Raw genomic sequence first — 72,089 nt, 5'->3', positions numbered from 1 at the left:
GGAGTCTACTGTATCATCCAACTCAGATATCACTCTCAAGTCAAAAGATCTGACTCGAGCGGAGTCTACTGTATCATCAAACTCAGATATCACTCTCATATCAAAAGATCTGACTTGAGCGGAGTCTACTATATCATCCAACTCGGATATCACTCTCAAGTCAAAAGATCAGACTTGAGCGGAGTCTACTGTACCATCCAACTCAGATATCACTCTCAAGTCAAAAGATCAGACTCGAGCGGAGTCTACTGTACCATCCAACTCAGATATCACTCTCAAGTCAAAAGATCAGACTCGAGCGGAGTCTACTGTATCATCCAACTCAGATATCACTCTCAAGTCAAAAGATCCGACTTGAGCGGAGTCTACTGTACCATCCAACTCAGATATCACTCTCAAGTCAATAGATCTGACTTGAGCGGAGTCTACTGTATCATCCAACTCAGATATCACTCTCAAGTCAAAAGATCAGACTTGAGCGGAGTCTACTGTACCATCCAACTCAGATATCACTCTCAAGTCTATAGATCAGACTCGAGCGGAGTCTACTGTACCATCCAACTCAGATATCGCTCTCAAGTCAAAAGATCCGACTTGAGCGGAGTCTACTGTACCATCCAACTCAGATATCACTCTCAAGTCTATAGATCAGACTCGAGCGGAGTCTACTGTACCATCCAACTCAGATATCGCTCTCAAGTCAAAAGATCAGACTCGAGCGGAGTCTACTGTACCATCCAACTCAGATATCGCTCTCAAGTCAAAAGATCCGACTTGAGCGGAGTCTACTGTACCATCCAACTCAGATATCACTCTCAAGTCAATAGATCTGACTTGAGCGGAGTCTACTGTATCATCCAACTCAGATATCACTCTCAAGTCAAAAGATCAGACTTGAGCGGAGTCTACTGTACCATCCAACTCAGATATCACTCTCAAGTCAAAAGATCAGACTTGAGTGGAGTCTACTGTATCATCCAACTCAGATATCACTCTCAAGTCAAAAGATCAGACTTGAGCGGAGTCTACTGTATCATCCAACTCAGATATCGCTCTCAAGTCAAAAGATCAGACTTGAGCTGAGTTTACTGTACCATCTAACTCAGATATCACTTTCAAGTCAAAAGATCAGACTTGAGCGGAGTCTACTGTATCATCCAACTCAGATATCACTCTCAAGTCAAAAGATCAGACTTGAGCGGAGTCTACTGTACCATCCAACTCAGATATCACTCTCAAGTCAAAAGATCAGACTTGAGCGGAGTCTACTGTATCATCCAACTCAGATATCACTCTCAAGTCAAAAGATCAGACTTGAGCGGAGTCTACTATACCGACCAACTCAGATATCACTCTCAAGTCAAAAGATCAGACTTGAGCGGAGTCTACTGTATCATCCAACTCAGATATCACTCCTAAATGAAGTTGGTTCTACTGTAAACCTGTCCTCTCTGATGTTGTTTTCTATGATTATATTTTTCAGTTAACTCGTATGGAATATGTGCATTCCAAACATCTTATATACCGAGATGTAAAACCAGAGAACTTTTTAATAGGCCGGCAATCTAATAAAAAACAACATATAATTCATATAATCGATTTCGGTCTGGCGAAAGAATATATAGATCCAGAGACTAGTAAACATATACCGTACCGGGAACATAAGAGTTTAACTGGTACAGCACGATATATGAGTATCAATACACATTTAGGTAAAGGTACGTATCACCCTTAATTTCGATCATTGTTCAATTGTCTCGATGTTGAGAATGTTGACCTCGCCCTGTGTTTATAACGCTCAACATTACGTTGATTATCAGAGGTCGTCGAAAGTAAAAACCCTGTCTCATTGACGGTCCATCCTTCGCGCACCGCTGCATGTGAATTATCTGCAGCAGCCGCTCAGAGACTGACCGTGGTATTAACCTTCTGAGAAGTTCGATATGAATAGTTAGTGAAGTCATCGTTGCACCTGGGATGTCAGATAGATAGATAGATGGTTGAAATGTCATACGTGCCTGGTGGTTACTAGTGTGTCTCTATGATGGTGCACTGAGTCCAGTATGTGATATTTACTGTAGACAAACTGAAACTAATCAAACATCTGAACCAGATTCAATTCATCAAAGTCTAAACCTTCATTTCATCATCGCAGTCTGAGCCTTTATTCAGTGTCAGATGCACTAATCACTCAGTAGGCACTACTGCTCATTCTTATGAGATGTCTCACATATTTCTGATATAAACCACAGGTCCTGGTTATCATCTTACAGTTCGTTCTACCGGTGGAATCTAGTTCCCCTCTCACACTCTACTGATTGTATAAAGACTTGCGTCATGCATCAATCAATCTAAATCTCATATACTTAATCATGAATCAAAATAATCTTGAACTGGGTTCAGAACTGTGGAACTGGGGTAGAACTGTGGAACTGAGTCCAGAACTGTTGAACTGGGTTCAGAACTGTGGAACTGGGGTAGAACTGTGGAACTGGGTTCAGAACTGTGGAACTGAGTCCAGAACTGTTGAACTGGGTTCAGAACTGTGAAACTGGGGTAGAACTGTGGAACTGGGGTAGAACTGTGGAACTGGGGTAGAACTGTGGAACTGAGTCCAGAACTGTTGAACTGGGTTCAGAACTGTGGAACTGGGGTAGAACTGTGGAACTGGGTTCAGAACTGTGGAACTGAGTCCAGAACTGTTGAACTGGGTTCAGAACTGTGAAACTGGGGTAGAACTGTGGAACTGGGGTAGAACTGTGGAACTGGGGTAGAACTGTTGAACTGGGTTCAGAACTGTTGAACTGGGTTCAGAATTGTGGAACTGGGGTAGAACTGTGGAACTGGGGTAGAACTGTTGAACTGAGTCCAGAACTGTTGAACTGGGTTCAGAACTTTGGAACTGGGGTAGAACTGTTGAACTGAGTCCAGAACTGTTGAACTGGGTTCAGAACTTTGGAACTGGGGTAGAACTGTTGAACTGGGTTCAGAACTTTGGAACTGGGGTAGAACTGTTGAACTGGGTTCAGAACTGTTGAACTGGGTTCAGAACTGTTGAACTGGGTTCAGAACTGAGGAACTGGATCCAGAACTGTGGAACTGAGTCCAGAACTGTTGAACTGGGTTCAGAACTGAGGAACTGGATCCAGAACTGTGGAACTGAGTCTTCAGCATGAAATCGCATGAGTATATGTAATATATGTGTGTTATAATTGATTTCAGAACAAAGTCGCCGAGACGACTTGGAAGCGTTAGGTCACATGTTTATGTATTTCCTGCGGGGCAGTTTACCATGGCAAGGCTTAAAAGCTGATAACCTTAAAGAACGTTATCAAAAGATCGGTGATACCAAAAGAGCGACACCAATAGAAGTATTATGTGAAGGATTTCCAGGTAAATAATCTCTTACTAGAGTCACCTGCCAGAGATGGTTTCACACTTCACACCCATTAAACTGGGTGGTAAACTGAGGGATTTTAATATTGTAAACAATTATCATAGTAGTTGTGTATGGCAGAGAGTATTATGAATGAGACTATAGCTGGTCACTCAATCACTGTGACCCTGACCCTAACCTGTCATTGGTCTAGAGCTGGCACTTTATGCAAATGAGTCTATAGCTGGTCAATGAATCTGCATAACAATAACCCTAACCCTAGCTTCTGATTGGTCAAGAGCTGGTCACCTGATATTTACAAATAGATCCAACCTAGGGTTAGCACATGGCTCGAAACCCTAGCTTCTCATTGGTCTAAAGCTGGTCACCTGATGTAAACAAATATGTTCTGATTGGTTTTGACACACAAATCATAAAAAACCTTTTAACGTTGATAAAACCTGTACAAGCCATAGGACGTCCGACCCTCAGAAAAAACTCGTAAAGTGAGTTTAACCATGTACATACTAGTACTACAAACCCCTTGACTCACTATCCCTTGATGAATTAGAACTGCACAACTATCATTGAATTGATATTATTACAGAAGAACTCGCGAGATATCTCAAATATGTCCGAAGTTTAGATTTTTTCGAAACGCCAGATTACGACTATCTTCGGAAGTTATTCCAAGATCTGATGGAGAAGAAAGGCTGGGATTCTGATTGGGAATTTGATTGGACCGGTCGTCAAATGGTACGTATATTAGCCCCTCACTCGCCAGCCCCCTGCAGTTCTGTAAACAGGTGCTAATAGCTTCCAGCAGTATGTACTGGTGTTTCGTAGATGTTGTACTTGTTATATTTATTATTAGACGTGAATTTATCAGAGATTATTATATGACGATGAATGATATTTCTTTACCTACAGCTTAAAAACACCCTGTACACAGAAATGTAGATCGACTATTTATTTAATGTACTCAAAAACACGTCATTTCATTTTGATATCAGTGATAAATATAACCTTACAAGACAATAATATGATATCTGATTCTATTGTGTTGAAAATAATCATTAAAATGTCATGAATTTTAACGGCTGAAGATAAAGAGATAAAAACAGTGTTTTTAGACTCATCGACCGATATTAGAATTATTCGGCCCCGTTCATGGTTCAGTTATTCAGTCCCTTATCAAGATAACTGTGTAATATTTTGGTGGTCGATATTTCTGGAATTTCTTTTGTTATTCCAGGGGTTTATTTTGAACGGTGGACCCCTCACCCCACCCTCGCTCACTCCACTCATACCCCTCGCTCATTCCACTCATACCCCTCGCTCACTCCACTCATACCCCTCACTCACTCTCTTATAATGGTATATTTGAATTTTATTGCAGTCTACTCCGGGATCCGTCGCAGCCCCTGACGCATTGTCACCAAACACAGATAGAAATCGAGTTCGTCATCCCGGAAAGGTTTGCCACTTTACGCCTCTTTATGACACAATGAATAGTTTTTAAATTTCCACTTAGTGAAATAATCATGACCCAGTTGTTTGAATATCACCTGTTGTATTTATCTCTTAACTGTGGCTTTATGCAAATTTTTATCATTCGACATTTTATTTCATTGCTCTAAAGAGAAATATGAGTAATCGGCCTTGTCCAATTCTGTGATATTTAAGGGCTATTTATAAACAGGTTTCTTTAAGATCAGGGAATTATGACTCTTTACTTGAACATTCTTTAACATTAAATTATGACTTATCTTGGAAATCAGAAAATAGTCAGAGAATTTTTAACGAGGAACCACTTAAAAAAAGAACCGCCCCACTGAGGATATATCTTATATTCTAATCAGGGACGTTTTTATCAAGCGTCGGGGAAATATCTGTAAGAACGTGGGATGAAGTAATTTATAACGATCGATGAATTGTTTAATTTGTAGATGAACGCGAACAATCCAGCCGCGAGAGGTACAGCTTGGGCCGAACCTCAGAGAGGAGGTGGAGGAGGCAATCAGTTAAATCCATTAACCGACAGACACGGTGGTTCTGTACAGGTGTGTAAAAACTCATCCCTCACAGATTTCTCGATTGTATATATCACGAAACTCGTGTTTGATTTTGCTCTGCTTTCGTTCGTAGCCCGTCAATTCTCAAGATAATCTTCTCAATAATAAATATTACGGACAGGTAAAAAGAACGGTCGTTTTCTTGCACAATTCTAAATTCACCTCGCAATATTAATAAAACAACAACTACAACAAACGGCGACGATATATAACAAAGTTCATTGTCTGTTTGAGATGTGAACTATAGCTTCACCACTGTGTTACCCCGATAAACACTTGAGAAATTATTAGAATGTTTACTAAGCCTGCGCTGTGCATGAGCCGGCTTTAAACTTCTAAAAATGACAAACATTCCGCAATGATTATTTAAGTTCTTCCTCTCTTACAAAAAAACTAATTCTCTTTAACCCCGAAATTAAACTGATTTTAGAGTTGTTAGTTCTGCAGTAGGACTACAACGGTACTGTAGTAGGACTACACTGGTACTGTAGTAGGACTACTGTAGTGGAACTACGTAAGTAGGATTACTGTAGTGGAACTACTGTAGTAGGACTACTGTAGTGGAACTAAGTAAGTAGGACTATTGTAGTGGAACTACGTAAGTAGGACTACCTCTACTGTAGTGGAACTACGTAAGTAGGACTACCTCTACTATAGTGGAACTACGTAAGTAGGACTACCTCTACTGTAGTAGGACTACTGTAGTGGAACTACGTAAGTAGGACTACTGTAGTGGAACTACGTAAGTAGGACTACCTCTACTGTAGTGGAACTACGTAAGTAGGACTACCTCTACTGTAGTGGAACTACGTAAGTAGGACTACCTCTACTGTAGTAGGACTACTGTAGTGGAACTACGTAAGTAGGACTACTGTAGTGGAACTACTGTAGTAGGACTACTGTAGTGGAACTACGTAAGTAGGACTACTGTAGTGGAACTACTGTAGTGGAACTACGTAAGTAGGACTACTGTAGTGGAACTACTGTAGTAGGACTACCTCTACTGTAGTAGGACTACTGTAGTGGAACTACGTAAGTAGGACTACTGTAGTGGAACTACGTAAGTAGGACTACCTCTACTGTAGTGGAACTACGTAAGTAGGACTACCTCTACTGTAGTAGGACTACTGTAGTGGAACTACTGAGTAGGACTACCTCTACTGTAGTAGGACTACTGTAGTGGAACTACTGAGTAGGACTACCTCTACTGTAGTAGGACTACTGTAGTGGGACTACTGTAGAACTACTGTTAACATCATTCTTTGATAAACTCTATTGATAACACTACTGTTTATTAGTCAATAACTCTGTAACACTGTAATAAACTCCATTGGTTCAAACTGCAGATGCTACTAGAGTCTTATAAAGCTTCATGCTTGGGATTTTATTTAGCCGAGACCCGGTAGTTGATATTTTGAGGTTGGTTTCAGTAGGGAGTTTAACCGTATAGAAAGTTCATGTGTTTGAGTTTGTAATATTTCCGTAGGTTAAATGGGTTCTGGTAGTTTGGGGGTTTTGACGGTGGCTTCTAACTCAAGATTGTCGAACAGACTGTCAGGGTTATGTCGAGGGTAACAGGGTTGAGACGGTTAAAGGATCCTGGGTCCGGGGGTTTATTGTAAATGTACTGTAATATAGTTGTATATATTGTGTACAGGTTGTAAGCTCCGGAGATGTCGGAGTCGGAGTAGAAGAACCTACGACGCGCTCCAGCGCTCCGATCACTACTAAAACCGAAGTTGAAGTTGTCGATGACGTGAAGTATGAATCTATTTCTATTCTATGATTCTAATTGATTGTATTCTCTGTAGGTCGTCAGTTCTACGAACGGTGAACTTGCACCCGATGACCCTACCGGCCGGTCTACAGTGCCCTTCACTACTCCAGCTGATGTTGATGTAGTCGATGACACTAAGTATGTTGAAAACTCTGTTTTATATACATCAATACGTATTGGCTCTATGTTAGTGACACGCCCCTCTTTCTCCTCTCTCCCTTCCCTACTTCAAATTTTCAGGCTGAGATTTTTCCGAAATTCGCTACAAATTCATCAATCATTTGTCAATAATTTCATATTTTTTATCTCTAAATTGATACTTTGAATATTAGTTCATCGCGTAGTGAATATTGAGTGATTGACACTTCTCAGCCCCTCCCCCTGGCTTCCTCTCTTACGCTAACTCTAGTCCAGTATTAGTTTCAATTGCTTTATTTCTGAAACCTTTATCCACGGTAGTTTATCGGCCCTGGACTAGAGCGTACACTGCTGCCTCCTGGTGTTGTCACGTAAAACTATTTAGGTGTTGGTTTTATTTTGGGGGGGGGGGGGGGTAGTTGGTTATAACCCTCGCTTAAACCCCTTTCCATTCACCACCCACTTTTAAATCATGCTTTCCCATCGAATCGTTGAAAGGATTCATCTACGCTCATAATTACTGATTCATTAAAACTGATTATTTAGAGGGTGAGGGGTGAGGGGTGAGGGGTGAGGGTGAGGGGAGTTGATTGATTTATGTTGTTATTTGTTGGTAAATTTGTTGTACACATAATCGATAATATGTTGTATTTCATGAAGAATCTTTATTTTAGTAGTAGTTAGAGGCCTAATGGACGTGAGCCTCTGGGGGTCCACATTACAGGTGCCTTGTGGGAGGCTTTGGGGGCTCAGGAATACAGATGCCCAGAAGGGGGGGGGGGTGACTGTGTATCTAATCATCGAGCCATTAGTGTTGTGTATTTTGAAAGGTTTCACTGGGCTGGCCGGCCGGCTGGGTTTCTATACTGTTAAACTATGTTCAACTGAATGTTGAACATAGTTCGTAATAACAGTATTATGATATTATCAGTTTGCCTTTCATTAGTGTAAACGGTTTGAACCAGAAACTTGTTTTTCGGCTGTATTTCTATTTTACGTACATTAATTTTGTGTCTATCATAAATGTGGAATATTTCAGATGCTCAAAGTGTCTCGTGGCAACGTGAGTCGTCTGACCTTGAATTATCGTTATTTTGATTCGAAATTCATGATTTTCGTTTATGGAATTCAGATTTATTCGTTTAATGGTTCATTCCCTTCGTACTAATGTTGATTGTTTTTTTTTTTTTGCTTTAGGCGTGTTGTCTGTCTGTCTGTCTGTCTGTCTGTCTGTCTGTCTGTCTGTCTGTCTCTGTCTGTCTGTCTGTCCGTCTGAAATTAGCCTCTTTCGATTAGTCATATGATGAAATATGTTGATTGTTTTTTGCTGCTTGTCGGGTTGTTTTTACTGTTATTCTAACTCCATCATATCATTTTGAAATTTTCTTAAAAGCCTGTGATGTTGGGGCTGGTTTTATAGACTGGGTTTGATACCAGTAACTCCCTGGAGTCAGTAACCAGTTTATAAAGCGGGACTCGGTTGCTCGTTGTAAGTTAGATTTGACACTAAAAGACGAATTTTGACTGTGAATCTAACTTACAACTATGAAACTGAAGCCGAAGTCCGGTTGTATAGACCAGGACCCAGTTCCTCAGTTCTCCCGGATAACTACACGGTTAAAACATTGAAACTAGAGAGAAACTCGAACTACGGCTTTGAAACTGAATCCAGTTTTAACTTTAAACTCAATTTACTAATCATAAGACTCGTGGGGTTCTGTCAAGTTAGAATTGGTCTATAAAACTGGCTGTTTTTACTATAATCGCTTGTTAATTGCTGTACCCCTACGCTGTCCGCTGGCTACCAGCCAGCCGGCCAGTCAGCCAGCCCGTGTTTTAATGGATTTCAAAGCCTTCATTGTTTATTTTGCTGTCGCGCCACATCTTTGCATTACTTTCCTTTTTTTCACAGGTGCTGTTTCTTTCGAAGGAAAAAGAAGAAGAAGACAAGAACAAATTGAAACCCCGAAAAATATCCCCAGAAATCACTGCCAGCAGTCCACACTACCTGCCGGATAGCTGCCCGGGGTCGCCCTATCGACAGGATAGTGCGATCCACACTACCTGCTGGATAGCCGCCCGGGGTCGCCCTATCGACAGGATAGTGCGATCCACACTACCTGCCAGATAGCCGCCCGGGGTCGCCCTATTGACAGGATAGTGCGATCCACACTACCTGCCGGATAGCCGCCCGGGGTCGCCCTATCGACAGGATAGTGCGATCCACACTACCTGCCAGATAGCCGGGGCCACTATTACTAATACACTGACCCTCAACTCGCGTTCAATCTGTATATTTCATAATTGACTCTGAAAATCTATTAAACGATTTTGACGAATTTCGAAAAATATGCGATTGAAATGTGAAGTTTGATGGATTATAATCGGAGGGTCGTGTAAACATAGGGAATGCAGTCTCAGATTCTGTAAATATCACACACTCGTTCGGACACTCCTTAAACACTCCATAAGACACTCACAGTCATAATATACTAGGAGCACTGTATACATTCACCCCTTCCCTTCCCCCTACCCCCATAGTGTGTGATATATATATATATGTATATTTATGTAATATCTCTGAGATGTAAATCGATAAGTAATAGTGCCTGCTGCATCCCTGAATACTTTTTGCCTAGGTGTTGCTGTTTTACTTGCAAGAAACGAAAAAAGAAAAAACCGAAGCGTCCAAAATGATATATAACATCATCTGACCAAGCGCAAGACTCGATACCGCTTAAAACACGCCAGAATGGTTCTCAGGAGGCTATTCTTAATCAAACCAGTAGTCAAGGTAGCATTACATAATCACCTCAATTAATTTTATCATTTTATTATCTGTGTGTAAGTTTATATCACTATCTCTCTTCCTGACGACATTGAATCCAAATCTGGAGCTCGGCGCTTTTATTGCGAAACCTCGTTACAAACAATTTAAGGCACCGGATTATTTTGTTCGTTACTGATAGTTCTAAATATTCGCAATGAAATTATTAGGATGTAATTCGAGTTTCATTGGAGCCAATAAATTATCTTAATGAGGTTCCGCTGTAAAAAACCAATGATTGATTGGAATCATTTTGAATTATTCTTCCAAATATTAACATTTTATTTGTTGAGTTATGGCAGCATATGTCGCTGTTTTGAGGTTTACCATGTAAATTGTTTGATTAAAAATTGCTCTATTTGAGAAATGTATTTTAGGCAGGTTATAATTGGACGTATTCCAGTTTTGCAATAGCATTTTCAGATTACATCCTCTCTACCGGCCGCTTCTATCAGGTTTACAGATTACAAACTCTCTACCGGCCGCTTCTATCAGGTTTACAGATTACAAACTCTCTACCGGCCGCTTCTATCGGGTTTACAGATCACAAACTCTCTACCGGCCGCTTCTATCAGGTTTACAGATTACAAACTCTCTACCGGCCGCTTCTATCAGGTTTACAGATTACAAACTCTCTACCGGCCGCTTCTATCAGGTTTATAGATTACACTTTTCCAGAATAGATAGGGCGTATTCTGGTCGTAGCGAATGCGCCAAAACTGACCAATCGAAGTCTGCCTTAGTCTGACACAAGGTCCAGCTATTGGTCAAAATCTGCTCCGCATTGTATCACAGCTTCAATTCAGCAAATTATTTTCTAAACCCAGCATCCAGATTTTCGTAAAAAGATAAAATATTTTATTTAGTTATTTACGGTCGCTTCATGTTTTGTGATGTCTACTATTAAAAACTGTTTAAACCTTTGAACTTTTTTCGCAAAACGGATCTCACGGTTGGTTTTATGTACAAGTTTTTAAAACTTACTCAACTGACTCCTAGTCGAGTGAGTGGATAGCCTAGGTTTATGTTAAAACAAACTTCTAGGACTAGTTGTTCGCTGGGACAGTCGTGTTTTAGGTCGAGAAATTTTGTTAGATTGACTTCAGAACTAAAATAAGCTTAGACGGATATTAGATGATCCCCGATCCATGTTAAGAATCGGATCATGATTTTCGTATATCTACGATTCTACTACATTGTATTTCGATTCGTCGAGTTTGATAGAGATGATAATTTCAATTGAGGTTATCCCGCTATTGTATCATTGAGTCTTGAGCTTGGTCAGATGTTCAAATCACCATCATTACAAATAAATACATACGCATCACGTGGTCATCATTGAAATGTATGAATACATATATTATATATAACTGTATATTAGATTATATATTGTTAAGATATATTAATGGTCACATTGTGGGGGGGGGACTAGTACTGACTGACTGGTAGTGACCTCTATAGTAATCATAAACTAATGCTCACTGATAGGGCTCCGGTTCTAACCGGTTGAGTGAAGAATTTGGGTGATTTTTTTCTAGAAGTTTTGCTTGTATTTACGTATGTCATGTTGTACCGCTGCGCCGCCGCTGTCGTCTGCATTTGCGAATGCGGATTTATTTATTGATTTCCGAGCAACGCCCTCTTTTATCGGAAAAACAAGTCATCCTACTGTAAACCGTAGACCTCTTTCTTTCCTAACTCGGGGCGTACCGGAAATGTGGAGAAATAAGTCAGAATTCCGAGTCAACAATCGGAAAAATCAGATCAGAGGAAATCTGAAAATAATTCTGTTTTTGTCCCAATTTAGTCATAAGTCCCATTTGGCCAAGTTCTCCGAGTTAGGAGTAAGTTAGGTTTACTGTAATATGTATTTTGAGCGATGCTATAATGTATTACCGTAATGCTGTAATGTATTACTGTAATGCTATAATTTATTACTGTAATATCGGGTTGAAATTTGTTTCATGAAAAAAATGGTTGTCGAAAAAAAAAAAATTGAAAAATCTAGTCATAAGATACGAAGAATGAAAAAGCAACATCAACATCGTTGTAGTTCGGAAAATGTCAGCCTGATTTCAATATTTTATATCTTTGACTAACATTCCTATAATGAAATACAAAGTGCTATAGTGTAGTCGTACTCACTCGCCACAGCAGCTATTCCTCTTCCAGTCGCTGGCATGTGAGTGCCGAATATTCAAATCTCGTTTTAAATTTGTTTAACGTCACGCAGTGATTTCATCGGCTCCCTATAGATGGAGCTGTTACTACTATTCGAGCTTCGATATTTTAATTGTTTGAAACCATTTTTAGATCAATGAATATGAAGTATAAAGCTTTGTAAAATATAGATGAAAAAAAAAAACTGTAAAATAATTTAGTGTTAGTAATTAATAAACACCTTAAGATGGGAGAAAATTTCGACCAACGATTCTGTTCGTAATAATGAATGAAGACATATTTATGTCTTGTTTTAGTTTGATGGAGATGGATTTAAAAAACGTTTAATCCATCATCGGGCATTCATAAAAATAGTAGGCTTACCGACCGAGTTGTAGGTCTACTATTTAATTTTTTTTTTTTTGTATTTTTTAAGCGAATAATTGTATCAGGAGTTGTGCTGTAATTAGAAATATGAATCAACATTGGGCCATTTCATAGATTTCTGTCATTCTGTTAGTGTTAGAATGGTACTTAGAGCCTGTGAGGAGATGAGATGGCCCCTTCCCTCACCCCGGTAATGAATGAATATTTGCAATTTGAATTTTGAGGTGCTTGTTCTATCGTTTAGTCAACCTTTCCATGTCATTTGAGGTCATGAACGATGTCGAGCAGTTATGCGTTGAATGTAACTCAGATTTTGAGACAAAGTAATTATTGAAAATGGTCTTACTTTTTGCCTGCAGAGTTCAATCACACCTATCCAACCAGGTCTGGTTGCTATTGGTAATTGGAGAAGTTTATTTTAATCAATTAGTATTTACTTTAAAAATGGCTTCTTCTATCAATAGTCTGTAGAAGAGGTGATGTATAGAGCAGCTCATTTGTGGCTTGTCTGCAGAATCCAGTTACACAGTTATGGCTGAATAGTTGGTTAGAGTTAACCAGTGGATAGTTGACGTAGTGACAATTAAATGTTCATTGTTACTATGGTATTTATCAGCTGGTTATCCTTAACCAACTATTGAGCAACTGAATTCTCGGGAGATATGATTCGTTAATTTCAAATAGTCTTTAAAACCTAGATATATCTTAACTGAGTAGGCCTACTGTGAAACTGGGTTCTGGGCCGTAGGGTTGGGTTCAATCTCTAGGCCGTAGGGTTGGGTTCAGGATGACATGGAAAGGATATTCTATTATTATATGATGTAATTTGCGTCGTGTTTTAATTTGTTTTTACTTCCCGTAAAAAACAGATGTTTGCGGAAGATACTAAAAATACATTCTATTATAGTCTCTCTCTCTCTCCTTTCTCTCTCTCTATCTATCTTTAAAAAGCTTCAAAATATATATATGAATATATATATATATATATAAATATATATGTAAATAATAAATGAAATAAAAAGATCTTTGTTTAAAAATAATGGAATTTATTCGTTTAATTGGAATAGCTGATTACCTGCAGCCTGGAGCACCCCCTGCAGGAGAACCACCATTGTGCATATACTGTAATGGACCCCCTCAGGAATTGCCAAGAATTTGTATCCAAAAATGTTCCTAACCCAAGGTCGAACCTGGCACCTATTGCATTGGATTCAGTGCGCTAGCCGCTACACTACCCGAGTTACAGTTACCTAACTGAACTGCAGTTGATTCGGTCCTGTTTGTCACAATTCTGGGATTCGAACCCATTTTGTAAATACATGTAAGCTGCTGCCACCTTGTGAATCTATCAATAACTACATGAAACGAAAGTAAACTTCTGAGCCCAACACAGCCTAAAATGTTCACATTAGGAAGTTTGTGGCTTTATATGACTGCTAGAAATGGAGGAAAATTTAGAGGAGGTCGGTAACATTATCATTATACTGGTTTTATTGCGCTGTCACAGTCGTGGTTTAACTCCCTGAGAAAATAAACGTTCCCAATCCAATATGGCGTCCTATTGAAAGCTCATCACAATTCTGAGATAAAAACTGGGCCAAAAACTACTTTCTCATGAAATTATCATAATATAAACCACTGCATTGGATTCTGTGAGACATTCGGAAGCTATAACAGTGATTTGTAATTCAGTAATTTGCATCAATCACGAGATGTGCGGATCTGCACTTTTATCAAAAGTAAAACGATGAGGTTGAATTATTTGTAAAAGCCTATTAAACAATGAAGTTGACTATTTGTAGGATATGTAAGTTGTATTAAACAGCGAGGTTTTGACGTGTATCGTGGAGACAAGTGTAGGTTCACTGAAATGGTACAGAGTATAATACCGCCGTTAACTTATGAATCGTATAAGGGTCAATCAGGTCGAATTGGAATTGTTGGTGGTTGTAAAGAGTAAGTGTAAATTTAATTCAGTCAGGTCAGTTTAATCCACATTTTTATCTTTTGCCCAAGTCATAGGGGCTCGTATCAGAGTTGTAGGTAATGTAAAAACGATAATCTGTTAATCCAATGTATATAGTATGTTATTCTATATACTATATACATTGGATTAACAGATTATCGTTTTTACATTACCTACAACTCTGATACGAGCCTCTATGGCCCAAGTGAGTTACTATTTACCTATGTTTGTGTTAAAGAATGAATTTTCAATCGAGATATCTCATCGATCGAGTGAATTTCCTCGGTTAAAACTGATCTGGATGGAGGAAGAGGGTTTCACTTCATAGATAGACTCTTCTCGCTCCCCTCCCTCTGGATATAAACTGATAACTACTCCTATTACAGATATACTGGTGCTCCATATTTTGCTGCTATTTCTGCATTAAAAGTAGTAAGTATACACGTTGAAACATTCAAATTCCTCAGTTGTTTTCTAATATAAAGGGAACTGATTTGTTTTCTGGAATGAATAATTGCAATATGTTGGGAGCTTATAAGTTTTGTAGTCTATTTGTAGGGAGCTAACATTTTGGGAGCTGATGTAATGTATTTGTAGGGAGCTGACATGTAATGTATTTGTAGGGAGCTGATATGTAATGTATTTGTAGGGAGCTGATATGTAATGTATTTGTAGGGAGCTGATCTAGCTCATGTATTTGTAGGGAGCTGATCTAGCTCATGTATTTTGTACGAACGCTGCGGCTCCTGTGATTAAATCTTACAGTCCTGAACTAATAGTTCATCCTATACTGTAAGTATTAATTCAATAAGATATTTAATTTAAATATCTTAGTTATTTGATGTTTGATCTCTGTTTGAGTTCATAGGATCTTGTTGTTTCAGTGATGATGAGAAATTTGAGAGTGAAATGGAAACATGGGTTGGCAAGATGCACGCGTTAGTGATTGGTCCAGGTTTAGGCAGAGATAAACTTCTTTTGGATAATACTAAAGTTGGTATATTGAGCCAATAGTTTTATCAATAAAATTCAAATTCCCTCGTGCTCCACAAATTTCAATTTGAATTATTTCAGATACTGCTTGAACACGCTATGAAACTGAATAAACCTATAGTTATTGATGCTGTAAGTTATAAACTAGGAGGCAGGGAGGGAGGGAGGGAGGAGGGCGGCTAGGCTGTTATATCATGGTATATATTAACTGATTTTATATAAAATATTTTGAAGATGGTTGAAATTTCATGTATTTTTCAGGACGGTTTGTTCTTATTGTCCGAAAATCCTGACCTCATTCAAGGTTATCAAAAAGCGATATTGACTCCGAATAAAGTTGAATTCAAGAAGTTATTCCACGCTGTGGTAAGAAAATTCTGTTTGTTATAATGTACTTCGATGTTACGATTTATCTGTTATTACGAACTGAGAATTCCGTCCAAAATAGGGTAGTTTTATTAATTTGGATTCATACTGGATATAAATAATGATCTAGCGGTTGTTAAAATGAACTGATTTACTGATCCTCTAAAGTTGGTTGTAATGAGGTTTCGCTGCTTTTGACATTTTGGTACTAGCTGCGATGTCAGTAGCTGTGATTGATATAGATGTATTAATTGTTATTTTGAGAGGTAGGTGAATACCCACCCGCTGAAGACCAACCCGCTGGTGTGATTAAACTCAGCAAAATCCTCGGTAATGTAACGATAGTTTGTAAAGGTAAAATGGATTTGATATTTCGCGGTGAAAGTGGTGAGTTCTTTATCTGAGTGTAAAAATTCAGTTTGACATGAGTTCAGAAGGTTTTGAATTTAATAATTGTTATTTGAATGTTTTAGGGTTGATTTGTGGCGATGAAGGTAGTCCCAGGCGTTGTGGCGGTCAAGGTGATTTACTTGCTGGAAGTTTAGGAGTCTTTTCTTACTGGGCTCATAAATTTGGATCTCACAGGTAAATAAATACTCGGATTGACAGAATGTTAAAATGTGAAGTCACTTTGACTGTCCCAATTCCTGCTGGACCTGTAGTACTATGATTTGTCAGCAGGTGGAGTGATAGTATTTTTTACGTGATTTCAGTGAATTATTTGAAGCCGATGGCCCTACAGTAGCCGCAGCGTACACAGCATGTTTACTGACTCGTAGATGTAACGCTGCTGCGTTTAGAATACACGAACGTTCTATGACCACTAGTGACATGATCGAGCAAATTAGAACCTGTTTTACACGTTTATCCCAATAGATGGCGCATGGGTAGTTCAACGACTGTCGGACTATCTTGTAGATACATGTATTTATTTATTTTGTATATTTTGTATAAAGCTTACATTTCGATCTTGAATTTGTAACCTGTTCGAAAAATATTCAATAAACACATTGTTCATATATATTCTTCATTCATGATCTTATTTTATGTTTTTAACCCACTCGAGACTTCGGATTTTGTGTTCGCTCATCCATCATGGTAGACGGAATCTATTTATTTTAGGAAGTTTTGAAGACGCTTCAATGGATCGTCTTGGTCTACCCTAAACGTAACTTTAGTGCAAAAATGTACTTTTCTAATGGTTTGCCATTTTTCATTGAAATTTGTAAAATATGTATTACTCGCATGCCACAGTAGGACTATCAATTTATGTGTAATATCAAGCCGTCATGTGCTGCCCCATATCATTAACGGTTAATGCGTGAACTAATATATTACTCGCATACCACAGTAGGACTATTGGGAGTCTGGTTAGTTCACTTATTCACCGCTTTCGTTATATATAGAGACAGCACATGACGGTGAGGATCTGATGTCAATGAATTAGCGATTACTGAAACTACAAAAAACGCCGCAATTTATTCAACTCCAATACATAGTTTCTAGTCACGCTGGCTGCTTCCACAGTCTCCGACAACACTAACAAAGTCGTTCCGTCGTGAAACAACTCGAAAACCAAAAGCAAGATAAACCGTAACCAAAATCAAAGCAGTACCAAATAATTCAATCTTAGATCATCAGCTAAATACAATACTAGGTAATGTTAGATGCACGCCATTTACTGAGCTGATCATTCATGCTGGGGCCTGTCTCCATCGAAGCGATCGGAATCCGAAGTGATGGTAATCTGCTGGTTATTTTTTGTAACCAACTTTTCAGCGTCTGACCCCTGTTATTTTCATGTTTATGTCAGACGCACGTCACCCTTGTTTCTTCTTGGAACGCCCATCTCGCGACTAGTGTCTAGACCCCGAACAACATGTTATTCGGAAGCGAGTCAATTATGTGAAATCTGACGAGGCCTGGATTTTTTTTTATTTTGAATGAATGTATCCGTTATGACGTAAGAAGGAGAGTGTTTGGCCATCGGATCGCTGAAGATAGTTGACACAAAGTATCGATTCAGTAATATGCTACTTAATATCGCGTAGGCTACATTCAATTTGTTCTATCAATTAGGTTATGTCCCGTAATGTGATTGCATTTAATAGAGATACCCAATAGATCTTATCGGTTGTAATGGCTTTATTTTCCGGATAGTCAGAGTCAGACAAGCAAAAAATGTGTCAGTTTCATGAGAGCGCGTTATTGCAGAAGCACGTACGATCATCAGAGCCATGTCGATGACAAATCCGCTCATATTTCGGTTCCATTAGTTCGAAAGGAATTTCTATCTAGTTGGCTTCGGTTTTAGCAAAAATTTTATAAATTCACTGTCCGAGGGGCTTTCAAAGTTTTTCAGGAGCCGCACTCTCGATATTTCATGTTTCCTGAATTCTATGTAAATCAGCTTATATTATTGTGATTCAGAAATACTGATCGAATATTTCACAAATAAAAATGGCGATATACCTCTTTATACTTAGCAATAGTCCGGTGGCGCACGAATTAGGTGTCTCAAAATAGTAAGTATGTCTTAGTAACAGATACATATTGTTTAAGTGTCTCCACTTTAACAAAAACATTGACGAACTGACGTCTAAGCTTGTGGTCATTGGAAGTTATCAATGACCATCACATCTCCATATTTCTACAGTGATTTCTAGATTATAAATAGAATACTATCTGCTCGTTCTCAGGCTCATCGTATCACTATAATCCCCGCACTGTCGCATTCCGCATTGTGCTGCTGTGCATTACGGATTATCCACAGTTTTTTGGAAGCTTTGACCAGGGCTGGATAGATGACCAATGATACAGTTACACTAACGCGCTGATATCGCGTTGTGGATGCTGACTGATACACACATACAATAGGAATCAGCGGAAAATAATTACACGATAGTGAATAGAGAAAGCACGAACCCTCGGGGGGAAATGTGCGCAAGCCACTTGGTTAGGTTTTTTCATCGATGGTGACGGGGTATTATGAAGATCAGACTTGTTATTAACACTTCACTGCAGTCACTGACCACCAGATTCCCACCCGATACAGCTGCTATTTTTTCCATCTTCATTTTTTACGGGTAAATCGTCCATAAATCCTTTCCGCATTACAGCGTCGAATACCGAAAATAATCCACTTTAATAGCGTGGTAGTAATTTAACCCTTTAACGGCTAAATGTATCGTTACACATCTCTTATGCGTGTTTTCTACGCGGGGCTCGAACTGAGGTGAATGTTACTATACGGATATTGGTTGTAAGCGGTTTAACTCTAGCTTAGAACTATAAGCGAAAGGGAAGGCCAACTCCGTGACGTCACTAAACTTCATAAGATAAGATAAGATAAGATAAGATAAGATAATTTATTACTCTCCAACCATTTCCATGGTACGTGGAGGAAAAAAAAAGATTTTGTTTACAAATATTTACATATCGAGAGAAAAAATAAAAAATATCTTAAAAACATAACAAGAGTATTTACAATATATACAAATACAGTGTACTATTTACAATTAACATTTGCCCTTGCTAGCGGCGCCTAGCGGATTTTTGAGGAGTCGGCCTTCCCGTTCGATTATAGTTCTATGCTCTATTTATAAGCTTCACCTACGTATTAAGTTCGAGCCCCTAATATACCATCAGGTTTATCTTTCATTTGTCTCATTACAATAGTTGTCTGTTGGTTGATATGGAGGTAGAATGGTAAAATACGTATCTAATCTCACGGTCTAACCGGGTAACAACAACCGATGATTAGTTGTAATTGATAGGTGCCCTATCATAGGACCTAACCTCGGCAGGTGTCGGGTTACTAGGAGCCCCGTAGTACAAAAACATTCCGGTTGATTGAACAATCGCTCACCAGGGGTTAATTAGGCGCCACGGGTAGTTATTGATTACATCTTTAGTTAATCTGGTTAATAACCAATGAATCAAGGACTATGATTGAGTCAAAATGAACATCGACAGTTGCAGTCAGAAGTTTACGTAGGCCTACTTTGAGGAGAGCTAAATCCATTAAAATCTTCACTTTCCAGTAACTCAACCGTTTGAATCCCGTTTAACTCAAAATACTATCATTGAAAGACCAAAAGACTTCATATATTTTAGTATCGTATAACATTTGTTGACACCTGCGGCAACAGTGTCACAAAAATTCGATCGATCGCGCGCTAAACCACTCTTATACAACGAAGTCTTTTAGAAATCGAAAAGATGAATGTAGATTTATTTATAGATATCATAGACACTTATTCAACTTGCTAAACAAAGTTCTTGAGTTTTTCGACTGGTGCCATTAGCGATTTCTAATGTATCATATCGAATAACATAACAATCAATTATCAGTTTTATCTGTAAACGTAGCTTTTCTTTTATATCTTCTTCTGGGAGAGAGGTTGGGTAGCCGACTCGGTGTAAGACAACGCCTGCTATTGTCGTTAAAATTGCTCTCCCTTCAATGTCGATTTTCTATTTCTGTGTAAATCTAATACGGGTTCCAACGCGATACAAAAGAAAAACGAGTCCGAAAATGTTTCATCGAGCTACTTTCTATTCGACTAACAGTCATCTTCAGGAATACGAGCTTATCACCAATTCGTCTGCGGGTTTAGTTTTCTGGAATGTCTCGAACAGGTTGTCGTAGTTACTTTTCAGCTGTCTTCATCCCATTTTTTTTCACAAGTTGCGACCAGATCCAACCACATGCCCTCACGAGCTCATTGGTATTCTCATCCAGCCTATCCATGCTCAGTTGCCCATCCGAAACCTCTAGTCTCTCGACTCTGGGCCAACCTACCATGTTGCTACGTTTGTCTCATCTTATCTTGCTTGCTTTGCGTCATTCGGCCGGGTTTAGTTTCCCAATACTTTGGCGAATGGCAAAATGCGATGGAAAACTCATCCGCACGCGAGCCAAGAATAGCATTATTCAGCTGGTGTGCTGGACCTTTGATCACCTCACGACGGAACGGCCTTTCGAAGTGTTGAAGTTATGGTAAATGGTATGCGGTAAACTAAATTTCTTTTGATATAGAGCACAAAAGTCAAACTCAGAATCTGACGGGCCGTGTTGTAACGATAAGTTAAAGTTGAGCCCCAATTATCTAGGTTAGTTAGAGCCGACTTAAGATACGTCGAGATGGAATCGTTAAAAAGACGCGAGAGGAGATGAAAGCGATTTTCTTGTCAACTGAAAATTACTCGCGATATTCAGCGTCAACGCTAGAACTGTAAGATTAACGTTGTTATCTGGTATTAACGGAGGAATGACAGACTAATTATCAACAGAGACAGCAGCAGTAACGTAACAACAGTGCACGGCGACAAGTGTTAACATACAAAACGGGGTTGACTTTCCGACGAGTACTGACCCTACAGCCGTATACTGCTCCCTCTCCCTCTCCCTGGACTACCTCTCCCTCCCTCTCCCTGGACTACCTCTCCCTCTCTCTCCCTCTCTCTCCCTCTCTCTCCCTCTCCCTCTACCTCTACCTCTCTACCTCTCTACCTCTCTACCTCTCTACCTCTCTACCTCTCTACCTCTCTCCCTCTCCCTCTCCCTCTCCCTCTCCCTCTCCCTCTCCCTCTCCCTCTCCCTCTCCCTCTCCCTCTCCCTCCATCCCTCTCCCTCTCCCTCCATCCCTCTCCCTCTCCCTCTCCCTCTCCCTCTCCCTCTCCCTCTCCCTCTCCTCTCCTCTCCTCTCCTCTCCTCTCCCTCTCCCTCTCCCTCTCCCTCTCCCTCTCCCTCTCCCTCTCCCTCTCCCTCTCCCGGCTCCCTCTCCCTCTCCCGGCTCCCTCTCCACTACCTGGCTCCTCCTCCCTCTCCCTGACTACCCCTCCTCTCTCCTGGCTCCTTCTCCCTCTCCTGGCTCCCTCTCCACTACCTGGCTCCTCCTCCTCTCTCCCGGCTCCCTCTCCACTACCTGGCTCCTTCTCCCTCTCCCTGACTACCCCTCCTCTCTCCTGGCTCCCTCTCCACTACCTAGCTCCTCCTCCCTCTCCCTCTCTCTTGGCCCTTCCCTCTCCTGGCTCCCTCTCCATTACCTGGCTTCCACCCCCTTGCCCCAACACGTATTTATATGATAATTGAATATGATCACAGTTATTTACTGAATATTAATTGTATATATTTCACTGGACATGTTTATAACTGATGTTTCCTCTCTCTCTCCGTCTCTGTCTCGCGCTCATCGAATAGATAGTGATTGTAACGGTAATTACTGTCTGCTAACCGCCAGTTTGCGACAACTCAATTACTCAAGCTTTTCTTCAATGATATATACTTATCAACTCTTATCACACATCGTTTATCATGTTCTGATAATGGTCTTATCATCGTAAAACTAATCTCATATTCCATCCTCACATACTATACTCGCTTACCAGGGACTCATTGATTCGTCCTCGCTTACCAGGGTCTCATTGATTCGTACTCGCTTACCAGGGACTCATTGATTCATACTCGCTTACCAGGGACTCATTGATTCATCCTCACGTACCAGGGACTCATTGATTCATACTCGCTTACCAGGGTCTCATTGATTCGTACTCGCTTACCAGGGACTCATTGATTCATCCTCACTTACCAGGGACTCATTGATTCATACTCGCTTACCAGGGACTCATTGATTCATCTTCACTTACCAGGGTCTCATTGATTCGTCCTCGCTTATCAGGGTCTCATTGATTCGTACTCGCTTACCAGGGACTCATTGATTCATCCTCACTTACCAGGGACTCATTGATTCATACTCGCTTACCAGGGTCTCATTGATTCATACTCGCTTACCAGGGTCTCATTGATTCGTACTCGCTTACCAGGGTCTCATTGATTCATACTCGCTTACCAGGGACTCATTGATTCATACTCGCTTACCAGGGTCTCATTGATTCATACTCGCTTACCAGGGACTCATTGATTCATCCTCGCTTACCAGGGTCTCATCCTCGCTTAGTTCAGTAAATTGCCGCGTGGTGGTGCAGCACAGGTCTATTGTGACGTCACTTGTATCGTATCTCATAATAACGTCACGGTCGCCAGCTCCACTCTCACGTGACGTCACACAGTGATAATGGCACAATCGCAAACGGCAAGTTCAAACAAATAAACAAATTTTTTTAATATAATTTATTTAATATTTATAGTTATGAAATATTATCCCATTGACGCTGAAGCTTATGAAACTCAGGTCAAATAACAATAAAAACAAACATAAATGCACTTTATTTATGATAATGATAATAACACACAGTTTTACTGCTAAAAGCAGGTATACAATTTACACTTAACGCAACCAGCGACACCTTCAGGCGATTGTCAATATTAGACACCACAGTGCGTTTTAATATCAAATAAAAATATCAAACTTTAATTTATTTCTATTCGCAGTTTCAATAAAAATCATCTAAAACTTATTTTCAATGATAGAAACTTCTTCCTGTCTCTAAAATCTGTCTATAAAAAACCGGACCGAAATGAGATGAGTTTTTATCGAGACTGAAACTGAAACTCTTCAATAAATATCGATTTAAATCGGATATGTTAAAGTTCGTTTGAATACAGAATTGTTTCAAAGAATCAATCTTCAAAACTTCGCATCAAAAGAAAATACGGTTTCAAGTTTCGATTTGAGTATGAAAAGGAAATATTGCCGACAGCTAGTTCGGCTGTAGAATCGAAGTATATATCGATTAAAACGAGAACAGAAATGATAACATCGACAAAGCGACGAAATACTGATTTCAAATATCGCTGCACGAAAAAAGATGTTGTTTAGACGTTGAAGTTTCAAGTGCGTTTTTAAAAGAAATGATTAAAACCGAAAAAGAAAAGAAAAACGGAATTGAAAAACTGAATAAAACGCTTATTAACGAGAATACAAATAACGACAAAACTATTTGTCAAAAAACCGACGCAAATTAATGAAAATATCGTTCGATTTTTGACATGGAATAAGAATTCTATGTTTGTACACAATGTTTCTATATACGTACACATAAAGCCAGGTGTTTCATATACAGTTAACATATAGATATCTACAATATAACTAGGTTTTATCAGCTATAGAAATGTTTACTCTCTATTTCTCTCAATTCTTCCTACGATTAAGATATCTATATCTATTCAGCATTAAATCACCCGGGATGACATCTTTATTAAAAAACGAAGCGTTTTCCAAAATGTTTTACATTTCCGACGTCTAAATTTACTTTTTTTTCAACTGGTGTTTGGGTGTATTGGGAAGCATTGTACTAGCCGAACGGGTCCTCATAGCAAAATCATAATTTGAAAATTGAATTTCGTAAATCAGGACACAGTTCCATCGAGAACTGATCTCAACTCTTCATGAGTCAAACTGAACTGGGTCCAGGATTCTGTTCTTTCTCGAGTTAACAGCTCTAGGTTTTGAATCGGAAATTGAACTTAAACGAATCTTAACTATTACGTAAAATTGATTGTGGAACTAAATTGTGGAACTGTGTCTAGTTTCTCAAGTCTCGAGTTGTTGAATTGTCTCAACTCGGAGGTTTTCAAGCAGTACTACCATCGACAGACGTACATCCGGGTTACAACAGTCTATTTATTCTACTACAGACGATTGATAATATTTACAGCCTGTTTCTTCAGGCAGATTTTCTCATCATTCTTTTTTACAATTCCGGACGAACGAAAATTCGTCGACCAGATTTTTAGTGCTTCTATGTACAGACACTATAATTTATACACAATATCTACAAATCGCGACTGGTGAATGTAAATCATATATTATTCATTTAAAAAAGTAGTTCCACGCGTATTGATATAATATGCAAATACGACGCGCATTGAGCACCATTTGTAAAATGAAGAAGCATCATCAACTATATAACAGTGAATTGATTACATTTCCAATTCTGCAATTATTTACCACTTTTATGACCGATGAAATCAGTTTTATCTCAGATATTCCCTTAACGTCTTTCATTTCGTATCCAAATACACACAATCAGAAATCTCATCTTTAGAAATCTCATTTCGATATTTCGAAATAGCTGCGGTCATGAAAATGGTAATAAACTGGAGGTTTGAGAAGTGTAAAATTCACCGTGTTGTTTAACTATACCCAGCTAGATCCGCAGTTCATCTGCTGTTGCGTCGCGGTTGGCGAATTCGCGAAAAACAAGTCGTTTATTTCATTGCACAATTGTTCGGGGTCGATGACCTCGCTGATATTATCCGAATTATTGTCATGGTTATAATTTTCGGGTTTTTCCGGAGATTCTAAAACTGTGTCCATATCGGCACAAGAATAACCGTCGCTACCCAAACTTGTTGTATCACTAGGCCGTCGAGTCCGACAGCGAGCGCTACCTTTAATCGTACAAGGCGTATCACCACTCTTCGGCGGTTTGTAAGAAGGCTGCGAATCGATCGTCTGTCTGGGTAGTTCGGCCGGTTGCTCACAGATGGCGGTGTTTAATAGTTTAGCGGATAGGTTTAACACGGTAACACGATTCGCAGGAGTGATGTAACTTGAATCATTAAACAGTTTCGAGTTATCCGCCGATAGTTCGCTGATGTTATTACTGCTAGTTGTCGAATCACATATTCTATCGGTAATTGGAATATTGTTATGACGATGTTCGTTGTAACCTGCCGAGAAAACAAGAAAATCATATTTTATTCAACACCAAGTTCAGTAAAGCTAGAGAACGTGGGATGCGTTAAATAGGGATCCAGGACTAAAACCAGTCCAGTTACTGACAACAGCGACCCCACGAGTCACCTCTTCACTATCGTTTTTTAGTGAAAAGTTACTGACTCCTTCTATCCCCTCCTCTCCCTCTATATGCCTGTAAAATATCGGATCATGGAACTAAACTAACTGTAGAGCTCATAAGAGTGTATCATTTCACGCCCACTAAATGGAAATTAGGCCCTCCCGTGACGTCACAGTCAGGCGCTATTGTGGTCGTGCAGTACAGTGACGTCACAGTAGATGCACTTGACCTTGAACTTGGGTCCAGAAATGTCTACCTTTAAAGGGTGAATCGTCGACTGATGAAACTGTCGTCGTCATTGTGCAAGAGTCATCGTTTCTGCGCGAATTAAAGTTAATGTCTTCTTCACTTCCGCCTCGTCCGCTATCTACTGTGCTATGATTGGTTGATGTTTCGCTATCGGTATCACAGGTATGCTTGATAAGGTCTGCAAGCCCCTTCATCTGATAGATAAAATAAAATGACAATATTCAACTTTTTTAAATCAAATTCGTTGATTCATATTCAAGTAGTAGTAAACTGTAGTAAGATTATACTCCAGAAATTGTTATTCTTTGAAATAGAATTACAACTAATTCTTAATTTAATAATTCAATAATTGCAATAAGCAGTGCAATAGTTTTAATTCCTTTAGTTAAATTAGACCCTCCATAATCTGAAGTTAATAATAAGGAATTTTCACATTGATCATTCATATCCAGTTGGAAATTGTTTTATTCAAATTTGAGTCGAATAGAATTAGATATCTGTAAATAAATTAACCCGAAATCAAAATAAATTGCAGAAATTGGAGAACTGTTAACAGTTAATCTTCCCCTAAATTAAATTTTGTTTCTAGTGTTTTGATATTGATTGCGGCGACGGCAGAAAATTGTTATTTTTAACAACTCTTGAATATATTCAAAATAATACCACGAGTTTACTACACCCTAAAATCAAGTAGGTACATCGTGAAAACTGTTTTTGTCCCTTTTGAAATGCAAACTGCAATTTTACGAAATTATATTCAAGCGCGTTCGAACATCAAAAAGCTACATTACGAAATTAAACGACGAAGAATATATCATATGATCCACGATGGGTATAAAGTTTAAAAGCCTGCAGTTACGAGACTATAGGTTACAAACACTGACGCCTTATTGCTCCCGGCCGTTTTTAATCATCGATTCAATCTTTTTTAAATCGAGCGAAAAATGTTTTAAGATCACAAACATGTTTTCAAGAAAACCAAACACAAAATGAAAAGCATCATTCGGTGGATCTAAAAGAGAAATACTAGATTTAGATGCCGTGTCTACTATAGAACCATCGTGTATGTCATCGAGAAAATACATCATTTTAAAACTTGTTTTCCAAATGAACTGTTTTAAAATTCATTTGAATTCGTTAATAAAATTTAAAAAAAAACATTGATAAAATAATCCTAATCCGTGTTAGAAATTGTAGTAGAAAATCCCGCATTCAGATAGAAAGAGATTCCCGAAAAGATTTCCATCCCGCGAATGATTTGAACATTTCGACTGCTTCTTCAGCAAACTTTTACATATTTCATTCTCTAAAGGAAACCTTTTTTTCGACTCGTCATTTCTTTCTAACCGTGGAATTTCATATCAACTGTAAAATAAGCTCCGGATTGAAGCTCGATATTATGTAAGCGAACGACTACCTAAAATTAGCCGTTAAAAAGTATAAAACCTCAACCGGAGACAATACGAGAATGGAAGATATTCAGTTACATATTGCGTGAACATAAAATCTGAAGATTGAAAAGATTCGCGAAACAGAGATTTGTTCGTTACGTTAAACCGATAGACTTAAGGTAACAGTAAACCGTTTAAACAACATAAACCACACACAAAAACCACTACAGAAAAATAAACCATGATTCGACGCAGGTTTTAGCGAAATATCAAACCCACAATCTCTTGATAGAGAAAAAAGTGTAACATTTTCTCTTCGTGAGTTGTTGATGAATTAAAAAAATCGGAAATATTATATATCGTCTCTCCATAAAGGCTTAAAATATGGACCTCATACACAGCCACATTTAGTTTGATATTTTAGTGACGTACCTTTGGTCCTTTGACCTTCAAGTTATCAGACTTTTTCGTAGTTTTTAGCGCGGATAAATTGTTCGTATTCGTGGTTCGGTAATTGTCAGATATTGGCCGTATTTCCGGGGTATTTGCTTGTATCAGAGAACTGCAGGCGCGAGGTTGCTGTATAGAAAAAAACAATTCATTCAGACGAATTCCAAATATTTTTTTTTCATCTACAGAATTTACTAACATTAAAATGTTATTATTAGTCAACATTTAGTAGAAATATTAATAAAGTTAGTTTAAGGTGCTAAGGTTTTTTTAGTGAAATAGTTAGATAGTTAGTAGAAGTTAGTATTCGTGCACAGATGAAGAATATTTTCTAGATTTAACGTATAAAGATAAAATGATTGAAGAATTTTTTATAAACATTGAACTGATATCCCTGTGTTTGTGCTACTGGAGTCCCCGCCCTTATTTCGAAATATAACTCGATATTATCCTTAGGTATAAAAACAACCGTGACTGAGGCGAATATAACTGATAATCTATTCTCGATGACGCGCAGAAAAAAAGCGCACAGTTCAAAGAAACCAGTCGGGGTAAACCGCGAGGCCCCCGGGTAACATGTCGTGCAAGTATCGCGTATCGCGTTGTAAAACACGAAATAGAATTATCAAATTAATGCGTCGTATATGAAGGAATATAAAACAGAAATATCAACATCAAACAATTCTTTAAAACTGCCGAACAGAAATCTGATCTACAAAATCAGATTATATACGCTTTGATGATGTAATTAATATCATATTTTAGTTTCCAATTTCAATGTTAAAAAGGCAGAATATCAGGAGATGTTTTTTAAGGGCAGGACTGTCAGGTTTGATATTCATGAGAGACGAGAAAGGTATTCTCGTATTTTTTTCAATGTAATAAAAATATTTCCTGTATATCGTTAAGTCTGTCAAAATGTAAAACCCTAGTGAAATGTAAATTGAAGTTTATGAAAATCGGGTGGTTACAAAAACCCTTCATCAGTCTAGAATTATACATCCGCGTTTCAATAAGCTTTCCAGTCAATTTACGACTGTGGGATTTTTGCGTTTTGACCATAATGACGGATTCGATGTGATTTCAAGTAATTCATTAAGTCTGGTATTCTCTCACGATGCACGCTAACAGACGCGTATTAAACGGTGTTTTAGAAATAACCTATATAGATCAATATTAAACTGACACAACCACAAGCTACGCCTGATATAAAATCAATTAACTTCTGACTTATGTACGTGTATAAATATAGTTTATGAAACTTTAGAAACAAATGCTGTTGTTGAAAGGACAAATTCATGAAAAGTTTTCGCTGAGCTCGCCCCACCCATGCCTGGAGTATTCCGCCGCCGCCGTAACTTTTTTCCCCCGTAAAACATTGTTCTAGTCGTTCGTATAACGTTGACGGTATTCACTGATACTAGCGGATATTGGAGTCGTTTGATGTCGATATGAGACCGGTGCAGTCATCATCTTACTGACAACATTCTATCTGCGTCCATTTCCGGTAGAGGACAGTCGTCGGAAAGAATGAGTAGTTACGATCAGCTGGTATTTCAGAAATCGGCGCTTGGATAAAGTCTGGTAGTTAACCCGTGTTCTAGGGGTAACCCTTAACATCGTTTGGTATTCGCGGTAAGGGCAAGTGACGACGGTTAAAAGATAATATATATGAGACTGGATAATAATGATTCACGAAAACTACAGAATTTATGGAGAGGTTATTAGGATTCTCTGCTGATCGAAAATGATCTATGTGACACTTTGTGTCACAAAGGGACGGTATTTCATGCAACCTCGAACAATCAGCGCTAACTGTTAAAACGTGATCGTCACCAGTAGAAACTAGCGGAGCCGCCCGCCGCTGGTACTGCAAACAATTTCCATTTGTGGCGTAAGAAAAGCAAAATTGATGAAAACCGTCGCAAATTCGATACACAAGTCGTGATAGGAAATTTATTAGTCCTGACAGGCGGAAAAATAATAACTCAGGCTGAAACCACGGCGATCATTCCACAGTGAGCTTTATTTCCGCGACAAAACTTTACGCTCTAGCTGCGAGAAGCTGTATATTATAGCAGCACCACGGCGGCGTTAGAGGGACATCAACTCGGGTCATTCTTATATCAGAGAACCGTATATTAAAAGGAAGTGAGCTGAAGACTAGTTGATGACGTGTACAGCTGATAAACGACTTAGATGACTGAAATACCACGTAAATAATAAACTGACCACGGATCGTGGGTCGTTTGAATGACAGACGGAATTACTCGTACATTCCGTCCGTAACCGACGCTTTTTATGCCGATGCAGGACAATTTATACCAGTAGTAAATGCTCAAATAGCGTAACGGAGTCTGACAGTTCTAGATAAATGACGACTCGGTATTTACCACAACACTGAAACCATCTGATCATCCTTTACAAATTATACCTTACACTTCATATGCGTTTATATCGAGGAGAAGAACTAAAACTAAAATAAGAAATTATATGAATCTGAAAATGCTAAAATCAAAGAAGAAATTCTTATATTCTAATCTATAATCAAAAATAAGTGATAATCGTAATTTGTATTTTCATGATTCGACTTTTATAAAGGTTTTCCTAAAAATGTTCATGATTTCAGTTCAGTTCAGTATTTTTTTCCTTAGCGCGAGAGGTGTGAGTAATAATCTCACATGTCTATTCAAGCGGGTTAGATCGAGTAGACTCTTTGTATCAGGAATTACATTAAAATTCTACGGCAATTCACACTAAATCAATTGCCATTTCTGTTACCTTTGATCTTACTGTCGGAGCAGAAAATACAAATGCGCTCGAATACGGGATTTATTAACCCGGCAACCTCCGCGGAAAATTCCTAATAATTACAGCTTTATTATATTAATACTAATGTGAGTAACGGTCACGTGTGCTAATTGGATACGGGTTCATTCAGGTAGATTTGATATGGAATGAGAGGAGAGGGCATGGGGAGTGGGAGGAGGGCATGGGGAGGGGAGAGAGAGGGTTGAGGGGAAGGGTTTGTTAGAAAACTTATGACTCACAATTCGCTTTTCTTTCATACTGTGAAAAATACTTTTAACAGATTTGATGAATTAAGAGGAAACATTACCGATCAGTATAGAATACTATTAGATTTCTTCAAATTATAGAAAGGATGCGCGGTCGAAATAGAAAGAAAATCTTCAGATGATTCGACTTTAAATCAAACGATGACAAAATTAAGTGAACTGAAATAAGAAATAACAAAAATTGAGGAAAAAGGGTTTAAAAAATTACATTCGATGCTCCCAAAAACGGTAAATAGACCCGCAATGTTAAAGTTGATTAGACCAAGATGGCCGCCAATTGACTGATCAAAAAACCCGTAAGATAATATGTTAAACATCCCTTCCTAAAGTATAAACCATCATGAATTCAGTCCTCGGAATTTACACCAAAAGTCATCTTTTGAAATACTGTTTATTTTTAGACACTAGTTGTAAAAAAACTTGCTAAATCTTACTCTCGGCATGTGCGGTGCCTGTTCTGTGACGTCATCGTGCTGCTATACGATAACTCAATATTCACTTGCCTGAGACGCTTTCGTCGTAAAGTAAATCAGATTGAACACTTAATCGAGAGAAGATTGCGGCAGATTTTTAAAGCGAAGCCGCGTGTACGAGACGACTGAGTGGAATCGACACGGGAAATTATAGCTCGGTATAAAAACCATCATTTGCTCGGTTTTAACGAGTCTTTCTAATTCGTACTTTCTTATTGGTTTACTTGTTCTGAAATACCCCTGATGGTTATATTTCTAAATCAAGTCTGTTCTCATTGCGAGTCGAGTCGCACGCGGCGTCGTTGACTCACGACGACCGTTTTTAGCTTTGACTCGAATAAAATCGCATTTAGTTCTCCGTAATTTTGGCTGCGAGGAATTTTTCGTAATGTCGTCTTTGACGCGATCTGAAGGGAATAATAAATTCGTGCGAATCCCGTCGGCGAAAATGGCGAAAATTTCCCTAGTTTTTTTTTTCTCAGGCGACGGCGATGACAAAACGTGTGGTTTTTGCGACGTATAATTTCCCAAGGAGGCGATTAATTTTCAGCGGAAATTTTGATTAATTTACGTTTTTAGCGACGAAACGTCAAAATTGTAATTACCAAAGATTGCGGTCACTTCAGGGCTTACAGTGCGCGATATGAGTTTCTATTCAAATTGCTCCGAATCCGACTTTAAAATAACTGGTAGAATCATATTTAATATTGCTAGTTTGTCGGGAAGTACATTCAGCTTCGGGCGGTATTTACTTTTCAGAAATCATTGAATTAACTATAAAACTTTCACTCGGGTACCCGGGTAAACTAGGATAACAGCTCGCTCATGGCGAAAGCAGCCGCTTCAGGAAGCTGGAAACATCTCTGATTCATCGTCTCGGATGTTTTTTTGGTAATCGATATTTAATCCGAGGTTAATTTGCTGCGCTGATGTGTAATGTCCGAAGCAATAGCGCGCCGATAAATTGGCCCATTTCCGAGGCTAATTTCTCCACATGATCTTGCGCCAATTTCAAGATTAGCTTAATCTTATAAAGCGCCTGCCATCTGCTTGTCAATCTATACTCAGAGTCCGCGCTACTGGAAATAGGTTTAAATTATCGGCTACACGAGTTGTCTCGAGTCCCGGGATAAAACGTACAGTTATAAAATCAGCCCTTAACGAGCTTAGATTGTAGTTTAATGAAGCAATTGCCTGTAGTAATAAAGAGAGTAGTTTATTGGATTGTGTAGTTAACTATACTAGTTGTAGAATACTACGCGACGGTCGCTTATTCGAGGCTTAAGACTAGTCTAACCCCAACCTAAACATTCTAACAACTGAAGACCTGTATTCAGTATTTTTGTCAACGCAATTTCTTTTTGTGGACAATATGATTTCTTATCTATCTAATCTTATCTATTTAAGATCCCATTTGGACTTAGGTCACGGCTGAGCAAACACCCGGGGACATACAGAAGCCGGTGCTATAGTTTAGATTCGTACTCTAAGAGCGTTAAAAATATCGGAAATGAATCCATGGTTTTGAAAATAAATGATATTTCTTATATAGCGAACGTGTTGGAGTCTTAACTTCAGTTAACAGAACAAAATCTATCATTTTCATATTTTTATCTCAATGTTTGAGGGATTCATATTTCATATCGTAACTTCTGAGCATAATCCAAAACTACGAGAAAAAAAACCATCAATTCATTTTTCTTCACCATGAAATAAGTGATTTTTTTCGATATAGAAACGAATGAGATTTGAAACTAGTCGAGTTGAGAAACAATAGATTAATCAGTAGAGAGTAAGATGAACATTCACTGTGTAGATTATTATCGACAAAGCCTTTACAGCGATGAATCATTATCATTGGTCGTGAACACGCGAAAATAAGACACGAGAAAATTACGGAAAACTGTTTCATCCGATCAGATGCGTTCAGATAGAGATAGGATTTAACGAGAAATCCCTTACTGATGATTTTAATCGAAGTTGAGTCCATGATGTCGAAATAGACGGCATTTTCCTCGATGGAATTTCGGCTTTAAAAAAAAAAAATATCGGTAGAAAGTGAAATTCCATTTCGAAAAATGTCAGAATAGATTCGAATCATGAAAACGAACAGCACGGTTTTTTAGGCGTCACAAAAATCGGGCTTAGTAGCGACAAACGCCGAGCATTCGACTCGCGTTCGTGATAATAGACTGATCAAAATCTAATCTTACATTTAATCACACATAATTCTGATTAATATCATCTCTTCCTCACGAGAGAAAGAGGGAGAGAGAGAGAGAGAGAGAGAGAGAGGGAGAGAGAGGGAGAGGGAGAGAAGCATTTTAATTAACATCGACTTCGACTCAACATCATGTATACCGCATGATCCGCCAGAAGCGAATTGGTTCGGTTTAATTTGAATTTATCTCAATGAAAAAATTTGTATAACTTCCAATTTCCTATTGGGGATAATTCCAGGCGGCGTAATGAAACTAGAATTAGATCGAACACGCTACAACCAGGCACGCTATACTCGTCATCACTGACAATACTGATTTACAGCTGTTACAAAACTTCAGGCGTCCTGACTGTATTTTTAACTTTGTTCTCTTGGTCACAATAACACGAGTGAGTTCAATAACAAGTACATTTTTATCTATATTCATCTTTTTTTCTGCGTGAAAATAACACAGAAAGATTTCAATGATGTTTTTATCGCTTAGAAAGTTAGAAGAATGCATAAAGCTATATAGAGTAAGTTCGACTTTCTGACCTCGAACTTCTACAAAGCGGTTTGTAATATTTTTCTTTTTTTGATCAGTGCTGCGGATAACTTAGGAACTAATTACTGTAAGAGATCACCGAGATATTTCCACAAAAAACTGACGCGTAAAATAAAACGACATCAAAGCAAATCATAAAGATGACAAACACAAAAATACGACGACGATGGGCACAAACTGCGCGATAAGCGCCTTAGGATAATACGTGACTATTATTACGAGGAAAAAAGCTGACAAGGACGCGCTGGACACAGGTACACTATAACCTCCCCTTGAGCTGATGAGAGGATTTAGAATAATAAATCATTCTATGCTACCATATTTCTATTGTGATTCCTCAAAGGGTAGTACCGGTAGTTTACTTAAACATCAACATCTACCGGAGAAAGAAACTTCAATAAGCTTTCAGACTATTTGCGCGCACGTGAAAATATGATAATAAATCAATATGATCTTCAACCTTAATAATTATTTCCAAATCTCAATGTATCGAGACCCTGATCAGTGGCCGCATGAGACAGCAAGAAAAACAGGAACCGAAATTCTGCGAATTTGACACCGATTACCCAACTATATTTCTCCACTTCGATATCTGATTGAAAAAAAAAATCAAACACACCGCTTCAAAATGAAATAAAACATCAGAATAGCGAATTCTAGATTGACGTTTTTCGAAACCGTACCACGGCCCTTTCTGTTTGATATAAACATCTCAGCCAGTGACAAAAAGCTAACTACATTTACTCACTGCGAATACTTTCCACAGTCTCTACAAATTGGATTTTTTTTCAGTGAAATGATATTTCAACGAGATATTCTCGCACAACAAGCGACATACAGCTATAAATCTGCGGTAGGCGCAATCTGAACAATGAATGGATGGGATCGCGAAGAAGGTGTCAGCCAGAAATAACGATGAATTAATGCGTTACGTGTTCTATAAACTTAAACGATCCCTTCTCCATATTCCGTAACCACCGATATCAGAGTACGGGCGAAAATCGATCGAATCTCGGAGAAAAACCGAACAAAATCGACGACAAAATAGCGGCGTTAGATCATGATATTGTAACCGATCCATCTTCACTGATTGACGTGATGAATGCGGTTTAACTGTGGTAGTATTCATCCAGTGTATCCGTAAACCAACTACAACGCTACATACAGAATGTTATATGATATATCACTTTACAACCAGAGAATAATAGGGAGACGCGTCGCTTACCAGGGTCCACTACAAGCTACGAATACTATGTAAGCATAATCTACAAGGACATTAGAACAGAAAGGGGCCCTGGTAAGCAAGGATTGTTGGGATAGATGTACATTTTGTACTTTGCTCACACGGAGAGTGAGAGGAAGAAGGTAGTTCAAAGATTTTCACACGTGAATAACGAACACTTAAAGGAAAATATGTTTGAGGAAAAGAATTGACGACAACGAAATGTGTTTGAAATAGCAAAGTGCAAATTGTACATCGATAGAGTGTTCACAACAGATACCAACTCGCTTGCCACAGGTAACTATCGATGTGCCGGGTAGTTGCTTAAATATCTCCAAATTATCAATACTCGGCACTTAGCTGCAAACCCTGGCATGCGAGTAAAATTTTAAGCAAGCGAAATACACGTATAATATATTTTTTTACGGCGTAACTTACAATGATGATTTTTGGTCCTCCCAGCTGGCTGTATTCAAATAAACAACACAATAAATACAACAAAATAAACATGATTAAAGTCCGCTGAATCGCGATCGATGTTTGGACCGGAAATTTTGAGGGGCAGAAAATATCAACGTAAAATGAATAAATATATATTTATACATATTATACATATTTTTACAAAAACGAAACAGAACAAAGGGCGAGGCAACAATTGAAATGAGAGATATAAAAAAACATACAAATAATCAATATTGAAATTTTATGCATAATAGATGGAAATATCAAATCAATAAAATAATATTTGAAGATGTGGTTTTTGATCAATTTAATACATAATATTTCAATTTTGTCTACTGAATGTACCAGTTGATAATACTAGTTATTAGGTGTGGCATTTATAGACATAATTTCCTATAGATTTCATATTGATTTCGATTTTTAAAGAAATCTTGTTTCCAGAAATCTCTATTTGTGACGAGGTTTTTTTCTAACTATGAAAATCGCTACTAATTATTTGACGATAAAATCAATAATTGATTTCGTTCAGTTTGAGATGTGGAAATTGGAGAGTTTCTAGTATTGAACATGACGCACGCGAACTCGTGACGAATAAAAGAAAATTATGGGTAGAAAGGGATTAGAAACATATGTGAACTGAAGCACGCTTCTGTGGGCAGCAACGGGCAGAGGAGGGACAGTAGGAAGCCCATCAATGTCTTATGATATTTACGGAAGCTTGTAATCGTATTGAGAGGCCACGGATCTCTCTAAATAACGATACCCGTTCACTGTTTGCGGCACAAATATAAAGAGTGAATTTTGAAGTGCCCGTATTCAAATGGTAGGAACATTATTCATTCGCTCCTTGACAAGACGTCGAATAGTAATAACACAGTGTCAACATACTACATAATACCCGCCTGATTGAGACATATTCATTATAAGTGTGAAGTACTATTGAATTGCCACGAATACTTTTATATCGAGTATAATGCGTGTAAAGAGCGCCTGCGAGTTGTTGGATTAGGCTGGAATTAATCCAAATTCATCAAAATAGCAAATCTGTTACGAGTTAATCATGGTCAAAGATACCTGATATTAGTGAAACACTGAAATCAACATCTTGAAATTTCATGTTGCCGGAGTTTCTTAGAAAATGTTGAAATAGATTTAGTCTCAAAACTTATTTAAAAATTCAAAGCAAATTTTCCCTTAGAAACAAACGGATATTTGATCTACTAAATACTATATGTATAAAACTCGCGGTTTCACTGGACAAACTAAAATATCAAAGATCGCAAATATAGATATTTGAAGTGGTTGAATTTCAGTTAATTGATTTGAAGTAGACTAAATAAGAGTACTTCACTCGGGGTTAACTGTCAAACTGTGAACTATACTCGTCACAGTCGACATCGAGTTATAAACTGAGTTCTTTATTCGAGGATTAGTTTTCAATTTTATGTTTTGTTGACATAATCTATAGTGGTTTCTAATAATTTACTGAAAATCTGTTTATGACCTGGGAATTGTTTTTCTTGTCACGTTCTAACCCTCGAGGGTGGCATATATTTTGTATTTATGGTTCGCAGGTGTTTCTATCATAAAACGTTAGATGTTTGACCGAGCTGTGAGAATTGATCAGAAATAACCTGAAGCTAAATTATTACATTCGCGCTAATTGTCTCGGGGAAGGAACATCGATCGTTGTCGTGGTCGAATCTATTTTAAAACATGTTTTAGTTTTGAAAACGGGGATCATAAAAATGTGACATCAATGTTGGGCAGAAAGAGCGCGGTGCAGTGAAACGTGTGTTAGGAGACATTCGTTAATATTAATCTAGCAAACATTTCATTATAAGAATCAAATCAATCCAGTTCCGCAGTACTTGAGATTCTAAGATTTTAAGATTTTTAGGGTATCAACATCGAAAATGAACTAATCTTACCTTTTAAACTTTAATATTAACTTAGATTCAACGGACAGCAATGGAACTGGATCCAGGGTCCTATATACCAAATTCCAATATTGTCAGTTTGTACGTCCATGGTCAAATCAAACTGACAATTATAATGGAACTTGGGTATACAGTGCTGGAATGGGTAGAGTATTTGTGCTTGTTGATCAGGATCCAATATGTTTGAGTTGAAACATGCTATAGTCCAGGTTTGAAATAAGTTCATTCCCAATGTTTTATCCCTGAGCCGAAACATTTAAACGAAGAACTGTTGGAACTGAATCCTAATATTCACAGATAAATAGACACCGATTGACTTATTTCTGAAAGACACTTACCTCGAATGATTTCGCGTTGATGGAAGATGCCCAACTCTGTTGATTCTTCAGCGATAAAAACGTGCTCTGATTATTATCGGACATATCGTCGTTATCCAGCGAGAAGCTGACCTCTTTCTTCGGTCCGGAAGGTTTCGATGCCTCGTCTCCCGAGCTTTCCTGGCTGTTATTCGGACTGTTCGTTCGTTTGTTATTAAAAATTCGCTGCGTTTCAGTTTTCACGTTATAGTTGTGATTATTGATGTCTTTTTGACGAATACAAATAATAGCTATAATCAACACGATAGCGAGGATACCAGACACGGCCGCCAGGCAAATAACTATTATCAGATTCTTATTATTAGGCGGTCGTTCGATGTAGGCACCGGTGATACTGATAGGTTTACCAGTCCCATCGACCACTAGGTTCAATATTTCGATGTTCGTGTTCGGCGGTTTTCCGCTGTCTCGCACTTCTATCGTCAGTTTATGCACGGCGGCGTCTTCGATAGCCATCGGTTTGGCTACTTTCAGTACACCGGTAAGATTGTCCATCGAGAACAGGCCTTGATCGTTGCGATGTTTTATGGAGTACAGCAGTCGGGCGTTGTGTCCTTTATCGCTATCTGTAGCGTTGATACGGGTTATTACATGCCCGACCGGTTCCAGAAATGATATATACACCGTATTATTGCGTTCGTTCGGGAACAGAATAATCGGATAATTATCGTTCAAATCTCTTACGTTTACGTAAACCTTCGTCGTAGTTTTCAGCGGTTTAACGCCGTCGTCCGTGGCGACGACGTCCAGTACGTATTGTGATTTGTGTTCGCGGTCGAGACGTTTACGGGTGGTGATGACGCCTTTACGCGTTATTTCGAAGGAATCGGAAGCGGCGCTGTTTAACATCGAGAAGAATATGACGGCGTTGCGTCCTAGATCGCGGTCTATGGCGTGCACCTGCCCGACTGGTGTATGCGGTAACGCGTTCTCGCTGATGTTAAACACGAAAACTTTCGTAAAATGCGGAGCGAAATCATTTTCGTCTTGTATGTTGAGAACGACTTTCGCCGATGACGATAAAGGTTGAGGTCCACCGTCTGTAGCGAACACGTGAAATACGATTTGATCGTATTTTTCGCGATCGAATACTTTGTTAGCGAATATTTCGCCGTCACGATTGGTCGTCGCTACAGCGTTACCGTCAGACGCGATACGATACGTCACTTTACCAGCCTTACCGTCATCTTTATCATCGGCGTGAACTTTCAATAAGAAATCTCCCTTCGAATTGTTCTCTTTCACTTTTACTGTATATTTCTGTTGTGTGAATAGCGGACTGTTATCGTTAGCGTCGAGCACGGCTACACGGAACGGTTCTCTCGTCTCTAACGGCGGTTGTCCGGCGTCCTGGCAGACGACAGTTACCTCATACTCATCAATCGTCTCTCGGTTCAGTTTCGTAGCTGTTCGTAGTTTGTATTCTTGTTGTGTGTCCTGTTCGGCGTCTGCGCGGATCAGGGTAAAGTAAGGATTATCTATAGCGCACGAGACTCGTGCGTTGTTACCCGTATCTGTATCCTGTACTAGAACGTGCGCTACGAACGTACCGATCTCAGCTGCTTCTGATACTTCCGCTTTTCCCGATGACGTCAGTAAATTTACATGAATTGTTGGACTGTTGTCATTGACATCGAGGACGTACACGGTGACGGTAGTTCTCGTGGGGATTCCCCCGGGACCCATATCATTCGCTTCTATAGGAATCGTGTACATTTTCGTACCCTCGTAATTCAGCGCTTTTTTGATGCTGATCCAACCGGAATTTTCGTCGACTTTAAACGTGTCTTTGATCCAATCCATGGCCCGGTGACTGAGCGAGTAGCGAATCCGTCCGTTCAGTCCGGCATCGGGATCAACAGCTCGCACTTGTATAATAGTAGAATTGACGGCTACATTTTCCTTCACGTAAACCGTGTAGGTTTTATTTCTAAATTTAGGGCGATTATCGTTAGCATCGGCGACTACTATGTTAACAGTACAAGTACCGGATAGTTCGGGAAGACCTCCGTCAGTAGCGATTACTTTAACCTGGTAGGCGGCCGTACGCTCGCGATCCAACGGTCGGATATTCACCAGAGCCACGTCCGTGATCTCTCGTCCGCTGCGGAATATCTTCAATTTGAAAGTCCCAGACGCCGTTCCTAGTCTATAGTTCTGTACACCGTTATTTCCGGAATCGATGTCCAAAGCCGTAGGGATCAAAAACGTTGAATTCACCGGCGAAGATTCGGATATTCGGATTGTGGTGGTCGATTGCGGAAATTGCGGCCTGTTGTCATTTATATCGAGGATGTCGACTCTGACGTTGACAATAGTGAAATATTCACGTGGTCTCACCCCTACGATGATGTTAATGTAGCATCCGTTTGAACCTGGACAACACGTCTGTACCACGCTACAAAGCGTATCCCTATCGATCGTCTGTTTAGTGAATATGATCCCGTCCCGTTCAGAAATATGGAAATAATCAACTCCCGGATCGTTAGGATTCAAGAAACTGAACTTCAGTAATCGTTGAACGGTCGAATTGAATTTGTTTTTCAGCCCGCTTCCAGATAGAACATCCCCGACTAGGATATCAGGTTGTGTTTCCTCTGCGAGTCTGAACAATAATTCCTTACCGTTAACTATTACCATCAAGGCTAAGAATACGGCTAGTAATTCCAATCTTATATCCATCTTGTCGCTCCTTGTTTCTCTGCGCACAATAATTATTCAATAGGTTTTATAAATCAGAACATTTTCACCCGAAAAATTGTTACGGTCCGTTTTCGGTGAGATCTGAGTCTGATATGAAATCGGATTGGTCAGTTTAGTCACACAGCGTGGTGCGGAATGCTTACTCAACTGTTGACGCCCAGTTTGACCAATAGGCTGACGGCCACTTCGCGTCAAAACGATCTACCTGCCTTTGACGGCGTGCGTTGAGTCGACGCAATCTGTAAAGACAAAAATTACAATGCGTGTTATATCTGTTTGAAACGGTAGCCACGCCAAACTCTATCCGTCTCCACCACTGTTTAATTGTACCTGCAGGGCAAAACTCAACCAGGGCTTCACGTGAGACGATTCAATACCTTTAATTAGAAATCATTCTCCAAATTACATTGGCAACAGATATTTCACCTAACCGTCACAGAAAACACGGTCGGTTCCTCCTCTTTAATTCGTCGACGATTCAGAAGTCAATAGAAACCTTTCATTAACGCGTCGTTCAATCAGATGTTAATGTTAAATTTCTCTCAAAACTCGGGTGGAAAATAACACAAAATTCGGAGAGAGAATCTTACGATTGAAATTAACACGAATCTTCGAGATTCTTATGAATGAAACGTATTACATAGAAACATCGGTGTGATATTCACAGTTACACATACAACCCATATACATAATTAATTAATCCTTTACACGACGAATGTTTAATTAATGAATCAATTACTTAATTGTATTATTGCTGCCAAACGAGAAAACAACCAAACAGTTCTGATATTTGTGTAGCATGTATTTACGAAAAACCCGACGGAAACTTGTCCGCTTGGTTGAATACAATCATTTGTGTCTGACCGGTTTTCGTTCCTTCGAGTAATTAGACCCCACATCGGACACAAACTGCTATCATTTTCCTCATGACAGATTTACATCGAATATCTGTCTGTTGCAGATCACGTGTGCGATATCACGTGACGTTGTGATACGGGCAGACGCGTGCGGTCACGTGACATTGGTCGTTAGATAGAGATGATAGGACAGATGAAAAAACGATCAGAGAATATCGATTGAAGTGACCAGACACAAACTGATCTGAAGGAGAGGTGACATTGAGACAAGGCTATCTGAAAATTGGTGGTAATATGAAAATCCCACATTAAGACCGCTGAAAGTCCGAAATATTTCTTATATCCTAATAGTAATTCCTTGATATGACTATTTACGATACAGTCGAAACCTCGAATAAACTACACTAAGTCACTAGCTCGAGGAAACATTTTGGATTTTCTTTTTGTGCTGGATTTCAGTCTTTGCAATACGGACTCGTAGCGTTCCATCAATCACTCAAATTGCGATTGTATAAAAGATTTTGCCCCCGAACAATTAAAACAATTTTCTGTTAAAGTCGTAATTTAAACACAACGCACATGTCAATAACAGCTGATAATAGGAGCGCGAGTCGTAAAATAGTCATAGATAATCCTAAAGAGGAAGTCATAAATGCCTGGTTGTGACACCTCGATTCTATAGGAGGTTTTAGTATCATTTAATACACGGTTCACGACACCTTTCTCTTTATCGAGAGAACACGTATGTAATCTTCTAATGGCCGAGACTTGTGCACGTCGTGAGTGACATTTACGGATCACCAACAAAGATCTTCATCTAAAAAGCGACGGAGGGGGTAGAAAACTGGCAGCAGCGTCTGCGTGATCGAATAGATACTTGTGTTATGGTAGAGACACCTTGCCGGTTTGACGCCCTACACTCATTATATTCATACATATATAGAAAACTCAATATTGAAGATGCAATGAATTTCGATGTTATCATTTCAAATCGTTAATCGTTTCAATTTATTATTTTCAAATACGTATTTATCAGATGAATAGATTTTTATCATTCTGCTCGGAGGCTTCGCCAATAAAGTGAATATGATTCCTAAATAATTGCCTTCGAGTAATGAATAGAAATGTATTGCAAGAGAAATATGACCACAAATGTAGAATCAATGAAAATATTTGAAAAAAAAATCATCATTCTTTTATTCGTTATTACGAATAGATACAAAATAAATATTTATTAGAATGAATACTCGAAACAAACACTTGAACTTATTAGAATTAAGTCTATCCGAAACAAACACTTGAACGCATTAATCTTGTATTAGAAATCTAAATATGTATTCAGAATTATGTAATCGTTGTCTGTACCCCTAGACGACGGCTTAATATTTTAAATAAAAGCTTATTACGGATTTAGCAATGAGAAGAACTGTATGACCAACGGTAACTAGTAATTAAACTGTAGGAAAGTGAACCGTCACACCTTCAAATGAGGAACTTCCTACTGTGAAAATTACTGCCCTACTTGAACTGTTATTACTGCTTTTCTATAAACGAGTCAAGAAAACAAGTGACGTGATCAATACTAAAATGGATGGCGGTTAATTTTCACATGTCGACAAATCTGTCAACTTGTATAGCGCGCTTGACGTGAGATTCTAATCTGAACGACTGCAGAAATTATTATGGAAATAAGTCTGTAGGTCGTTATGTGGTCTCTACGTGAAATCCTGATTAGAATCTGAGGTCAAAATGTGAACTAATTTAATCTAGTCTAACGGCGAAATGGGCTTAATTGAATTGAAGTTAATTTAACGCGTGGAGATGCATGGCTCTACGTGCGGTGCGCAGAAACCGAGGGGTCCTGTACGGATCACGAATATTAACTAGTTTTGAAAGGAACGGATTAATTCGGTGTAAAGCCATGTGAGAATTTGTCAGCTTTTAAAAATATTCCGCATTCGTTGTTGCATTCGAAATACACAACCTCACATAACTCAATCATTGGAAGGGGCGAGTTTGGTGGTTCTGGGTATATACATTCTAAGGTTTTGGTCCACCCCGTCTAGTCACCGAGCTCACTATTGTTTAGGTAGAATTTGCTGTTTATTTGAATAATTCAAAGCTTTAATGATTAACACTCTCGACAATACGAAGATTCAGGTGTTGTTTTAGCTTTAAAAGGATCCATGGATCAAACAGAATTAAAAATTGAAAAGTTCGCTTTGATGCCGAGAATATTAATGTCAAAACAAATTCATTGAATTCCACACTTTCAGTTTGTCACGGTTCTTAATTATACATCAAAGGTTACTTGTGCTAAACAACACGGAAGTTTTAACACTTTGGTTCTATTTCTGTGCACTAACCCGAGCTACCTATAATTACTCTGCCAACATTTAATTTGATAATCAGTTATTTACTATCAGACCCAAAACATGTCAACTCAAACAGGCCACTAGACTATAGTTAGTCTGTTGTTAAGATGTGATGGCAGGTCGGTGTGAAAGTGACCACACTCTGACAGTTAAACAGAGATTAGATGAAAATTGAACGGTAATTTTCTCATTTTCTCACTCAATAGTGTGAAATAGGGAAAATTGGTTTGATTTTCATGGTCTCCGTGTATTCAACGAGGTGCAAGGTCTCTTCTTCACGGTGTATTTAATATTCTACATCTGTCATGTCTCTCATAGTCTTATATACGACAATAGTTTACCGCGTGCGGCGTATCTTAAAATGACAACCGACAAAGAAACCTTGAAATATCGACCGCTTGAGTGAGGAGCGAGCGGTCTTACAATGACAATTCAGAAACTCGGCAGATTTAGACATGGAAAAAAGAGAGCGATTTTCTTCGATTAGATGAATATTTGAATTCGCAACTGAAAAAAAATGAAATTCTAAATTCAGATTCTTCCGATGAAGGCACAAGTCACATTGAATGATTATCTATAATCCTGCTTTATGTAATATGATTGTATCATATTACATGAAACCTCTATTTCTTATTCTATCGTTATTTCAAATAGTCAGCGATCAGAGATCGGGAGAGGCACATATTGAATTGTACAGAGTGAATCGAGTAGTTGACGATATTTGTGTCCGAGTCAAGTTGAATAATGAATTCACTCTCTCTCTCTCCTCCTCAGTAAATTAGTCTGGTAAATTTCTCTATTCGCGAACCTCTACAGAGAAGTCAATAAATCAACATATTTCTGTGAAATAGTCACATTACGCAGATAATCAGGGGTGAAAAGACAAACCGTATGTCCATCAATCTCCTAGACGAAACTCGACATAATATCGGCACCAATCAACCAAAATCAAATTTACCAAGCCTTCGCCGCAAATTGCTTTTGGAAAAGTTGCATGCCGATGTAGACACGGAATGTCACGGACGGAATGGAATCGCCTCCACAACAGCAGGTTTAAACACAGTTCAGTAATTACACCGACGTATATAAGATCACATCGAGGGAGTAGTTATACATTAGTAGAACACCTGAGCTACGTGTTAGTTAATGATGTGGTGGTCATCATAATATTCCGCACGAATAGCTGACCACCTGACCAGTATGTCTGATCGCAGCTGACCGACTGACCAACGCTTAATTAATGCATGTCTATAGAATATCTTCTTCTCGGGATACAAAATGCAATATTGTCACTATCCCGCCGCTTCAGAGTTTGGTGGTATCCCAGTTTGTTTTTGACCTTTCTATCAAGAAGACACAGGAACAAATCTTATCAAATATATTCTAATGGTAAGATATAAAATCTCTTGAAACATGTCGGCATAGTTTCATTTCAAGGTTTAGTATCCCAAAAACAGATCTAGTACCCTCGTGATAGCGGGAGAGGCCTGCTGACCAGAGTATTGACCAGTGCTTATATTGATGCGTGTATCGGTATTGACATATCTCTTTTTAACCATGTACGATTTATCGATAAACCATGGACTCGGAGTTCATGGACAAACACATGATTTGACTTTGGGTCAAACTAAGCGCCATCGCACCTGAAGATGGTTGAAACTTCGGACAACGTTTAATCTTTGAAAGTTTGGATCTTGATTATACTTTCTCTGATAATGATATTTATTTACAGATTTCTAAATTTCGCAATAAAATATGCGAATATTTAAGAAGCAATACAAAAATCAAATTTGATCATTTAATAATGTCGTGTTCTGAGAGGTGCTTCCGAGGTTACACTGGCAAGCGAGGATGATTATCGACCTGAAGAAGAATTTGTCATTGAGAGATGACTTCGTTTAGAACGCAACGGAAAAAGCGAAAAAGCGGACAATTGAACAGGACGCATAGGACTTACGGCAAATCAATCTATCACCTACTAATTAACCAATCAGAGTATAGTGCATTTCTATTATCACGATTTATCGGGAGGATTTTTCACTTTATAGCGGTGCATATAATTCATCATTATCGATAAAATCCTTTCGACGATATTAATCTCTCAGTTCCTCGTGTTGAAAAGGAAAAAAAATGAAAGACATAGAAGAAGAACTCACTCTCTCGCGAACAGAAATAAAACCCCGAGCAAGTCGCAGTGCGGGTTTCCATAAGCGACTGTTTAATATCAATAGAGTGAAATTTTGGGAGTGGCTATGATTTAGAAAATGGCTCATAGAATCGAGACAAAACGTTAGATTCTCCTCTCGTGTTTTTAAATTCTATTGAGGGTTTTACATTTTTTGAATTTGTAGTTTATTTGACTTTTCACTATTCCCATTATAGTCATCTTCATAATGTTGTTTTATCATCTTAACTTAACAACACTTACTCAGAGTATCTCGTCAATGTTAAACACGAACATACGAAAGTAGAAATACATTTTCTGCGCGGCTTCTTCTGGTTCAGATCGATTATAAACATATAACTATCTAGACGAAAATACAACGGATCAAATTTCGATAATAATGTTTTAAAATCTAAAACATAGAGAAAGAGATGAAATGAGGGAAAAGGGCGTCGCAGTTATCATCATCATTCTCATCATCATCATCATCGTAAAAAAATATTGCCTCAGTTAATGTGAAGATGTATTGAATCAATAAAGGCCACTTAGCTATTAACTAAATTTCAATTTTACGACGGATTTAATGCATCAGATTACTTACACCGGGCGTACAATTATAATAAACTGTTTGAAAGGTAAACGGCGGCGGCGTTTGTATTTTTGAATTGCTGATGGGAATGTTTCAATGTTATGCTGGACCACACCGGGTTATCACGGGGTATCATGGGGTATCAAGGCGTATCACGGGACATCACGGCGTATCATGGGGTATCACGGGGTATCACGGGACATCACGGCGTATCATGGGGTATCACGGCGTATCATGGGGTGTCACGGGGTATCACGGGACAGAGATATTCTTAGAAAAATCAATGGATTTCTCGTTAATTCCTGGATTGAATTTTCTCCAGACGAAAACACAAATAATCATAAATTAATTTCTAAATTTTAAGGGTTTGAAATATAACGATTCGTTGAAATATGGTTATCTATTTCATTAGTGGTTAAAATACAACTGGTTTCTGCGATGTTGCGTATTTTATGGGTTATTGACACACGCGAGGAATATCGGGTTCATTTCACGCATCAACGGATTTAAACATCATCAGAATCGCTGTTGAAATGTTTAATCAGTTTCGTCGTTTCAGTTGTTTCTCGTCTGTTTGACATGTTGTTGAACGCGGCGACTAAATTTAAAACGCGCTTACTGACACGACGAACGTGCTGTAATCTCGTCAATACCCGCGCCGCATCGACCGCCATAGCGACAATTTAATCAAATTATTCACCATAAAGCAAATTTTATTCACTAACGTCACCCGTGCGCATAAACCTGATTGCAGCCTGCAATTAAAAATGCAAATATTGCTGAACATGCCAATGGCCATGTAAACCGCACAAATTGTTAAAAACGACCTTCCAGGGACGCCTTTACAGGTTCGCGTTCCAGGGACGCCTTCCTCAAATCTAATTAAAAACCGCGCACAATCGACAAATCAGCTGGTGGCGCCATCTGAGTTGACGAAGCTTCGTTCATTTGCGTATATGCAAATATTTCTCCAAATATAGTGGAATATATTGTGAAATCGAGGTGGTCGGTTTCTGTTGTTGCCGTTAGTAATCAAACGCGAATTAACCAGCGAATAATCTTTAGGAATCCTTACAGAATCTTGTCACCAATCCAGGTCAATAAATAATCAATAAACCAGCAGACGGAATTATCGGTTGACGGTTTGACCTTGATGATGTCCATCATCACAAAAAGGAAATCAGATTAAACGAGATCGATCGAAATTAGGCCCCGACCTGTCAATGATAGTAAGATGATTAGAGATGGTAAGCTGATAAGTTGATAAGTAACTATGATCAAAGATTGTGAGTCTTGTTATTGATTTGTTATCGGAGTGCTGCTGGAAATGTCTTTGATTCCGACTAAATTCTGAACCATCAATAATAGGAATTGCACCTAATAGTGGCACTGCCCTTACCTTACGATTCTTAGAGATTTATCAGTAGATTTGTTTATTATGTCCGAATTTCTATTTTTCCCACTTTTTAACGAAGATACAGTTCAAATATTCTCGGTTAAAATTCTCGAAGTAAATATTTGAACATTAACTGTTGGGACTAGGTCTACTTTGAACGGTAACCGTGAATGGACTGAAAATTTAAGTAAAGTGCAACAAGCTGGTCTATAAAGTAAACCCCAAATATTATATAGAGATATGTTTAGTGATGCTGATGCTTCTCTGGTTTACCGACTATATTTTTATCAGATCGGACATATCTGTTATATGTATAGAATATGACAGATTCGACGAGAGAGGGAGAGGGAGAGGGAGAGGGAGAGGGAGAGGGAGAGGGAGAGGGAGAGGGAGAGGGAGGGAGGGAGGGAGAGAGATCTGTCTCCCTGTAAACAGACGCACTGAACGAGCGCTTCACTGGTCGCGTATTTCCGATTGTAAGAAGATCATGTCTTGAAACGATGTATCTCTAAAAGCGAGGAAGTCCATTAGTGTTGGTTTCACTATGATGAAATTAACTGCCGTTATTTAGCTCTTCCTCTCAAATTAAGCGGACGCACTAAATGACGGATCGGTTGATCATTCCAGACGTATTTACGCGTAAAAATAAAAACATAATGCGGTGACCATTCGAACGATTTATCTGAAATCCTGCCTTATCACGGGTTCTTCTGATCAGTACCTGAAACCTAACCCTAGCAGGACTCGAACCCGGGCCTCCAACAAGGCAATCAAACATGCTAACCACTAGACCATAGGGCTGTAGTGAGAAAACCGGTTGGTGAGCTTGAGGTGTGGGGTGGTGACCAGTCAGGTGTGGCGTGGTGACCAGTCAGGTGTGGTGACTGATAACTATAAACCCCCTCCAAAAGAAAATGCAACTCAGAGAAGCATCGATTACCGAAACGTGATAATGATAGAGCTGAAAATGAAGTGAGAAATAAAAGTGACTGGAAATAACAACATTTCTTAACTAATCACTGAAATATTAATAAAGATTTGATTTCGTGCGGAAAGTCTTTTCGCTGGTTCTATAATTATTGTATATTTCCGTGCAGTAAATCAGATTTCACTATTGAATACTCGGGTTTAAGAAGGTGCTCGAGATTCCCTCCCTTTTATCCTAATAATCCGTGCTTCACATTGTTCCACACTGATAACAAAAGGTCTCCACTGTTTACCTGAAGCCGGTATAGTTTACTATTTCACATTGAGCAATGCTATATAGTAATATCTGTCTCTGTATATATTGTATACGACGGACATTAAAACCGTCTTCATTTGTTTAGTTTATCGATATCTTATCAATCTTCGTTTATCGAAGACAATAAGCGTTTAAGTAGTCTTTCTACGGTGTTTGTAACGGAGTATAAAGTAAGCGGTTGTTGTGTTGGATTCTGTTACATGATAAGATATCGGATTATTCCTGTACGAATGAAGGTTACATTAATGCTAAATCAGACGAACAAAATATCTACGTAGAATAGCGAATGAGCGTCTCGCGTATCAGGCTACTTAATGTGGACATCTGATGCGGAATACGTCATCATTTCGAGTGCAAAATGACGTCAGACTTATACGTAAAAATCGGAATAGATTGATAATTTCTCCGACGGGCGTCGAGTTTAGTTTTGAATAAATATAATTTCACGATGCCTCGATATTCGTCGCTTCAGTAGCGTCTAATATCAATTTCCATCTCACCTTTAACGATATCCCCTGCGCATTATCTTATGTATTTCATTTGACTAATGGATTGAACCCCGGTCGCAATCTGAAAATGGAAAATATCATTTTCCATTTACCGGGCGTAAAAAGGTGTCATGTTTAGTCACGATTTCAATTTAAGTAAACGCGCCGAGGAGAGTGGTTTCTTCCTATTAAACATAGAAAATGCTGGAATATCATAAATGTTTATAAATCAAGCGTGATTTCAGACTCGAAGTGGAAGAGATCTGCGGCCTGCTGCTGCTGCTGCTGCTGCTGCTTAGAGGTTATTGAACGCTGAATCAGTCGCATCGCGCCGTGTGTGAAATTGCGTGGAAAATACTAATCATGTCTTAGGCGTGTTTCATACGACAGCGCGCGCCCTGAACCATCGTCTATTTATAGTGATATTTCACCGACGAAAATAGAATATCATCTCCACCCAAATTCTTTCACTTTTTATTATCAATTCTCGATTTGAAAGAGTTTTTTTTTCTTTTCGAAATCAGAGCGAACTCGGTACATCAAGATGCGGCCATATTGGATCACGTACGATTTTGATCAAATCTCGCGAGACTTTTACCGCATCGAGGGAGCGAAGTCAAGAAACGCAAATGTGACACCGATTTTCAAACCTAACCGTTTTGAGCTTGAACTTATTCACTAAACCCAGTTATAAAAATGCAAGATGGCCGCTTCTATACAACTTACAGTTTCTAGATTCATTAAAAGTGAAATCTTTTTTTCATTGTTTTGATTAGTTGAAATTCCGGTCGATCTGCGCACGACTTATAGACATGCGCAGACGGATTCCTCCGGAGTGTCATCATTGTCTTCATCAACGGTGATGATAAAATGCGCCCGTTCCTCATCGGGATAACGAGGGGATTTGGTCCATTCAGTCGGATGGTGATCGTGATGATGTACACATCATACCAATTGTCGTACATGTTTTAATCTAAGCACAAGTGCTAATATACATCGCTTGATTTCCTTGGATAATTCCACTCATTCTTTACGCCTAATCTCTCGTATACAGTATATCGGTACTACTTCTCCGAGTAGGTTCGCTATTTCTTAACGTCTAATACCATTATGCCATTAGCGGAGGTTTTGCCTATTACACCCGAGAGTGTCGTTAGATGAGCGAGTTGTCGTGGATGAGATACAGTGTTTTTAGAAGCACTCTACGATCAATTCAGATTGCCAGAGTTCGTTAATCTAATTAGTAGAAATAAGACGGTTGATAGTGATCTATCTGTCGCACGATAAAACGACAGTCAATTCGACTGCGAGAGGCAGAGAGAAGAGAGAGAGAGAGAGGAGAAACCGCATGAGGCTAGTGAGGGAGAAAGAGAGGGGAGGAAGAAAGAAAGGGAGGAAGCTAGTGAGGGAGAAAGAGAGGGAAGGAAGCTAGTGAGGGAGGGAGAGAGGAAAGGAGGTTAGTGAGGAATGAGGGATGGGGTGAGTAAGACAGAATTTAGATGTCTGTTTAGATATCTTTCAAACATCCCTCTCTCTCTCCCCCCTCTCTCCCTCTCTCTCTCTCTCTCTCTCTCTCTCTCTCTCTCTCTCTCTCTCTCTCTCTCTCTCTCTCTCTCTCTCTCTCTCTCTCTCTCTCTCTCTCTCCCTCTCTCTCACCCCTCTCTCTCCCTCTTTACTCATTACTGTGAATTCAATTATGTGTATATCAATGTTATATGCACGATGTACAATGTTGACACATAACTTCGCACCGTCGCATTTAGACACATTTAGACACAACTCCCGGCGATGAAATTATCTTATTTCCCAGCGAGCAAATTCTTGCATACGTCATATCCCGCTTGCCGCCGTCAGCTTGGTCTGTGTGTGTGTGATCGCTCATTTCTCTCTCTCTCTCTCTTTCTCAATATCTCAATATCTCAATAATATCTCAATATCGGTTGTACATTTATATATCGTGCAGAGATTGGGACGTATGATTGACTGACAACTGTCACATCACGCCGCAAATATTCTTCCTACTCGTTAACAATGTAGAATAACTGCACGATATAAACAGCTGCGATTAAAAATTAATGCTGGATCAAGTTACGTCGAAGTGACAGCTCGATTCGAGATAGTCGACTTTATAAGTGACAATAGCCGGTTTTAGTTTAATCTGATCATGATCAGAAGGAAGAAGTTGTTAGATTCACTCTGAATTATGGTGGCTGGCTGAAAATGACATCGATCGTGGAAAAAGACGCAAAGCGAAACGTATTGATAAAAATGAATGAATTAATTTTTTTTTAATGGTGTTTCGTAATATATTGATATGAATATATTCTATAATATAGTATTGTATGGTTTTATGCCGAGTGAGTGCTGTAAAGATGATATCAAATCTTACACTGACGATAAAAAGGGTCCAAAATAATTCTTTGAACTAGTATTCATTTGATGTTTCGACTTTATCGTAATAATCATGCATTATCCTCAGGAATACAAGCATCCTGAACTCGTAGTTTTTTCAATGTTTTTTTCCTAATAGTCTTATTCAGAGATTCCCGACTCAGCAGTTGAGACATAGTATTGCTGCAGGTCGCTATAAGGTTGTAGTCGAAACGTCGAATAAGCTCCAAGCTCAAGGGCACATTTCGCGCTGTTTTTCTATATGGCGTGGGATATTGTTGTGTGATGCTATCTTAACTGTGTGATATTAAGTTTGCCGTGAAAAGTTTGCATTGAATACAATCACAAATAGACGGACACGGTTTTTCCGGATGTAAATCGATTGCTTCCTAGAGAATAAATGCATTTTCGATGTCTGAAACAAACGGCAACAACATCAAAATAACATCTTAAAACAAAACCTGCCCGAATACGAAACGAATTCGACTAGAAATTTCCTCCGGGACTCTTTAAAACATAACAGCACAATCTCTGAGGAGTACGGGGTAATTTTAATCACAGCGACTAATTGGTTGTGTACGCACAACGGGTTGTGAAAAGATAATTAAATTTTACAGTACAAGCTGTAGAGATGCTGGAGATGATTGTAACCGATATCTCACCGGGGACTCGACACAAACCTATTAAACTCTAGCTGCGAAATTAAATGGGTAATTTACAAGCGACTGAATTATTCAAACGTTAGAAACATTTTGTAATCGACTCCGATATAAATTCATCATGATCAACGCTAAAGTTTGCCAGAATGACTTAATACACACAGGCCGCAACTGAACTAAACAAGATGATGCTCTCTGTTTGTTTAGGTGGATAGAAAAATGCAGGAATGTTTTTTGTTGAAAAGAACTCAATCTATTGCGACACGTGAGACTGCTGTATACTATATATATATATATATATAGATAAATAAAAGAAAGGTTTCGAACATCAATCGCTGGTATAGTGTCTGGTTCTACTGGTTCTACTGTTTACGATTGAGAGCTTTCCTTCTCTATCTCTCTCTCTCTTCTTTCTCTTCCCTCGCTCTTTTTTCTTTCTTCTCACCGGGTCGTGTTTTAGAAGTAAAAACACGTGCGGATTAAAGAAAAGGATGAACACGTTCAAAGAAATTACACAATACATCAATTAGAATCTTGAACGAACTAAAAATGTTCAGACTTCGTTCTCTGGTTCACTGTTCTGTCTATTTGTTCGCGCTATTCTTGTTCTTGCCTGTTTTTTACTCTATCCCGAATTTCTACAATAGTTCGCTCTAGAATTTGAAGTGTTTAAGGGCGTTGTAAGGTTTATAAAGTCTTTATTCTTTTACAAACTGTCAATAACCATGATACAAAGTGGTGCCGTGTTACAACGTGAATAACAAAGGTTTCACAGATCGCTGGATCGTTTTTAAATTTAACGGTACATTTCAAAAACCGCTTGATTTTTATTGCAACACTTACATTTTCACTGGAGGACATATTTTACCGCTTTCAGCCGCATTAAGACTTAACGAGACAGATACCCTCGGGTTTAAACGTCCCCTGCTGGTTAAATATATGATCAAAATATTGTAATTACTAGTAGAATAGTGAATAAACAAGTTTCCTGTGGTGAGAGAAAACTTGTCACCGAACTGTGTGAAAACTACCATTTCTATTCCCGACAAGCTTAACAACAAGACAACACGTCCTATAATTGTAGAGATAGTTCAAAATATATTTGTATTGACAAATGAAGATGATAAGAAAATTGAAAAAATATTGATATAGAAATTGTTTATCTTATATATTTCAGAAGTTATAAATTTATTAATGAATGGGGGGTCGGGGTCGGGGGAAGGGGGCGTGAGACTTTATCACGGCATCGCGGTATTTATTTCTACTGTCATGCACACGCGGCAAACAGAGGTAAAAAGTCAAAGTTGACAACGGCTGATATGACAAGCATCGGTGACTGTGTAACGTAATCTATCACCGGTAGTAGAGATATCAGTTCGGGACATCAGTAACTGACAGTTTCTATCAGTAATTCAAACCACACGATACTAATGCATTAGAATGGATGTACGTGTAATAGACGCCGAACTACAGCTGCTGCTTCTGCTGCTGATGATGATTCCTTACCACTTTTAGACCTATGTTCCATAAAAGCCCTCCGCGGTAATGTCATATATATCTATATCGAGAAAAAGTGACCATTTGTCTGGGGTGTTGTCTTTGTTGGACAATCCTATCACGGGAATGCTTAATGAACCAAATGTCTTTCTTGTGTCGCTTACAAAACCACCACACCTGCCGGGAACGAAACGAATGGTTTGAAATAAAGATGGTCGAATTTGCGGAATGTTTGCTCGAAATCGAAGTACATAATTGCGACACCGAAGGCTACCCCCTCTACTTCGACTGATGTTTATATAATTATGGTTATGTACTTTTGAATATTTTTAAAATAGATTTTAAAATTCTGTAACTGGAATCGGTTTTGCCGGCGTGTATAGACCAGATATAGACAGTTAATAGGCTGTTATTGGTAAAGTTTTACCCGTGTAAGCTGCTGCAGTTACCGCTTTATCGATTCAAACATCGATGAAAATTTAAACAGTTTTCCTGTTTGTAGTTATCAACGATTCGTTTTGGAAACAATGGACACTTATAGAACCGAGACCGAAGTGCTGCACCCCGACTTCAAATCGTTTCAAACAACACTCGTTAAATACGCCTTATCGTAAAATAGTAGAGTGGATATTCTTCAAAGTCTGTCATTTCCGTTGTAAGTATCTGCACCTGAAACTATTGTAAAAATAGCGCGAATTTACTCAATAACAACAATGTACTCCGCAGTATGATACCTCGCATTAACGGTTTATTAGTCAACGAAACAGCGATTGGTCGTTTTAAAAGTGTTTTCTGCACAGACAAAATAACCTACAAGAATCGACAAGCTGGTGTACGCAGACATGCTTGTCTACAGTGTTTGCTTCTCTCAAAACAGCATTTGAATTATTGAGTGCATAATAAATATCGTATGAATATCATATGTATCAAAGTATGATATTCGCTTGTCTGCCAGTTTTCTAACAATGAAACATTTTTAACCCGATGATATTTTTGATTCACGTCTTGAATCTCTTTGTTATCAATAGTCTCTGTTCTGTCAAACTCTACTGAGAGACGTCATTTGGATAAGTCGTCGTCGTGTCACTCTCAAATCGTCTATATTTTTATATTCTCTACTAATTCACATTTCCAATGTAATCTACTAAATGTAAATCGTCATTTGGACGAGTCGTCGACATCATGCCGAACTAAGGATGAATTTGTCTATCTGACAGTTTTGAGACTATCTTTCTCAATCCCATCTCTCGAGAAACAGTAATAGATTTATATCTTTTTAAAAGAATGTGAATTTCCGATAAACTTTGAAATATCATCGATTGTGGAATCATTCATTATCTTCATCACTGAGCGAAAGCAGATGAGTTTAACAGTAATCAGTAATAATTGTGGAATAGGAAGAAATAACTATGGCAAACATCTTTCTGGTCTCAAGAGAAGAGAAAGCGACAATTTGTAAACTGTTTGTTCGTCTATTCGCCTTATCGACTCACTATAGATTAACAGCAGTCTTTAAGCGCTGTTACCAACTTTCAATGGCGTAATTCACAGGAAATTACTGCTGAATATAAGATGAATATCTCAAAGGATAAGAGTGTTTTATATTTGAGAAGGGCCGACCACGCGAGTAGAGACGAGTAATAGCTCTTTCAATTATTCATTCATCGATAGGTTCACAGTAGATCATATACCAATATGTGAACAGAAATTCGGATATACATGAAAACTGTTTTTGAAAACTTGTTTGAAGTATTTTCAGTAGAGAGTTTTAGCCGTTATCAGACGAACCGATCGATACGTTACATAAAACGTCATCACAGATACCATACATATGCATGGACTGTGAAACGAATTTCATGATGGCAGATTATCGGTATTCAGTCGTCAAAATTTGACGTGAAATTTGCAAAATTCAATTTTTGTGAGGATCAAAATAATGCTGTGGCAAACGAAGTGAGTCACTTCCAGAACCAGTTATAGTAGCATTTACGCGGAATATTTTGACCCGTGCTAAAATGTGGCACGGGTCTGACGTTTTTCACAGGCACAGTCCCTACCAACGTGAACGATGGTCCGCCGGTCTTTTTTGGTACGGGCCAAATCTGAGCCGGGTCGAGAACGCTCGTGCGATCGCGGCTTCACAAGAATCTGTAGAGAAATATGATAACAGCCGCAGGAATGGTGAAGTTTGCTATCCTCGACCAAATGTTTATCAATCAAATCTCCAGAATGGTCGTATAAAATCACTATTAACACTGGCGGCTGCAGGCTCGATATAGAAATCTTAATTTCACCGTCTCGGCGCGACCTTTCGCGTCCACTCCACTCTGGACTTACCACTCTTATCAGCCGGTAAGTATCGGACAAGTGGACCGCACTTTATCGTTAAGTATTCTTCAACACAACAGGAACTGATAATAACGTTTACTTCACTGTTAAAGGGTTTTCTCTTAGGACGCAGTCTAATGTTTACATCCATTTTATACACGTGTTCTTTACCCATCAGTTTGTAAAACCCCGACAGAGCGAGAACTATTTTAACACTACCCGCACAGAAACTCAGCAGTTATTCCTTAAAAGCGATAACATTTTCGTTAACATTTCTAAGTACTTGTTCTGAAAACGCCGCCCGCTCCATGATCTTGACGGAAATGTTCAGGAGGTATCTTCGATCTCCCTGATTAGTCACTTATTAACTTATAGATACTATATTCTATAGAATATATCGCTGATCCTGCTAATCCTTGGGGCAATCACGAAAGTGAAATGCTCAGATATGAATTAATAAGTTTACTGATGCGACGACGGGTCGGCTGTGTCCTTACATGGAGTTACTGACCGATAGAAATAACTGATTTAGTGGTAGCGTCTTTAAACTCTATATATTATAATACTATAATTTTCAGTCGTGTTTCAGCGGGGATGGAGCCGGTTTTACGGTGTTTTACTAGGACTCGACTGAAGAGTCAAATTACTTCATTTTTAATTAGTTAACTCTATAATTAAAGTATAACTCATGCACAGCTGTGGAACTGGATCTAGAGTTCTTACCAATACTATTCACTAGTGTAGAATTGCGTAATATAATATTCGATTCACTGATCTACTGCGCTAGTATTTAATATTACTTACCAAATCGATGAATTCACTTGCGCTGAATACAGTAATTTTCACAATCGATGCGACCTGAAATGAGAAAAACGGAAGGAGAGGTGAGAAAAATATAAAATCTCTGAATACAAAACAGTTAAAGATAAACAAAAGTGGTATCATACAGATTCCTATATTTATATACATACTAACTTCTAAACGTGCGTTTTGACGCCTTAGCGAAAACAAAATCCATAGGATTCCTAATTATCTACGCGAATCTAATGACAAGACCGTATCATACATATATATATATATATATATATATATATACAGTTTACAGGTTTCTATAGGAGATTTTCACAGATTTGCACCTGCCCGCATAAACCAGACCTTTATAAACTGCATGTAAACACGGTATGTGATGAGTGATACACCGTGCAGAGGATGATGAGTCTTCCGGCATGAAATCAACTCGCATTGATGTTTACAAGCTGCACCCGTGTACGAACTACCTCTAAACAACTCACTACATCTGTAGTTTCTCTAAGAACTCTCACCCACAGCGACCTTCTCACAACTGATTCGATTTATACACACAGATTTATAACTGATTTGCGGTTAATTTGTTAAGGATCGGATTCTCGTACGGCTTCTTGTTTGATGAGTGTTGAATCATCAGTAATAATTACAGGGATATCTACAGCAATCAGTTGTTGTAGAACAGATAGAGTCTTGTCTCCCGAGACACTGCTGATTGGTAGAACTCGATATTGGATTACCAGCCTAGTAGAGAACTGGGAATCGTCATCGTGTCCTGAAAGTCACGATCATCGCCAGGGAAACTGACATAACGACAAAAACTGCCTCAATAATAAACCGTTTCTGGTGTTCTTTTGCGTCCAATGATTATAATTTGTACTGACTGCCTTCACAGTAGAGAGGCGGACCAACGCGACGAGTGGTCAATGGAGAAAATCTTTTCTCATACGCGGCTTGACCAATAGCTCTGAAAGCGAGTTGTAATAGAGGTTTTTACAGAACAAACAAACAGACAGACAGACAGTCGTTGGAAAAACTCTCTGAAGTAACATAAAAAGACAATTTAACAAACTTTTAATAAACCTAATATCTACGACTAACTACCGAATCCCAGGGTAGATTATAATCAACAAAGACTCTGATTCGGTATAATAGATTTCTGAGAGATGTTCTGAAGAATCAGTAGACAGCGGAAGATGCGCGAGTCAATTAGCGACGGTATAAAAGTCTCATCATTATGAAACACTGATTGACATGGTTATTATTATATATGTGAGGAGTTTGTAGTACTTCGATTATCAATAGTTTTTACGACGAATTCATTAACCAAGTTTCCACAACGTCGCTCATTCAAGATTATCGAATATTCGAAGACGATGATTATTTTATCAAGTGACGAACATGAAAAACGGATATTTCGAAACTCTCTTCGGTTTCTGTCACTTTTCCAATATTGACTCGACCGCAGTTTTGTGGGTCTGATTTAACTTTTTAAGCTCGAAGATGCTATAAACGCAATATGAAATCTATAAAAAGTTCCCCAGCTGCTTTAGATGCGGTCCCTCTAGAAGAAGGCGTTCAGTACATCTTCAAAGCAGAACGGATTGATTTTTATAAGTCCACAAAAAGACTTCAGAACTCTTCAAAGATTTTCGTTTCAACGCCTAAACGTTGAAGAGTCCCGGCAGGGGATCGAGGATTTGTTCTGTAAATGATGCAGTAATCACTCGAGAGATTCATAAGTTCAGAGTTAACGAGATTCTGAACTGCTTCAAACTTTCCGAATTTTGAACATTGCACTGGTCGTCACCATGTCAGTCATTGTCAACCAGCTGCGATGGCCGAGTGGTTAAGGCGTTGGACTTGAAATCCAATGGGATCTTCCCGCGTAGGTTCGAACCCTACTCGCAGCGAATATGTCCTCTCACGATATTTTTGTTAATCTCGATGAAACGCAGGAAACATTTTCTGCATCACGGTTTGTACCATTTTTTTTTTAAATTCTCCAGAAACCATGGATCGTCGAGTGGCGGCAATCTGGATGAAGTATTAGCAGATTTACTGTAATTACCGTAAATCGACTAATGCGATTATCAAACACGTTAGATCAACGCAATCAAAACATCGAGTTTCAATAATTAAATTGTAACGACTTTTGATTTACTCTTTACGGTCTTCAATTGGGAGATAGAATCAATTATTAATACGACACTCTACAGAATAGAGGTAAGATTGTAGAACAGCTCGTTCGAGAGAAACTCGTGATGATATTTATGAGGTAAACTCCGTCTCCGATCACATCATCTCAGCTCATAATGTCGCATATTTTACGATCGTAAAACGCGACCGAAACCTCAATTCTATTCATCATCTCAGTTATTGCGAGCAGCGGAGAAAATTCATGTCTGATTCATCGACGACTTGGACTGATCTACAGGAGAATGGGGTTTTCAGAGGCGAGGGCAGGGCCTACAGGGACATAATATCCAGGAGGGGGTCTCAGAGGCGAGGGCAGGGCCTACTGGGATATGATATCCGGGAGGGGGTCTCAGAGGCGAGGGCAGGGCCTACTGGGATATGATATCCAGGAGGGGGTCTCAGAGGTGAGGGAAGGGCCTACAGGGATATGATATTCAGGGGATGGGGGATCGTAGGGAGGGACAGGGTGGCACCAGTTCTGGCTACAACCACGTGATTTGCAGTTAATCTCGCCCATCAGCCTTCATCAGGATTTTGGCGGTATAGGGAGTATGGCGGTATATCAGGGGCTTCATTGTTCCAAAACAGAATACAGATGTTCCGTTCAAAAAAACCTGGCCTTAGGCAGAGGTGGCAGTTTATCGGGTGTCGACTATAAAGACTTTGACTCCATGGTAACCGTCATATCACGTTTTTAAACAGAGCATTCAGGGACTGGTTGGCGTACGACTCCGCGATAGGGGTCTCCTTAGTGGCCCATCGGATAAGTGTTCGCAGGGTTAATAAGGTGGCGAGTATAAGTGTGCTGATCGTGACTATTTGTACAGATCTAATGACTTCTATAATGAAGCTTAATGAAGCTTAACCAGGCTTAAATCGAGGTACTGATCGTCCAGAGATACAACAATCGGGCAACAGTAGTTCCGGGGGTCCAATTAAGGACTGAAGGATGATATAGCGTCTAGCAGTATAAGCCTAATAGCTGTAAGCCGCGATAATTGAGAGCAATAGCCTCGCCGAGTCGAAGAATCGTCACCGTTCCGAACTCGTAAAAATCACTCTCTCAGAAAATCGTCGTAAAAATCACTAACGCTCTGCTGAACCGACGGCGAGACAGTGAAAGTCGTGTTTTATCGTCGCAATCAAAAACGTAAATAACGATAAAACTTCATTATAAAATAGAAACTGTAACCGAGTTCGGGGAGAGAAAAACCATTCCAATCAGTCGTCATATCAACAACAATTAACCGACAAATACGTCACTGCATTAGACGCAGATACCAGTGATCTACGGTTTAAAGTCGAAACTATTCATTTCTTCGCAGAATCAATTTACAAAATCTGACTCTAAAGATTGTATATCTGTTCGGTATTGTATAATCACCGCTTTTATAAAATCTAATTTATTCATGATTTATTTCATGGACCGTTGTCCGAAATTAAGTATTAATATCATTATCATTATCATTATCATTATCATGATATATATCAAAAGAAACTACGACGTTAAACGCGAGTGAGGCAGTTTTCTGTATCCTAGAACCTTACAAATTGTGCAATCTAATAGTAATATTTCCTATCCAACTCGGTATATATAACGGTTTGTAGCCTTTCCTTCAAATTGAAATTGTATTGTAGATTATTTCTATGAATTCATATCTCATCAATTTGAATTGAAAAACAGCAAATCGACGACAGCAGAGACGACAGAAGAGTGACAGGAATGATGAGTCTTTCACGTCGCTTCAACTGAACTCAAAACCGACCATACAATAATAGCCCGATGACTTCGCGTGGTTGTGACTCAATTTCATTAAAAACCACCATCACTACCGCACTATACGGCACTACACCGCACTCCCGCGGCGGCGGGTTCTAAACCTCTCAACTATTCTTCTACAATCTACTTCACTTCAATGAACTACTTGAGAATCAATTTCAATTTTAATTGAAACATTTCCAGGCGACGCGCGTCGATTCATCTTTCTACACTTTCTCTCGTGTTTGTGTAAATTGATCAAATAGATCAATACATCCCTCTCTCAACTCACATTTACTTTCCCTCTCTCCCCCTGGGTCTACCTCTCCCTCTCTCCCCCTGGGTCTACCTCTCCCTCTCTCCCCTGGGTCTACCTCTCCTGGCTCTCCCCCTGGGTCTACCTCTCCCTCTCTCCCCTGGGTCTACCTCTCCCTCTCTCCCCTGGGTCTACCTCTCCCTCTCTCCCCCTGGGTCTACCTCTCCCTCTCTCCCCCTGGGTCTACCTCTCCCTCTCTCCCCCTGGGTCTACCTCTCCCTCTCTCCCCTGGGTCTACCTCTCCCTCTCTCCCCTGGGTCTACCTCTCCCTCTCTCCCCCTGGGTCTACCTCTCCCTCTCTCCCCTGGGTCTACCTCTCCCTCTCTCCCCTGGGTCTACCTCTCCCTCTCTCCCCTGGGTCTACCTCTCCCTCTCTCCCCCTGGGTCTACCTCTCCCTCTCTCCCCCTGGGTCTACCTCTCCCTCTCTCCCCCTGGGTCTACCTCTCCCTCTCTCCCCCTGGGTCTACCTCTCCCTCTCTCCCCCTGGGTCTACCTCTCCCTCTCTCCCCCTGGGTCTACCTCTCCCTCTCTCCCCCTGGGTCTACCTCTCCCTCTCTCCCCCTGGGTCTACCTCTCCCTCTCTCCCCTGGGTCTACCTCTCCCTCTCTCCCCTGGGTCTACCTCTCCCTCTCTCCCCTGGGTCTACCTCTCCCTCTCTCCCCCTGGGTCTACCTCTCCTGGCTCTCCTGGCTCTCCCTCTCCCTCTCCCTCTCCCTCTCCCTCTCCCTCTCCCTCTCCCTCTCCCTCTCCCTCTCCCTCTTCCTCTCCCTCTAATATTGTGCAGGAAAATTGACGCCTCATCATCTAAAAACTGACCTTTTTCCTTGTAAAAATATCTCGATAAAAACACACCGCGCCAATTTACACTTTTAAAATCAGTTCCCCGACTAGATCTCGTCATATTGGTTGAGTTACGTGGTATTAAAACCGCAAGCTGTCACAATAAACCCAGGGGACGTTACATCGACATCCTCCAGTCTAATTCAATATAACCAAACTAAACAGGATTTTTTTCTGTGTGTGTGTCAGCTACGGAGTTCCTACGATTGATTCCGAGTAAAAACCTATTCCTCAAGAGAACGCGCGGTGTCAGCGCGCGTAAAAATCCAATCAAACTCCCGCTAATTCCGACGACACAAACTACAACACGCCGCTGCAGCTGATCACCAGAAATTCGAATGGTATTTTTTCAGTATGCGAGAGAGAATACGGCGAATATTTGTCCGTCGAGTTATCGTATTATTTGAACTGAGACCGGTTTAAATCGGTCCATTCATCTTTAAGATGACGTTCATCGTATGTTGAATGAGGCGACACCAGGACAAACAAGACAAACAACAGTGAACCATCGGTGACTGTTACACGGCGTATATCTATTGACAGTACTGATCAGAGTGATTGTGTTTACAGAGTCAGATCTTTAGGACAGTTGCAGCGTGTACAATTCAGTTAAAGTCAACATTCCAGAGATGAGTTGATTCGATTCGATAAGATTGGAATATGCCAGCATCATCACCACTACCGCCGCTGAGGAGCAGATCAGTAAATCTTTCAAAAGACGTTTGTGAAATTATGGCGTTTTGATTTCAACGTCACGAACCGCGGTTGCTATTGAGTTCCGACGATAAAATATCACCGGAAAAAATAATCGTGTAAGCGATGGCAATTTTCGGATAAAGTAAGCAGCATTTTACGGTTTGTGGTCGTCGTTTCGTCGGCGTAATTTTAGTTCTATTCACCGCGATTCGAGTGGACGAAAAAAAAATCATCCACTGCGAGTTTGAATCACGTTTTGTGCGCGGAGGAACTCCGGTCTGTGAATGGACGAGCTTCTTAGATCTACAAACGTTGATGGGTTTTATAGAATGTGATGAGGTTTAAAACCCTGATTTATACAATTATCGTGTGCCGGAGTACATGATTCGTGTATCGATGAGTTACTCCGCGTGTTCTTCGCAGACGATACAAATGATGTAACGACGATTCAAGATTTCAAGTGGATTTTGTAGTAACCTTAATTTGCGACGATGATGACGATCACTCATAGAAAACAGCGTCAGAAATTCGCCGACAAATCAAAAGCAAATTTCTCTCCTTTCGCTCCGATTCAAACGTAAATTACGTAAAGGATTTTTTTCGTTTTTACCGATCTCTGAACCGGCGCGGTATGACTGAATCAACGACAAGAATTCTCAAAGACCAATCATGAATAGAAACTCGTCTCAGAATTACCACTTCACAGAGCGATAGGATACGGCCAGTTTCACAGTCACGGCTTAGATTTAAGACCGGTCTGAGCCCAACTTCCTTCTATAGCCGATCTATCCGAACTTATCACCCTATCTTAAGATTTAAGACCGCAGCTTCTACTTAGGTCACGACTGTGCATCTAGGCCCTGCATATACTACAGGCTACCGGTCCTTCTACAAAAAATGTCCAAGTAATCCTATTTAAAATGCATAGCTACAGGCGCCAGTGTTTAATCGTATTAACCTCTAGACGACGACTGGTTTCTACTGGAGGCAGCATTTAAAAAACCCGCAGACTCTATAGATTAAAAAGCAAGAATGATGATGAATTGGTGCGGGTGAGCGTTTGTCTGATTATAAATAAAAGATTTATGAAGCTGTAAGACAGACGTGACGGTGCCGACAATCTCCACAGAGTGACATTAAACTGCAGAATTATAGAATACAGATCTCAGATCGACAAGGCTCACACCATTTATTGATGACCGAAAATAATCCGAACCCCTTACGTGAAATCATCAACGTTTCACGTCTGACGACTCTGAGATTACAATTTTCATTACGAGTCCCGAGACAACCATCAATCTATGTATGATACCAATACTTACCTAGACTCAGGAGGAGATAGGAGAATGGTGATCTATCCCCCAGTCTCCCAGTTAGATACAGCGGCATTAGATAATTACTCCGGTTACTAAACTACCGCGTCCAGAACATATAACAGCAACCAACATCTCACCTTGCTTTAGAACTATTTAAATCCTACAGTGTAGGTATAACTGTGGTAGAGGGGGTGGCGAAGCATTCTGCGCGTATTACACCAGTGTGCGGCGGAGAGGAGAGAGCGTAAATCATCCTCCTATCAGAACTTACTGTAATAGATCGTTCTAAACAGTAGGAGGTGTTAACAGTTCAACAATAAACACCTGTATCAGGGAAACTAAAGTTACCGGTGACAAAGAGACTTGGCATTCAGGGAGGTCTTACCTTGTTAGGCGCTGATTACGATGTTTAGATGCCGGAAGAATGACAGTAAAATGAATAATTTACACTATTTAATTAGTATTTTCAGTTAAATCATGACAAGACTACAGATTTGATAGAAACGGCCGGCAAAGAGTTCGTAATAATCCGGAACCGGAATTCGTTCAATCGAAACCTACCTCGTGACTGGTGCAACCATGGTGTCTAGATTATAAACCCTGACGCTCCCACTATGCGCCATTAAAAGCTAAACTTCAAGTCTGTCGATAGCTCGAAGCAAAAACCACATATAATCTCTTCAATCTACACATTTATCCTTGTCGTCAGTGGTTTTAGTGCGGGGTTTTATATATCATACGATATAAAATCTGGCCTGTAATTACCCACAGGAATCGAGGGGATGTGTCGGGCTAGTCGGTCTCGTCGGAAAAAAACAGGAAATTGAATGTCAAATTGCACGTGAAATGATTTAAAAACGAAAGTATCCCCAGAGGGGATTCGAGACATGAGCTCAGTGAAGATCATTCTCGATGCTGGTTAGGTCTAGCTGTAGGCGTAGTACGCACACACACACAATACAGAGAACTATATCACACGGTAATTATTATGATTATAGTAAAAACAACAACAGCTCAATTATTGAATACCTGCCAGGGTCGAAAATACAATAATCACGGCTAACCTACTAATAAAACTGTATCACATTTTACCCTCGTCACTTTTTCTGATCCTGGCAAAACACAAAACGTTTCGGAAACGTTTCATTTGTATTTCGCTATATTGAAAGGTATAGAAAAATTTCTAGATTTTTTTACTCTGTCTTCGCGGTCTACTCACTCATCTCTCATTCCCTTTCTCTCTATTCTCTCTCCCCCTCTCTTCCCACTCCCCGCTCTCTTTTCTCTTCTCTCTCCACTCTCCCGCTCTCTTCTCTCCTCCCTCCCTCCCACTCTCCTCTCTCCTCTCTCTCCTCTCTCTCTCCTCCCACTCATCTCTCTCCTCTCTCTCTCCCCCTCTCTTTCTCACTCCCCGCTCTCTTTTGTCTTCTCTCTCTTCTCTCTCCTCTCTCCCGCTCTCTTCTCTCTCTTCTCTCTCCTCTCTCCCGCTCTCTTCTCTCCTCCCTCCCTCCCACTCTCCTCTCTCCTCTCTCTCCTCTCTCTCTCCTCCCACTCATCTCTCTCCTCTCTCTCTCCTCTCTTTCCTCTCTCTTCTCTCCACATCTCTCCCATTAATTCTAACACAGGTGAATAATTATTCTCGCTATTTTCTTCCGCTGTAGCCTCGTTATCGATCCTGCGCTCCCAATTATAACCGACAATGATCTGTTGCGTGACGCATGCGCGGTGATGATTTTTACTTGATTGGTATTTACATCAGACCTTTAATTACTCGTAGATCACGTGATTCGGTGATTAATTGAGCTGACTTTTCTGTTAACCTCCGAGACACGGTTCCCGTGGATGGCGCATGTTTTCCGGACGAGGAGGTCATTCATTTCTATTACTCAACCGAAGATAGATATTCAAATAATGCGTATAAGCCTTAGTCCAAATTGGTCCTATAACCGATCTATAACCGATCTAACAATGCAAGACCAGTCTTAGCTTTATTTTTGGTTTGCAGCCAAAAGTCTAGGAATCACAATCAAGGACACAGGAAACCACAGGAGATGGTAAAAATCTGTGTAAAGTAACTGTGGTTTTTGATACGGTTGAAAGAACCGGTAACTGTTATATCTCTATTGATCACTGGTTTTGTGTGTGTTCGGGCTTTGATATCAATCCGAGGAAACCAGCGTTCATTGTCACGCCGCTAAAACCTCTACTGTCAATTATCTGTGTGAACTGAAAGTGTTCTGAAAAAGGTTCTCAGTGCAGAGCGAGAAATACAAAACGACTTGCAGAAGAAACTCAACACATCTCCCCCACACACAGCGCTTGTTTGAATTATCCTATTTCATTTGGCAAAACAAAACACTTTCGATCGTCCAAAATCTGGCCATGATTCCTTTGCGTGATAAGACTCTAAAATCGTGATGGCAAACGTTTCTTGGTCAAAGCTTCAGTTCTGGCATCGACACCTTTATTCGCGAAAAGGGACATCGAGCCTACAAAATAACGTCCTGAGTGGTTTCCTGATTCGAGGGAAAAACCATCGATCGTCCTAGAAACGTGACGTTAAGCGAGTGGAGGGATTGCAAAATGAAAATGGACTTTCTTAGTTTCAGCGTCCACAAAAAATCGAGGAATCTCATGGCACTTTGTCACCTGATTATTATACTGCCTCTGGGGAGAGCCCCTCGAGGGATTGGCGAAGACTAATGTCTCTAAAAAGCATATTCACGTACGATGGAAAAAGTTAATCTTTAAAAAGAAAGTCCAAAATAAACTCACACAAGAAAGATGCATTAATTCAACTTGAATTGTAATAATATTAAAAGTTCACTAATGCAGTTTTGTCATTATCGGTTTTCTTCTAGTTTTGTTAGAGAAATCGGTGGTTGACTGGAAGTAAATTATCATCGACAACTGAAGTCTGTCTGTATCGGGAGAGAGGGAGCTAAAACGTGGATGATTTCACCGCAGTGAATAAGATATAAATCTCTAATGCGAAATCGTCTTTCTATTAAAGTCAATTCAATTTCCCGTTTTCTGATTTCGATTTGTCATTAGTGACGACTGTTGTCGCGGGTCTGCGCGTCGTATAACTACATCAGCATCCTGTATCTCAATGCGATATTAACCCTCTACTCTCCGATACAGCCGCGCCGCTGTCTTATAGCGATTCGTGTACGGAGTAAGCCTTTATACAGTTTGCATAGTCTGCAGGCGGCATGGTTTTGGGTAACTTCGTAACTTTGGGTATAAGCAACTGATGTGGTATGACCGCGCATATTGTCTCAAGGCAAATCTAAGGAACACTATCCCGAGGATGCAAATATTGATACCGTCTTCAAAATTATTCAACTTGAAATATTGCTCATCGCATACGAAAGCTCATAATTTCTAGAGAAGATTTGAAATAATATTTGAAAATTACAGAATCGATAGACATGTATTATGTAGTTTTCCATCATTTTATTACGTCGACAAAACCTGTCCCCCCAAACAATAGCGGCTTCATGCCGTTTTCTTTTTTTATGTACGAATAATAAAACGTTACGTACACCTGATTAAATTGCCAAATGTTTCATTCCCCGCAGAACAAACCTAAACAGATCTCACACTGACTACATCTGTTTAATATTGATACCTAGACGCGCAAGCTATCCAATGAATAGTCAATCGCGATGTCTCTTTTCATCCGACAGCCTTGAGATATCGCTCGGTGATGATTTTTTCGGATGTCTAAAGCTCAACTATTCTCTTCCCTCATCAATTATCCAAAGTTCAATCAAAGTCGTATTAAAAACGGCAGGACACGTCGGCGGAAAGTGCAATGAAAAACTCGCTGTGGCGCATTATTGATTCCGGATCGGTTTAAAGTGAAATTTGATGTATAAGTTACAGAATGAGGAGGTTTAGTCAGAATTAGAAACAAAGTTTCAGGAGCGCGAAGGGAGATGGTCATTGTTCAGGTATCTGTGACGATTCTATGACAACTTCGACGCTTGAAATATGAACCAATCTCTTAGCAATAACAGTTCCTATTTATCATCTATTTTCTTGAACTCGGATTATTTGAATTGTATCAACAGTTCGCTTAGGTCAGAAATCATCTCAAACCGTCCGGTCTGTTCGGTCTCTCGTAACACCTGACGATGATCTCTAGGGTGAGATCGAAACGTCGTGTCTTTTATATATTTTTGGTTGAATAAATAAATTCTGGTTTTTAAATTCTTTTAATCTGTAAATAGTGGGATTTTATCTTATTATCCGTTCACCACGTTTGGGTGTGGTCATCGTTCTATTAACTATGTAATTCCCAAAAATGCTGGTGAAACTATATAAATTCCTGAAAGCAGTGTTTAAACCTCCATAATGTAACCTTCCTAAATCTATAGATCACTAAATCATTATTGTTATTATGTATTGAAATCATATTTTGTGTTACATGAACGACTCAATATTTGTTTTACTGTCGAACGAAGTTACAACGAATGTTTTCAGTACAGAAACCGTTGATAAAATCAGAATCCTAATGAATGGAGACATCGTGTTGTGTAATTATCGATCAAACATTCACGTCACGATAAAGGAACTCACGAAGATGATGAAACCAGGAAGAAATTATTTCAGTCCTGAAAATATTCGGCGCCGTAATAAAGTTTTATGTCCAGTAGTTATTTTCATGTAGATTATGTATTATTATGAGTTGCGGACGTGCATCAAATCTGCACTTATTATTAAACCGTAAAATATTCATAATATCTGTACAACGAGAAGCATAAAAATTCACTGATTCATCGATTCACTTAGACTGACTCGAACAAACTGAATATCTGTTATACACAACAGAGGGTCACTATACTATATTCTACAACTCTATAACCATCGATATGTCCGTGATGTATAACGATAAAGATCTGATAAAATCCTACGATAACAAAGAAAAAAATCTGAAATGTTTCATTGAGCTAATTTATTTGACGTTTTGGTTGAGAAGGAGACTATAGGATGACAATTAGTCGAAATACTGCTGAGTTAATTCTTCAAATCGAAAGGGACTTTTCCCATTGAATTATACGCAGATCATATGGAAGTGAAATGTTTCCTTTAGTAATATATGATGTATTTATCATCCTGGTAAATTGAAGACGAATTAAATTCTGAAAATTCCACCCGAAAAGAAAATTCCAAATCCGAAGCAGCTCGATTTAGTATTCAGTACGGACAGGGATGAATACAGAATTAGGTTCTAAAGGAAAAAAATATCAACGCATTAAAATCTCAATCTAGATCCGTCATGTGAGAATATAATGCGGATTAGATACGGATAAAAACTCTATTGTCCTTAGAAAATATTTCCGACGGTCAAAAGATTATGATGCATTAAAACATGTCCTCTAATCTGTGTGTGTGTCTACGCGGAGCAGAGACGGCATACACAGACTATATAATACCAGATACGCGTCTATTATAATAGATATCGGTTCGAGATAGATTTTGAGGTATAAAGCATCTTTTTCTTACTTGATGATGAATACAAACTAACTCGAGGCAGTTGGCTCTTGGTTTGACTTTATTCAGACCCGTTTTTGACTGTATAAAAGCCTAAACTGAATCCGACAACTAAAGAAAGGTAAGAGATATGACTAACAAACAGCTATACACACAGCTAGTGGGTGAATATGTTGTTAGACAAAACAATCCAATTTTACGTTACAAAAATAACAAAAATCGGGTTCCTAGTTTGTGCATCCAGTTCCACACAGCTGTAGATTATTGTTTAAATCGGACTCAAAGATTGATAGATTTATAGAAATATTTGTAATCTATGTCAGTTTTTGGAAACCTCAAAATACTCGCTATTCTTATCCTAAACGGTCCAATCCCGCGTATTAGAATTCTAACAATAGCCGGTGACCTTTCAATCCTTGTCAGGGTTAAACCGTTCTAAGAATGGATGTGGAGCAGATTTTGCTTGAAGACAGCGAGTGGCTTATTGTAAATGGATGTGTTCCGCTGCCTCTTGTGCGTGAACATCGGTGCAAAGTGGATTTAAGCCCGGGGCATCCGGCATCGTCTTGTGCATCTGGTACAATGTGGATAAACATCTGGTCTTTCTATGAAAGGTCGAGATTTATAAAGTCACATCTCAATTCGTGTTTATGGTTAGAAAAAAAGGTCACGAAAAAATTGCAGTCATTCGCAGATTGCCAGATGAGATGCCCTCGAGGCTGCGTCGACTGAGAAAACAAGAACTCAGTCTCGCGACAGCCGAAACGACTCTAACCTCAGTCATCGCTTTTCAAAAATGCGTATTTCTTTATAAAATCGATGAACAAAAACCAAAATTCAATGATATTTTCGCCAGTTTCAAGTGATTCGAATTACGAAACTTTGTCGAAATCATTTTCGGTTAAGTTTTAGATTCTAAATCCCAAATTTCAGAAGCTCAATTCAAATCCTGACATTACCTGATCTTGACAAAATTCCATCAATTATCATCGTTTCAAGTTGCATTTATCGGCGAGGTTTCAGTCCTGACACTTAAATGAATGACAGCAATGAAAATACGCCACACTCTCTCAGTCTCTGGTTCTACTATTACTTACTGACTGGTTCTCTGTTTAACACGACAAACTCCCATTACCTGATCGGGTAGCGACATTTTATTATCCAAATAAAGGGTAATTTTCAGTAATCAGCTGCGACTGGTATAAATACCGGCTTCACTTTCTCTCTCCGGGTCGAGACACAAACACTATATACACACACTATACCCAGTAGCTTCTATAGTGAGAATGAATAAACCACGACTTTCACTCGGCTATTTTTTTATCACGTGTAATTTTCAAGTAAAATAACACCGCGTCAAATCACGCAAAATCACAATAAAAGGCCAGCCATGGAGTTAAGTATACGCATTGTAGACGATCTATTGTCAGGTTTTTTAACCGCGGATTTTCTCATGTTTCGAATGTGTGTCAGAGCAATTTTAGCTTTCTGTTCGAGCTCGTTTTTCCGTCGCCAGGTCTATGGGTGGAGACGAGATAAATCTTTTATTATTCAGTGTAGGAATTGTCGGCAGTTTTAAATAGTCAAATTGAACGATCATATGATTATCGATACATAGATTTCGGTTTTCTTTTGATCAGAAATAGAGACGCAGAGACAGACAGTCGCTTTGACGGTCTAGAAATGAAAAGTTTCTCTATCATCGTCAAATCGATTATTACCTTCCG

The 72,089-nt window shown here is 39.2% G+C and overlaps 3 protein-coding genes, 1 long non-coding RNA gene and 1 other non-coding gene across 5 annotated transcripts in view; 3 read left to right on the top strand and 2 right to left on the bottom strand.

Annotated features, from left to right (window-relative positions):
- Nucleotides 1–11,177, top strand: part of LOC141906473 (casein kinase I-like) — an 18,048-nt gene extending 6,871 nt beyond the window's left edge. Inside the window, exons 5-12 of the mRNA XM_074795777.1 lie at nucleotides 1,484–1,718; nucleotides 3,223–3,393; nucleotides 3,984–4,132; nucleotides 4,776–4,853; nucleotides 5,326–5,439; nucleotides 5,525–5,572; nucleotides 7,263–7,366; nucleotides 10,006–11,177. Coding sequence (XP_074651878.1) covers nucleotides 1,484–1,718; nucleotides 3,223–3,393; nucleotides 3,984–4,132; nucleotides 4,776–4,853; nucleotides 5,326–5,439; nucleotides 5,525–5,572; nucleotides 7,263–7,366; nucleotides 10,006–10,063 — 957 coding nt within the window. The 3' untranslated portion in view covers nucleotides 10,064–11,177. The remainder of the gene's footprint in view (nucleotides 1–1,483; nucleotides 1,719–3,222; nucleotides 3,394–3,983; nucleotides 4,133–4,775; nucleotides 4,854–5,325; nucleotides 5,440–5,524; nucleotides 5,573–7,262; nucleotides 7,367–10,005) is intronic.
- A 2,901-nt stretch (nucleotides 11,178–14,078) lies between these two features.
- On the top strand, nucleotides 14,079–17,030 carry LOC141905209 (ATP-dependent (S)-NAD(P)H-hydrate dehydratase-like). Its single transcript, XM_074794016.1, has 10 exons — nucleotides 14,079–14,203; nucleotides 14,543–14,696; nucleotides 15,093–15,138; nucleotides 15,410–15,498; nucleotides 15,591–15,699; nucleotides 15,781–15,831; nucleotides 15,961–16,065; nucleotides 16,332–16,452; nucleotides 16,539–16,650; nucleotides 16,779–17,030. Exons 1-10 carry the CDS (start codon nucleotides 14,140–14,142, stop codon nucleotides 16,939–16,941), a joined length of 1,014 nt encoding a protein of 337 aa, XP_074650117.1. The 5' UTR covers nucleotides 14,079–14,139; the 3' UTR covers nucleotides 16,942–17,030.
- Nucleotides 17,031–23,991: 6,961 nt separating this feature from the next.
- LOC141905286 (protocadherin-11 X-linked-like) lies at nucleotides 23,992–41,040 on the bottom strand. The gene is made up of 4 exons (XM_074794118.1): nucleotides 38,201–41,040; nucleotides 27,906–28,052; nucleotides 26,090–26,276; nucleotides 23,992–25,705 (listed from the first exon to the last, which is right to left on the bottom strand). The coding sequence occupies exons 1-4, from the start codon at nucleotides 40,919–40,921 to the stop codon at nucleotides 25,170–25,172; spliced, it is 3,591 nt and encodes a 1,196-aa protein (XP_074650219.1). The 5' UTR covers nucleotides 40,922–41,040; the 3' UTR covers nucleotides 23,992–25,169.
- A 59-nt stretch (nucleotides 41,041–41,099) lies between these two features.
- Nucleotides 41,100–71,474, bottom strand: LOC141905700 (uncharacterized). The gene is made up of 3 exons (XR_012619273.1): nucleotides 71,460–71,474; nucleotides 57,734–57,787; nucleotides 41,100–41,181 (listed from the first exon to the last, which is right to left on the bottom strand). It is a non-coding gene; the product is annotated as an uncharacterized LOC141905700 (long non-coding RNA).
- On the top strand, nucleotides 59,565–59,646 carry Trnas-uga (transfer RNA serine (anticodon UGA)). The gene has a single exon. It is a non-coding gene; the product is annotated as a tRNA-Ser (tRNA).
- Nucleotides 71,475–72,089: the final 615 nt, after the last annotated feature.

The sequence above is a fragment of the Tubulanus polymorphus genome, chromosome 5 (assembly GCF_964204645.1).
Source record: "Tubulanus polymorphus chromosome 5, tnTubPoly1.2, whole genome shotgun sequence".
NCBI classification, from domain to species: Eukaryota; Metazoa; Nemertea; class Palaeonemertea; order Tubulaniformes; family Tubulanidae; genus Tubulanus; species Tubulanus polymorphus.
The sequence above is the reverse complement of the archived record's forward strand: the minus strand, read 5'-3'. Positions and strand labels throughout refer to the sequence as shown.

Bases quoted from the DNA above. Each gene is read 5' to 3' on its own strand.
- LOC141905209 (XM_074794016.1), top strand. From the start codon at position 14,140: ATGTTCACATTAGGAAGTTTGTGGCTTTATATGACTGCTAGAAATGGA. The intron at 14,204-14,542 runs GTCGGTAACATT...GACTATTTGTAG, and splicing joins TGGAGGAAAATTTAGAGGAG to GATATGTAAGTTGTATTAAA. The intron at 15,700-15,780 runs GTTGGTATATTG...GAATTATTTCAG, and splicing joins TTCTTTTGGATAATACTAAA to ATACTGCTTGAACACGCTAT.
- LOC141905286 (XM_074794118.1), bottom strand. From the start codon at position 40,921: ATGGATATAAGATTGGAATTACTAGCCGTATTCTTAGCCTTGATGGTA. The intron at 28,053-38,200 runs GTAAGTGTCTTT...TTTTCTATACAG, and splicing joins TCAACGCGAAATCATTCGAG to CAACCTCGCGCCTGCAGTTC. The intron at 26,277-27,905 runs GTACGTCACTAA...TTTATCTATCAG, and splicing joins TGAAGGTCAAAGGACCAAAG to ATGAAGGGGCTTGCAGACCT.